Source organism: Ictalurus furcatus, chromosome 6 (genome assembly GCF_023375685.1).
Source record: "Ictalurus furcatus strain D&B chromosome 6, Billie_1.0, whole genome shotgun sequence".
Classification (NCBI taxonomy): Eukaryota; Metazoa; Chordata; class Actinopteri; order Siluriformes; family Ictaluridae; genus Ictalurus; species Ictalurus furcatus.
This window is the reverse complement of record NC_071260.1, coordinates 15,434,439-15,506,527: the sequence shown is the minus strand read 5'-3', so window position 1 is coordinate 15,506,527 and position 72,089 is coordinate 15,434,439. Positions and strand designations below refer to the sequence as shown.

Here is a 72,089-nt window from a genome sequence, read left to right as displayed (position 1 = left end):
GACCATTTAAGTCAGATTAATCAAAATGGAGCACTCACTGATATTTTATGGAAAGCCTAAATACTACCAACTATAAAGATGTCTCGTGTCTCATTTCTGAGCTTCATAAAACAAAGAAGACGCAAAAATTGTTGTTAATCAGATTACAGTTTATTGCAGCAAGGTGTTCCTGATAAAATTAAAAGTTTGACCAAAGAAGAAGAAGAAGAAGAAGAAGAAGGAAGCCTTTATTTGTCGCATAGACTTTACAGTACAGTGAAATTCTTTTCTTTGCATATCACATAGCGTGTTTCGAAGCTGGGGTCAGAGCAAAAGGTTAGCCATGTTACGCAGCCAGAGAGGGTTAAGGGACTTCCTCAAGGGCCCAACAGTGGCACCTTGGTGGTGCTTGAGCTTCAGCCTCTGAGCGTGTCAACCTTGTGACGGGCTGTCAAGGTGGGAGCTCAGATATGAGCGCAGATATGATATTATACAGCTCTATGACCTAAAACACAGCTCTTTGACCTTAAAAAACAGAAAGTGACAGGTATGTCCTCCTGCAAGTCTGAAGCACTGAGCCCAGGTTTCCCCTGCTGCTGCAGAGATGAACCTAAACACCCTCCCAAGACACAAACACACACACAGACACACTTCTCTTCAGCAGTGCTACTTCTTTTCATACGCCTATGCCAGCCCTGATGAAGTTCTCCTAAAACGGTCTAATTGCTGCAAATTACCAATGCCACAAAGTGCTCTTCATTTAAACCTGGAGCAGAAAGAAGGAAAGCCAGAGTGACTACATCAGACACACAGACTCCAGAAGCAGCTGTTAAGTGCTACACCATTGCTAGCCCAAGCAGAGGAGGGGATTAGGGCTGAACATCGTTATTAGTCGTCTATTTGCATAGCTTCATTTCTATCTTTCCCTGTCACGCCTGTTCTTTCTTCCGATTCTTCTCCGAAGAGTGCGGTCGTTCTTGGACAACGATGTCTTTGTCTTCAGGAGCAAGAGGTGAAATGGCATTAGGAAGGAGGCTAAATGCAGCGATTACCCCCATAAATAATTCACACTGGATTATCAAAATGCATTTCAGTTCACCGCCGACTTGGAGAATAAATAAAGGTCAGGTAATCACATATTAGAGTGCAATCGCACAGATCCAGTGTGGTGTCTGGAGAGCGGCGGAGAGCAGCTGCAGGAACCCCCTACCCCCTCCGCCCCAATCACACACACCCTGTTCCTCACGCTCCCAGTCACTCATTATAATCCTGTCACCTCATCATCTCTCATCAGGCGCCGAACCACTGCAAACACTGTGTGTGGAAATCAGGCAAGCCACTTTATTATCTGTGCAATATTAGTGCCACAGCTCATGCATGCAAGCACACACACACAGACACACACAGGCGTACACACATACACACACATAGAGCGTCTATCACACACGTGAGCATGCACATGTAAATTTCATTACTCATCTCTCCGTCACATGCCAATCATTTGAGATATTCCCTGATGTTCATTTGAATGAATTTTTAACAAATTAAGTAACAAGGAAGCAGATCAGGAATCTTAATGGTATCTGAGGTGCCGAGCTTCCAAAAACAGACATGGTGGTGAGGGAGGGGGGCAATAACTAAATGAATAAATGCTATGTTAAGGAGAAGCTGACTGCTGATCGTCAAGACATGAGTGATCAGGGCGCATGGCAGCCCGTCCCAGAGAGACAGCTGTGATTTCTTTTTCATTTTTTCTCCTGGATTTCTCCTCCTTATCTTCTTCTCACTCGTTCTTTTTCCTGGGAATCTGTTTATCCAGGCAGGGTGGCTTTGAACCCTGGAGTCTTTGTAGTTCTGAGGCTTGCGGTACACCGTGGCACCTGCTAATGTCAATGCTAATGACACAAGCCCTGTCCCCCTCCCTGTTGACATACTTAAAAAAAAGAAGAGCACAAGAAAAGCACACGGTTTTTATTTTTGAGTAGGATCCCAGAATTTATTTATGAATGCATTCAGAACACCGAGAGGGAAAACAAAGTGGAAAGGGAGCAGGAAAGTACCGGAAGAGCTGCAAAAGTCTACGGCTGGTATGAAGAGTTATTTTTCATGACAACACCGAATTAGCATAGGCACAGGGAGATGCTAGCACCTCAGGAGACAAACAGAAAGCCCCTTTTTCCTGAACAAGGTTATAAGGAGCAACACAGTGAAATGAAGAAATAAGCCTGGATTTCGCTTCATTTCTGGCTGCGGCTCAGGCGACCCGGTGCAATGCAGCCCTGCTGGGCCCGTGGCTCAGTGGCCCACGGCGATGCTAAGCAGTTTTGTAGCGCAGCAAGAAATGGAGGTATATCACTGTTAAACGAAAAAGCCAAAGCAGGTCAAGAAATATCTTGCTGCATGAAAAGAAAGGCTCCACCCCTTCGGATTTTCCATTTGAAGTTCTCCAGTTTTCATTTTTACATAAGCTGAAAGTGTGACTGAGAGTCAGGTCCTCACATTTCTTCCTGCCTCTCAGTCACACCTCAAAATCCCAATCTCTGATGCCTGTTCTGCTCGCCTGTTTGCTTTCTGCTGCTCCGATTTAGCAGCTGACACTAACAGGCTCTTATTTAGCAATTAGTGCCGGCTTCCACAATGAGACTAACCGCAGGTCTCTCGCCCTAAAAATATAAACACATCAAAAGCGATTCAATTAACTTGCCCACAAAACACAAATGGGAGATCATCACATTACGCAAATTAGAACGCTATGAAGGAGCATAACAACATGCTGGAACATGTTAATTAGAAACTTTCAGGCATTACAGATCTGCAGGGAGATGGGATTGACCCGAAATAAACAGTCGGCAGAGCATTACACACTGTGATTAGATAGCAGCTCTTATGTGAACAGCAATAACTCCACTCTGAGATTACAACACATTTTCCCATTTATGAGTGAGAGCCAGATTATTAATGGCAGTTAGCAACGTGTAATGGCTTTTGGCTGAGACAGCTTGATTTCAGACAGGTTTGCCCAATAAAAATTCATACTTGGTAAGCGTGTCAAGCACTTCTGAAAAAGTTCCACGCTAATAATATAACGAAAAAAGGTAGAACCTCTCACACTTGTTCATTTTCTCACCTTTGACATGTCTAGTGGTAATAAAATCAAATGAGCTGCTCTGAACAAAAAAATTGTTCCTATCAAGCAAGTAAATGAGTGTGTGGAAATATTCATTTTACATCCTTATGAATAATGCAGCAGCAATGTTCCTGAAAAATGGCACAAATGTGTAAGTGTCAACGCAGATGAAATGAAAAGGAACTCTGATGAGCAAAGCCAGTGCTTTGTCTGCTTCATTTGTGTCGGTACGGATGAGTTGAACCGTGCCGAAGGGTCTTGGCTGGACAGAGCTGCTTATCGATGGGAACAGTGTGTGGTCGATGCTGGGAGCAGTGATCCAACTGCGTTCAAAGTGCATCGCCACCGACTCGTATAACATGCAGATAGTAGGTGGCAGGTGGGTCAAGGGGGTGATTAAACTGTGTAACGCGGCATCTCAGATGTACTGGTCATTTTTATGAACTGATTTTTTTCTTTACAGTGAATTAGACCAGAAGCTATTGATGCTGTTTCAGATAAAGATTATAGTAGTAGCAGGTGGGAAGCCATGCTACAGACAGACAGACAGACAGACAGACAGATAGATAGATAGATAGATAGACAGACCTGCGGACAGCCTGCTGGATGGATGGATGGGTGGATGGTTGGATGGATGGACAAATAGATAGACAGAGTGACAGACAGATAGATAAATAGATAGCTAGATAGATAGATAGATGGATGGGTGGATGGTTGGATGGATGGACAAATAGATAGACAGAGTGACAGACAGATAGATAAATAGATAGCTAGATAGATAGATAGATGGATGGATGGATGGATGGACAGACATATTGATAGATAGATAGATAGATGGGTGAAGCATCCCTTTAAAACTCACCTATAGACATACTTAATTGTAATCTGTTCTTAACTTAGGGATGAATACAGCTCCTTTTATTATGATCAAAATAATAACTGACATAACACATATGAGGTTTTCCTTTACTGTCTCACTTGATGCTTCAAAATTTCTCCCAGCCACACAGTGTGTTTGTGCGTGGTGTATACATACAGACGGGAACAGGCTGCCCAAATTAGACTTGACTCGACCGCAAGCTGACAGCGGTTTTGTCTGTGATCAGTGAGTGAGTTCAGATGCACTAGAGAGAACTTACCTATGGGCTGACAGGGGGATGTTATTGAGGGACTGCTCCTTTGATCTGAGCTGCTATCAAAAGCCTTTCCACCATTTCCTGGGGTCGATACCTGACAGCTCACAACACTACGTGCAGTTGCCATGGCTTCCCTGCTGACTGTCCAATGCCTGAGCTCCTGACCCCTGGTCCCTTCACATCAGGTCCCAAAGGTGGATGCTGGAGTAAAGCTGCCTGTCAAACAAAGCTAAGTGCTTGCATACCCACCACTACGGAATACAAATAAGGAACTCCATCACATATTTTATAAAGGCATTTTGCAGAACTGGTTAGGAAAGCGTGTTTTACAGGCAGCAATTCTTTGATGATTCGAACCTTTGATTTACTGCTGAAATGCTTTTAATGGTTAATGGGTCTTTGGATTGCAAGAGGGGTTCAGAGCAGGTACTAAAAATAATCATCACCTCCACAATATAGGCCACATTAACATTTTAACCTTTATCTGAAAGGTTCAGGAGGAACGGTCAAATTCTTAACCTTACAATCTTGCTTTCTCTTGCTTGCCATCTGTTTTTATTATCCCTTCTAACCCATTCTTACTTAATTCGATTTAAATGGATACCTTCCTTGGTCCATGTGTGTACTTCCCTTTTTCCTTTGTTGTTTATTCTTTCACTTGGCACAGAAAGCACCAGCACAGCACTAACTCTGACCCCGCTGAGAATGCACTTTCAGGCCATCTCACTCTCTCTCTCTCTCTCTCTTGCTCTCACTCTCCAACACCTTCCGTCTATCCTAAATCTACACTGCCTTTTGCTATCTTGGCTGAGGGCTGCAGGCTGTGACCTCTCTGATCAGCCCTGGGGGAAAAAGAAAAAATGACTGGACCCCCAAATCTCCCTGGCTGAGAATCAGTCAGTGTATCTGTAATGCTCAGATGAACTCCTTCTATGTATGATTTGTGGGTCTGTTTCCATCAGTAAATATAGGCCTTATCGACCCGAGCACAAACGAAGTGCCGGGCTATTTGCTCAAAGGCCAATTCTGCCCCCTGCCACCCACCCATGAACAGGTTTGTGTTTTCTGATAAAGGACAAGGGAGAGCTGAGCATATGGCATTATGTGACCAATCCCCGATCCCTCCAGCCCACCTTTGTTCCACTGCTCTTGGACTCTGTGAACAAAAATGAGCCAAAACAGATTTCCTAAAGGGAAAGCAGGAATTAAGGAGCAGGCTGATTAGACATGGTGCTCTTGGGTTTGGGAGCTGAAGTAACAGGAATGATAAATAGTGTTGAAGAAGAAGCTTAGCCTAGCACTGCACCCCGTCTCCTGCAGTGAGGCTTAAAATGAACCCATGATCATTCCTAAAACCTCTTGGAGGAAGCCCTACAGCAGCCCAAGACACACCAGCTATGTTCCTGCTGCTATATACATACATCAGCACTAAGCAAACACTCCAGCTGCTGAATCAAATCACATGGTCCTTTCTAATGAAAGATAAGCCTATTGGAGAAACATGCCACGCTTTGCCTGGGTACTGGGGACTTCCCAATATAAGAGAAATCTTATCAACTAACCAACCACACACACACAAACAAATGTTTATTGTTTTACTATCTTTAGATAATTGTCACTATAAATACATACTACCTATATTTAACTATATCTGTAATATTCCTTCATTAACTTAAGGTGAAGTTATTATTATTGTTATTATTATTTTGAGATATATTTTAGTTTAGATTCTTTTCCCCAAGTGAAACCTGGTCTTTTACAAAATGTCCCCACAGCGTTAACATTTTCACAATTTCCTGTCACTGAGGGAACATTTAACAGGGAAATACGCACACACACGCAGCAGCGGCAAACAACTCCTCACAAAACTAATTTAATCACTGACGCAAAGCTCCTTTCCCAACATGGGTTCTGCATCCAATTATGAATTCATTTATTCCCGATTTATTTTATGTCAAACATGCGCAGCACCTCAGAATCTAATGGCGTACATTTGTGTCATGTGGCAAGGCTCGTGCTGGGTGATTGAACGGAAGCAAGGTGTGTTGAGATAGTGGCAGTCTCTCATGGGAGTTTTGAGTAGAAGGGTGAACTAGCACTGCGAGCTAATCCTGGACAAATCGCTAGGAAAAAGGCCTAAAACTGGAAGAGAGAGAGAGAGAGAGAGAGAGAGAGAGAGAGAGAGAGAGAGAGAGAGTCAAGGAAAAATGGCTTTGCTGCAGTGTGAATTCAAGGCTGAAAATGGGGCGTATAACCAAGTCTAATAAGCGCTTGGTTAATGTTTTGTATAATCTTCCCAAATTAATATGTTAGACACAATTGCCTCGTAATTAATTCCTGTGAGTATACCCAATAAGGAGATTTATTCAGAACTGTCAATCACACCATAAAATCCATCCCACCAAAGGGATTACACACCAGACAGGCATAATTCCAATTATATGGTAATGTGGAATTACACGGTTCTATTGACCATATATACTATGTATGTATAAACAGCCATTACCTGGGCAGTAAAAAGCCCTGCTGACAAGGGCTGATCATCAAACGGAAGGTCATTCTAATGGATGCACAGTCTGGCCATAGCCTTTTCTTTTTATGGCTTCATAAAGAATGTGTCTCGGTGGGGCTTTCAGACCTGGCTCTGTCTCTCTCCATTGCATCCTGCTATCTCTTGGCCACCCCGCTTTTCTTCTTCAGCTGTGTACCTGGTGTGTGGGAATATATGCATTTATGTCCAAAAAGGCATGATGGAGTTGCAGTCTTGTGTCCTGGGAGTCAGGAGTCAAGGTTAGCAGAGGAGAGAGGCAGCCGGCTCAGAGGGATTCAGCCTTTGATCACAGGGGAGATTTAAGCTGAAGTGACAGTTCAGCTTTGCTTTGGACCCGATTCAAACCAGCATGCCACCTCCAGTATTCAACGTTGGTCGTGTGTGTGTGTGCAGCTGACATACAATATATAATTGTAGTTGTGATAATTGTAATGGGTCAGCGAAAAAATGTGGGAGGAATGTGATCTTGAAATTTTATACTTTAGACAGCTCATACAGAATTTTGTGAAGTTTTTTTTGTGTGATTACTGTGGCTAAAAATGCTTGATTTTGCTTCAGCTTTTTTCAAAAATTTGCGGAGTTTTTGTGTTTTTTGTGGAAAACTACTTGGTGAAATTGCAATTCCATTGCATGCTCTTTCACAGTGATGTTTGTTGGTAAATGAGAAGTGAATCGAAGACGTGGTTTGGCTATATACACGTTGTGATGACATCACACGGCGAGTTGTGATGACGTCACATGATGCGTCTTGACCCAAATCTGTGGAAAATCCGCAGATTTAGAAAAAAGCTTGAAAAAAATCGTGAAAATGGCAAGCTCCTATGAATATTGCAGCATTTCCTTGATTTCGCATTAATTTTTGCGAGCGCAAAATCCTGGAGGGGCTTCTTAGAATATCATTTGACATGTAATATTTCATTATTAATTTGTAAACACGTTTATGAAACAAGCAAGTGCATGATACATATATTTTTATGCATTTATACATGTTTTTGGTAAATCATTGTCAGGACTTTTTCCAGTCTTCTACTGTTTCTTCTCATTTCAGTGAGCCTGTGTTCACTGTAGCCTCAGATTCCTGTTCTTGGCTGACAGGATTTCAACCTGAAAGCGTTGTTGTAGCCCATCCACCCATAGGCGCTCGAGTACCCACGGAAATGGTCGAGCACCCACGGAAAAACACGAGATATTCTCCATTCATTTTAACCAATCAAAAAATCTATTGAAATTCGGGAACCTCTCTGATTGGTGGATCTCGCAGGTCACAATATCTACCATGCTTTCTAAGGACATAGATAGAATGCCCGTCTTTTCAAAGTGGTGGTGGGCATGGTTATCAAACCGTTGTCATAAGGTCAACTCGTCTTTGCATTTCACTTACAAACGGACAGGTTTGTAACTAAAACGTAAAATTCGATTGACACTAGCCTCTCTTCAATTAGTGGCAGTACTGCTGCTATTTCAAATGACCAGTCGTCGACATCATAATTCAACAACAACAGCAGCAGTGAAGCCAGGAGGCAAATTAATTCTCAAACATATCAAGATAAATGGAAAAAACTTTCCCCTGAATAGCATACGATGCTACCAAAAGCAAGGTATTTTGTGAACTCTGCTCTAAAGCAAAAGACATACGCACCCTGCTCCCATCTACCACACATGAGCAAGAATCTTATAAGGCATTTGTAAAAGATGGCTTTTCTAGATGGTCGAAAGCATTGGAAAAATTTAGGTGTCACGAGAGATCAAGTCTACATGATCAAGTCTGTTTGATGTAAACATTAACTGAAGCTTTTGACCTGTATCTGTATCATTTTTGTGCACTGTGATGCTTCCATGTGATTGGCTGATTGGATAATTGCATGAATGGGCAGGTGTACAGGTGTTCCTATTAAAGTGGCTGGTGAATATATATTTTTTCTATACACATAACTACATACAACATATTGTGTATACTGTATGCATATATGTATGAAATTCCTATATCCCACTATAACACAAGCACACAAAAAGACAAGCATCTGAGTCATCCAATGAACATCCAAGTGTTTTCACAAGCCTACTGCCAAGGTTTAAGATTCACACCAGGACTGAAGGAGAAACAATGCAGGATTAATTAATGACAAATTAATGCTCACTGCTTCCTGGGCCACTAGCCATCCATTTTAATTCTATGTAAATATCAGCATTAACTGCTGTTATTATTACTCTACAGCCAAAGGGGATGTGCGTCTTGCTGTTTATATGATAGTGTTACTTCGGGCTTGTGTGCTTACCTTATATTAAAATCTGTACGCACAATTAGTGGGAGAATATCCTTAACCTCATATACCTCCCATAGCAGGAGGATATATTGCTTCGCCTCCATTATTAATAATATCTCTAGTGGAAGGGGGCTGGGGTGTAATATCAGTGTTATGTGAGAAAGGCTGTAGGCTTTGGGGGATGTGCATTATGTTGCTCTGAAGCGTGTGTATAGAAGGCGGGTATCAAGCCTCATATCTGGAAGCGCAGAGCTAACCTCATTGGTAATGCCAGCCCCCCGTGAAGAGGTAGTAAAAAGGATGTTTTGAAATCCAATGCTGTTACAACCACTTTGAAGTGCCAAAGAACCCCCTACACACACATTCGTTTGCCAAAATTGGGACTTTCCCCCACATTGCCCCAGGGTGGTAGGGACACTAGCGAGACATGGGTGGATTGGGGGTCATATGAGATGCCACCAGCACTGCCCTCAGCCCTCTTTTTTAAATATTTACTCTCCGCTCAGTAATAAAATGAGAAGAGTGCTGCCGAGGCAATTTCTGCCACCTAGTCTGGGGTAGAAGACCACATATGTAGTATTCATTTTGATCTGAGTGGACACATTTTTATGTCTTGGATAGGAATAAGATAGGAATATCTGACAGTATTGACCTTGTGTGGACATGTGACTTGTCCTCATGAAGAAAACTGCTTACAAAAATATATCCTGCAGCTTTTATTTTAAAAACCTGAAGAGCAAAAGCTTTCCTTTTGCTTACTGATGTTAAGGCTAGAGTTAGATTCGGAGAGACAACAGAGAAAGAGAGAAACATGGAACCACTTCCAACCGCATAACTAGAAATTCCACTACAATGCAAATTCATTCAGAGAGACATACCGAGTATAGCAGAGTGGAAAAATAGCAATAATTATAATGAAAGCAATACACTGGCATGATCCCAGATCTATGAAGGAACAGGAAGAGAAAGACAACAATAAGGAAGAAGAAGAGAATAAGGAGCAAACATATGAACAGATTAAAGAGAAAACAGAAGACTGCAATAACCAACATAGGAGCGATAAAGAGTACATTTTGCGATGAGTTCTAGATGTGTCAAATGGATGGATGTGATGCTGCGGTTGTGCGGCCCACTCACCTCTCCCCCATAATGCCTTGAGCACAGAGTGAACCGACACAGCGTTGGTGCCTGGTCTGTAGACCAGCCTCTCTGAGAATACTAATAAGATTACAGCCTTGCTGAAAAAACCTGTTCCCCACTCCAAACAGGCTTACACCACTTTCCTCGCCTGCTCCCAACACGCTCACATGACGCTTAGCATGTCTGTATGGGAAATGTCTGGACAACCTGGGAACGGCAGTGTCATCCTGTTCACTTGTTCACAAGACATGAGGGAGAAAAGCAATAGCTTTTTAATTACTCCATAGAACCACTCCGCTCACAAACTCTCCGACCCCACAGACGAGATGGCAAGTGTGATAAAGAATGAGGACTGGCCACAATAAGTCTGCAACACACCCCGAGCAGTTCGCCATCAAGCTACGGTGTGGCCTTGGAATGCCACATTTAATTGCCATCACATTTTGTGCCATGCCACACTATCTCTGACTCTGTGGCTGCTCTATCTCACAGAGAGAGTCACAGATGAAAGAGTACAGAGAAATGTATTCTCTTTATCATACACAGCATCAATGCTTGTGCTAAATTAATCATTCAGTTCTTTTATGAGCTCCAGATCCAAAAAAAAAAAAACCTCTTCACACAGGAGTTTTTTCCTACTTCAATGATGGCCAAAGGAAAGGGGTGGTGATGATAAAGCTTTAAGATACGACTGTGAGGCTTTTCTGTTTCTACTTCTCTCTGCAACCTTATTCCCCCCACCTACGGAGTCATGGAGTAACAGAAAGAGGAGAAAGTTTCTCTGTGCATCTGTGAGAGAGGTGCTCTAATTCAAGTGGATGTTTTCATCTCCATAGGTGCACCGCAGTCCAACCTAATTGGGACAATTCCCACTTGTGATATAATTTCATTCCTACCTCAGTGTGACTCCTATGATCTCATGCTCCGATCCCCCTCTCCACTCTTCCTCTGAATCTTTCCCCCACCCCCTCACTCTGCCACATCGCTCAATCCAGTGCCAATGATCTTTGGACCAAAATAAAAGTCCTAGTCCTGACACTTTGACTTATAACATTTACAACAATCGTGACTGGATGCCTTATGCTTTAAAGATCACGTTAATTGTAAACATATTGCACTGCAAAAGCTGTATTCGTAAATCAGGGAGAACGGAAACGTTCATCATCACCTCTAAAAATAATTTCCATTCTATCACCCTTTTTGCACTCTCTCTCTCTCAACACTCAACATATGTGTGATAGATTTGCCACTTGCAACTTCACGCTCTTCCCTGAATGCTGTTTGAGAGCTCTTAAAAATCGCATTGGATATGCTGAGGGTGAGCTAAGGCCATGGAAAGTAAGGCGGGAGCAGGTCATGATGCAAACGTCTGAGAGGTATGTTGAATGGACGCTTGGGAAATGAGCCCTTTGAGTGATCAGAAAATACAACATAGAGGAAGGTGATTGGAAGATGTGGCACTAGGCTGCCTGGCCTTCCTCCTGTGTGTGCCAGTGGGATGTAGAAGCTGAACAAACCAGGCGCTGCTAGGGTCTATGTTCAACCCCCCCAAACACACACACACCATGTGCCACACATGACAGGGGGAGGAGACAACGAGCTGTGTGTTTGCACAAACAGATCAGTTACCATGGCTAACCATGCGAAGCCAGATTCACATGATGTCACCTGGGCCACATGAGGGGGAATAAACAATAAGAGCTCACGCAGCTAATTAAACAGCACAATGCAGGCTTATCTGCCACGCACCCACTGAGCTGATACTTCAGTGACGCTTCACTTCCACTCTTTGTTTGATTTCTGTTCTTCATGTTTGAGCTAATCATATTGACATATGTCACATACTCATTAGGACTAGATAAGGTAATTTCTTTTAATTCCCCTTAAGTAAATACAATGCAGTACCAATGTGTCCAGTTATAGTATATAGGTATATACAGAAAAATAAAAAGATATACAAAGTATATTATTGCACTTGTCATTAAGATCAAAAGAATTTTATTCTTTTAAGTTTGGAATGATCTTAAGTATTGACAGAATGCAATGATTTAAATTACTGCATTTTAAGCATTGTATCACAGAGATGTGTATGTGGTTAAAGAAAGAATCTAACACCCCAAGGCATACTATCTACAGCAACGTTTCTCTCTCTCTCTCCCTCTCTCTCTATCTCTCTCTCTCTCTTGCGCTGTGTGTGTGTGTGTACTATAACCATGGCCCAGTATGTGAGGTGTAGGGTCCTGCGAGGCCAGAGAGGGTACAGTGAGCACCAGCTGTTTCATACACAGGGAGACAGAGGGTTAGCAGTGGGAGAGCAACTCAAAGTAAGGCATGAAGGCTTCTAGAGTCCAGCTGTGACACAATTGCACCTGCCCTGCGCACACTTCCACACCTGCCCTCTTTTCGACCGCTCACTCACTTATACCACTCCTCTCACACCTGACCCCCCCCCTCTGGGCGCATAAATCTGGCATGCTGAGAATCGCCTGCCCATCGGCTAGAGGTGTCCATCTGCAAACAGAGAGAGAGGCTAAGACATGCTATAGGAACAATACCCCCCCCCCCCCCACACACACACACCCCTTCTACCATACCATTCTCTTCCAACCCCCTCTCCAGCTAATTCGCACTGGCAGGAAGACCTGTAAAAATCAATAGGGAAAATGTCCTGAAACAGCCAATCTAGCAACCATCTGCCCCCGGACTCAACTGAGACAAAGACCCATGTCCCCTGGGAAAATGCAGGGAGAGAGAGGAAGCACAACACACGTACAAACTCAATTACTCTCCACTGCTAAAACACTCTATCCTACTGCAAAGGCAGGCTGAATGTTTTCACCAGAAGCCACTCTGTCATAATGAGAACCTTATTAAAAGACAGTTAAGTCCACATATTGTCAAGTCTCTTTTCGTGAACTCTGATTGATATATATTGCAGCCTAAACAAAAAGGTAAATGCAAATGTGAGTGGTAATTTATCATTCTAAGAACAGTAAGCAACTATGTTTAATACAGTCCCAGCAAGAACTGAGCCTAACCGAAAGCTGAAATAGGTTTGCTATGTTTTTGCTATGTTATTATGGTTGAGCAAATAGAAACTGCAATTACAGTTACTGAACATAGCATTAACTTTGCTGATTAAAGCTGTAGGCTAATTAAAATTACTGTTTTATTTCTTCTAGCACTCATAGACAATATTAACAGCTTTTCCCTATACTGTTAATTGATATTAAGCATTGTTTTGGTACCTAAAGAGTTTTGGGTACCAAAGTACTCATCAGAGACATCAAACACAGACTGCAGCCATGAGTCAAGACAACAGCTACACTCTTCACAAAAGGTATTAAACTGTACCTTTCAGTGTCCCTGGGGTGATGCCATCTACTCTCATACCGGTATCTTTTACATGGTGAGAATACATTGTACCTTTAAATTCATCTGAGCCACATAACTGGACCTTAAGGACCACTACTGTACTTTACCTGTACTGTACTGTACCTGTAATTAGCTTTAATATTTAATATGTCAATTAATAACATGTTACTCTAAGCTTTCTAGAGTAATATGTGAATGGAACACTTTATGCCCCTTTCCAGGTAAAGAAAAAGATACACACTAAAGGTGTGAAAGATATACCCTTTAAGGTACAACTCCAGTGAGAAGGAATGGTACAGAGTGTGTTCTTTGTATTAGGCTAGAACACACACTGAAGGATATCGCTACCTGGATTCTTACACTTCAGAGTGGCCAGGTGAAAAAGAGTGTGCTTGGCCTAGTTTTTTCTGTTCATTGTAAGTGTGATATGTGGCAAACTTAACTACACTCGGCTGGCCTGTATAGTTATGCAGCCACATGCAAACCAGATAACGGCCCTTAAAACCAGCTTTCTGCAACAGGTACCATGTTTAAGCAAGACAGCCTACACAAAGCTCCTTACACATTATATTTTTATAAGCCTTTCAAAAGGGTGCGACAGTTGTGCTGTCTAACATAGCCACCTGCAAGGTTTTAATTTAGATAGTCACTTGTCTTACATGTGCTCTATGTGCTATGCAAATAAATAAAAAAAAAATACAAACATCCAAATTCTTGAATGTGTTTATTTATTAATTTATTTTAGGTTTATACAAAATCAATAAACTTCAGTATCGATTGTCAGCTTTACTGTGGCCTACGGGTGCCGTCAGTTTTGGAATTGTCCATTACAAAGCAACAACCAGATCAATGTGATAAATCAATATGACCAATGACGTAACATGAGCTAATGACGCGGTAGATGAATGAGACTATTAGATAAAGACTTGAAATAAAGCAGCCTTTATGTCTCTTTCTTTGTGCGCATTTGCAACCTGTAGCATATTTCTGTAGTATATGAAAGGCAGCATTACATAACACTCAGAAAAAATGGTACTAAACTGTACCTTTCCTTATCGCTTGGGTGGTAAGCTTAAGCGCATAAGGGTATATGTTTTACCTGGAAAAGTAACATTTGGTGTATATATAAAGTATTACTTGAAAAGCTAACTAAATAAGGTACAATTGTGTACCTTAAATAATGTAAAGGTACACTTCCTTCACATTACCATGTAAAATATACAAAAGCTGTACCCTTACTAATGTTTTAAAAGCATGTCCAAATAGTATACACCGTATGGTTACAAAAGTATGTGTTGTATGCACAATATGATAAAAGGTATGCGTAGAATGCACCATATGATTAAAAAAAAGTGTGTAGTATGCACAATATGATTAAAAAGTATGTGTAGTATGCACCATATGATAAACAAGTATGTATAGTATACACCATATGATTAAAAAAGTATACATAGTATGCACCATATGATACAAATGTATGTGTAGTATGCACCATATGATAAACATGTATGTGTAGTATGCGCCACTTGATAAAATTGTGTGTAGTATGCACCGTATGATTAAAACAGTATACATAGTATGCACGCACCATATGATAAAAGTATGTGTAGTATGCACCATATGATTAAAAAAAAAGTATGTGTTGTATGCACCATATGATTAAAATTGTATGTGTAGTATGCACGGTATAATAATAAAAAAAACAGTATGTGTAATATGCACGATACAATAATAAAAAAAAAAGAAAAAGAAAAACACTGTGTGTGTGTGTGTGTGTGTGTGTGTGTGTGTGTGTAATATGCACCATACGATAAATATAGTAACTCATGTGGCGGGTTGTGTGTGGTTTGGGATGCAGCCTACGCAATTTATTATTTCCGCCTAGGAAGTCGTCCTAAGCTTCTCTTTAAGCTGGCTCTGCTATGTTCAAAAGACTACTGGCTTTTTTTTTTTTTTTTTTTTTTTTTTTTTTTTTTGCAACTCTGTTGGCAAATTCGGGGTTGTGCAACAAAAATGTAAGGGATATATGAAGAAAAAAAAAATGCAACATCATCCACAGTTATCAGATGTTTTCAATTACCATATCTTAGGGAAGTAACTCTCCGGTCTCGCTCTTAGCTCAGTGGCCGTTGTGTCCGAGGCGAGAGCGCCGAGGCCGTTATATAGCCCTCTAAAAATAGCTCACCTTTCACTGCCATGTACGGCCTGATTGACAATCGCATCCGACCAATCACGCTCTGTTATTCAAATCTAGTACCGCCTCTCTGCCCGTTTTAGCGCCGCCTCCATTGGGTGCCGGAGAGATCGTCAGCCCCATTTACTTTATATGGTCACGCACGGAATTGATGGACAGAAGACGACACGCCCACCTCGCGAGTTGCTCAGCTTCCTCTTACTCGCCAGAGACGGCTAAAGCCCGAGCAACTTGGCTGCTGCTGCTGAAGCACGGGCAAGTCATCGGCAAGGCTACCTGGATTTTACAGAGCAGAGGCGGCAGAGTGGCGATGCGGAATTAGGTGGCCGTTTCTTTTCCCGGGGCAAGCAGCGGAGAGAACGGGGATTGCAATTTAACTCCACACGACATTTTGTTAAAAAAAGAGCAACAAAACAAAAATAATTTCATAATTTCTTCTTCATATTGCTCCGCTTTTTGCATTATTTATTATCTTCAGATCTGTACAGGGGTTTTTTTCCCAGGAGCGCGCGCTGGTCACGGATCTGAAGAGTTGTTGACGTTGTTGTTGTTTTCACAGATTTTTTTTTTTTTTTTTTTTGAAAAGTGGGTGCTGGTTCGGTTATCATCACGGGATCAAATTCTCTTTCTTGAGAGAAACAAAAATGGACGTGTTGGCGAATTACAGTATCTTTCAGGAACTTCAGCTGGTCCACGACACAGGCTACTTCTCGGCGATGCCGTCGCTGGAGGAGAACTGGCAGCAGGTGAGCGCGCGCGCGTTACTATGGCGCCGTAGTTACGGGCTACGTCTCGAATCCGCGACGCTACCAAGCAGTCAAGATGCTAACCTGTGATAGACTACTTTCACGGCACGGCGCGTAGAGCTGTACGGTCTGTCACACAGTCGTAGTCGATGAACTATAAATGGAGTTAACGTAGAGGGCTTCTAATGAGTAATGTGAGCTGAACTGAACTCGGTTAATCAGGTGGAGCGCGAGCACCACGCGGGTTTCGGTGTTTCCAAAACACAGCGCGCGCCACTCTAGTGCGTCTCGTGCCGCGCTGCTGGTGCACCTCTTTGGACACGTATTTGTTTATGTTTGTGGTGACCAACGAATCGCTGTTTGTTTTTGTTTTTTAAAGAGAAAACCGGTTGTGTGTGATGTGAGTTGGTCAATGGCGACGCTCTAAGTCGCGCGGCGAAGATGAACATTTGACTAAATAACAAGAGGCTCGTGCTTCAATAAATAATGTATGTACATCTGTCAGGCTGCTGTGCATCCAGCTCGTCAGAAATGCACAATCAAATGGCCGCCCATTCGGATGCAAAAAAAACAACCAAAAAACCCCCCAAAACATCACGATATGAATACTGTGTGATTGAAGAAAAGTATCCAAAGTAGTTTATTGCGGTTCATTGGTGTACTGCGTTTCTACCAGCGAGTCACCTCATGATGCACTGCCTCTCAGTCACACACTCTAGTCGGTTCAGCTGTACAAACACCGAGGAGCACACATGGTGAAGTGAATGCTTTAGATGAGCTCGTTCAGCCCTGTTTGTTAGCCTGTTATGAACATTGGGAGTGATGTTTCATTCATTTCTACTTGCCTCTATACTATGTAGTTTCGAATGGAAAGTGCAATGCATCCTGGCCCCCTGCATGTTCTGCTTCACTTTAAACAGAAGGCTGTGAATTGAAACATGATTTGCCCCTAGTTTATGATTAACCCAAGATTCATGATTTGGTATCAGAACCTGATGGCTACGATTCATGATCTGGTACCAGCTAATTGCCATTTCATGTGCTTGACTGCAGGTGGAAAAAGCCAGTGTGTGTGGACTTAAAAGAACATCTAGGATCTTCCTTTTTAAACCTGCATGCACACACTCTCAGGCACCAGCTGTGCTCCAGTAGGGGTGATCTGAACCCTTACGACAGTGATTAGTACACAGCCTGGTCTCCGTCATCTGTTCTTCCAGGCCTCCATCGACTCACATCTTTGATATATCAAACAATAGCTGGAGTAATTAGCCAGTGATTTCAATGTGCAGGTGTGTGTGTGTGTGTGTGTGTGTGTGTGTGTGTGTGTGTGTGTTTTGAAGTCAGTTAATAGCACAAGCACACATAGGGTCACAGTTTTTGCCTACTGCTTTACATCAATTTGTACATTAGAGCATCACTGGTTTGTGTGTGTGTGTGTGTGTGTGTGTGTGTGAGCAAGCCCCTCTGAACTCTCTGGTTTAGTTAAAAGCTATGATATTCAATTGAAACAATAGCTAAAAATTGTCCAGTAGACCTGCTGATTTACACCAAGTTCGAGGAAAAATGAACGAAGAGAACCGAGGAACATATAACGTGTGTAATATCCTTGTGATGACTGGGAAGGAAACATTCAGTTGTAACCCCGTCTCTTTTGACACGTTTTCTCATTCTTTGCATGTGCTGTTGGGTGAACATGTGATATGGCTTACGAGGAAAAGGGAAGCAGTATTTTGGCAGTGGTACAATAAAGTGCCATGTAATAGTGAGATAGTGAAGGGAAGAAAAGGCCTTGCTGGGTTGACAGGTGAATAAAAGAGGTGGCTGAATGGCAACGCTGTAAAAATCTGATGCTTTTTACTGGCAGTGATGGCTTGATAGTGTGACTTCAGATCTTCAAGGGAAGGGAAATGTCCTTTAGCCCAGGAACAAGATACATGGACACTCTCATTCCAGGGTGAGTGGTGCATGAATCAGACCCTAATAGGCACGATACGGGTGAATTAAGTTTCGGTGCTGTGGCTATGGACAGGGTTGGGCTGCGTGGGTGGGAGGGAGGGAGGGAGGGAGGGAGGGCAAGTGGGGACGACGCACTGCACGACTATGATAAAGTCCTCACAGGGCCTGACGTGCACACCATCCATTCCCCTAACGGGACCGGCGGCTGCTGGCACCACCCCCCTCCCCCCTCTTCCTTGAACAAAGACGCCATCTCTCACTGTCAGGAGAAGACAGGAAAGCAAAAGCAAGCGGCAGTGAAAGACAGAGCTAAGCGGCTCGGTGTAATTACAGCACGCCAACATCTTCTTTTGCAATGAAGGTTGGGATTATTTCAGCAGTGACCCACAAGGAAGGTTAATTCAAAGAGCAGCTGTTTGCTCAACAAGGGGGCCCCTGTTGTCTCTTGCTCACCTCCCCTAGTAGCACCACCCAGAGGGGTCTCCTCTGGGCTCCACACTAGAGGCAGTCAGAGCAGGTGGAGAAGTCTGGGGAATCACTCTGTGGAGGTAAACAACACGATTAGAAGCAAGCATGGCAGTCTGGCCAATTAGCAAGGATCACCTGAGAGACTGATTGTAGGTGTGTGTGTGTGCATTTGTGTGAAGTTGAGGGGGGTGTTTGTTAGTGTCCATCCATCTGTCTCACATGAGCCAGGAAGTCAGTTTTGGTTCGTTTTCCTTAGCTGACCGTTTTTGTTTTTTTATTTTCTTTTTCATTGGCTGTTCTAAAAATGGGTCACTCTGCATCACTTTGTCTTCCGTGCCTGGCAGAGCTGTCTCTCAAATTTGCCTCATTTTTCCTCTCTATTTAGGAATGGCTTTTCGGTTACCTGCTTTTGTTTCTCAGAGCATTATTTAAAGCTCACAGGCCTGGTCTTACTGAAAAGCATGTTGCAGCAAGTGGTTAATCAATGCCAGAAGTCCTGTTTGTCCAGAAAAATCCCAGCAATAAGATGGTGATAGACATGAAACCTGGCGGTTCCACTGGTTTGACCACCTGTTCCATTAACACCTTTCATAGGTGTGCCACAAAGGGGCTTGATTTGGCTGAGGGGGTTACAGTGTGTCCAAATATAAACCTTGACAGGAAGCACACCCTTAAAGCTTTCTATTGGTGCAGTTCTACAGGGCAAGGAACCACTCTGCATACATTTGAACTGGAGCATCTTGGAACAGGGTCATGTAACCATAAGAACCAGGCCGTAGACAGTCATCACAGGGCAACGACAGCACATGCCCTCATCCAGGGAGTTCTGACTGTCCCAGAGAAGGCAAGTTTGACAAGATAATGAATCACCCTGCATGCATATTCCGCTCTGCAGTTTTTCACATTTCACAGCCCAGTAACTCTCAGAACGGCGGCAGTGGGGTGGGGGAAAGCAAGTGTACGAGCATCCACTACCATTTAAAATACATTCAAATGGATTTTGGCTGTGCTTCTGTGTTTCTGATGCGGTCATAACCCCCTCCACCCACACTTGTTCTTTCTAGCCACCTCCCTTTATCCTATCCCCTGTAGGCTTGTGTCCAGGCAATGGCCTGCTTTACATTCCACTGTGCACGCTATAGTATGCCTCCCTGGTCATGTTAAGTTTGATCCAGATGAAGACCGTGCTCCCATTTTTGTCTGTAACAAGCAAAAAGGCACATTGCATAATTCTTTAAGTAGATCTGGTTTATCACAGAGTATCCATTGAGGGCACAGAGAATGTCCAATCTTAACTGCCCCCAGCTCCTTCTGACTCTGGAAAAGCTCTAGGATTATGGCCAACAGAGCTGCAGGGCTGGTGAGATAGAACCTGTCAAATATCCCACATTACAAATGGGAATGTGCAAAGACTATAGACACCTGTGCAGCTTTAGCACTCAAGATGCATGGTTCCATATGGGCGCTGCAGGAATTTCAGTACTCTTCAAATCTCACACAAAGACAAGTGTATATGCCTGTTTATAATTTGCTTGTCCATGCCATGGTCAGACCTCAGACGAGTTTTACCGGTTCATGCCTTGAAGTGATAACCGCGTTCTGCATGCGTTGACACTCGGGCATGTGGGGAAACGTGAGGCTGAGATCATGTTTCAACTTTCAGCCTGATAAATCAGCTGTCACAAAACCATTTCATCCAGTTAGTGCAGGCAGACAGGCCTGACTGCCCTCTCGCATCCACTTCAACATCTCTGACCTCCGTGTCTCAAAAACACATGGGTCACAGGATGTAGGTCATGGGTCGTTGACAGTGCAGTGGTGTGTCTTGTCCTTTTTTTATTAGATAATCTTTGAATAGACAAAAATAAAGAATATGCACGTGCTCTCTGGTATCAGCCCTTTGGATTGAATGGGTTACCATGAATCAGCATGAGCCAGACAGCACTGAGTCACCCACTGGGAATTAACAGCATGATGTCATAAAGCCAAGCCATTGTACCAAGCATTTCCTGGATTCACTCTCTGCGACACAACAGAAAGAACAAAAATCAACACAGTCTGGTTGGTGCTGTGGTTCCAGTAGATACATCCATGTTTTTTTTTCTCTGCTTCTCTTCATATATCTGAGAACTCTGCTGCTCATTACAGTAGAGTATACAGTCCCAACTAGACTCGCTCAGTCCAACTCCAGACAGCTGACAGTAATTAGACTCTGGCATGAGGCAGCAGACTCTTTCATGAATAGGACTAAGCCAGGTCTTCTTTGAAGTAGGGCAGCTTCACTTGCACACTCGTATTGTTTTTGAACAAGCATGTTGCTTGTATACTCTACATTTTGCACAAGCTTGCAATTTTGTGACAACGTGAAAATGTCTCCAACTTGCAAAAGAAGCTTCGTAAACAACCTGCCACACTAAAAGCGTGAACAACGTCCGATTGAATTAACCACAAAAATCCATTATGTTAAAGAGAAGCGGCATAGATTGTACTCGATCATAATTCCTGTGGTTTGCACTGTCATTTCAACAGTGTGAAATTACCTCCAGAATTTGCTTTTGAAGGGACACCGAGACCTCACCCACACAGGTTGATTGAAAGCTGTTTACCAAACATCAGTTGCCATGAAATTTGGCAGTTACTCTATAATTTATTCTCTCAGCTAGATGTAGATCAAAGTAGGTGTCACATTGGAAGTTTGTAGGTTGTCTTGCAATGGGGTTTTCTAAGTGAGAAACTGAGACAATGATTAGCGTTTCCAATGCATTATAGATCAAAAACAACCATTAAGAGAGGTGTGTGTGTGTGAGAGAGAGAGAGCGAGAGAGAGAGAGCTGGAATTGGCTGTGAACAGCTTACTTTTTTTTTTTTTTTTTCTTGTCAATAAAATCTATAGAATCATTTTATGGCTTCAGTAACTGTAAATGTGTCAAATTTCTAATATTAAGGTGAGTGGAGGATTTGGGAATATTCTTATTCCCTTAATATTAAAATAGCACAGTGTTTCTCTGACAAAAACATAGTGTTCATTGGTTTGTCTGAAGGTAAAATACTTCCATATAAAGCCTTGAGAGCAAGGAAAACTATGGCCTGACTCACAAGGCAGCTGAGTGACTTTCTGCAGTGTCATATACTGTATATTATAGGACTGTTGCTAAAGTGGCAAAGCCAAGATAAACAGTTTTGAGACAGTACGCACATTTGTTATTGGCTGGACATGTGGTATGAATTCAGAAGCAGACATTTAAAGTGTAGGTGCTTCTTTACTCATTTGATTGACAGCCGTGCTAATCCATAAGGTCGCAGGAGCTATTGGAGAGGCCAGGTACGGCTTGGAGCACATCTTTATGATGGTAGCCTGTGTATGAAACAGTGGCACGCTCCTTCCCTCTGTAGTGCTAGGAGAGAACAACCCTCAAGCACCCCCCTCCCCCCCTGCTAGTCTAATTATACTCCATTAGACCTGGAGTATAATAGATTCTTATTATCCCATCTCTGTTATAAGAAATAAGGAAACGGATTACTCGTTTGCCGTGAGTTGCGACCCATGTTGGTGGAGGAAGAGATCCTGGTCCCTGAGAAGTGTGGTTTGCTGCGGCTTCCGCTATTTCAACACGGTACTTTGGCTCGTACTTCTCCTAGGCAGGAGGTTGGAATGGGTCGATCCAATCAATCGGCCGGTCAAGACATGCCCTGGAAATATTTTGCAATAGCTGAACATCAAATATCTCTCCGATTCCCAGTAGGCGTTGGCTAAGGGTCAATCAAGTAAATTGAGCAACTTCATTTGAGTATCTCCTTTTATTCTAATGGGAGATTTTAAGTCATAACACATTGTGGGGCAGTAATCACTTTAACACAAAAGGAAAGAAGATGAAGACCCAGGACATGGAACATACTCTGCTATCGACCTGACAATTTGTCAGCCTGAATTATTTTTAGACCTAGCATGGAATGTTTGGCACGACCTCTGTGGAAGTGACCATTAAAAAAGCAAATTGGTATCAATTTCAAACCTTCTGTCATGAGAAACTGACACAGCCCAGATGCCATACAGAATTTCACTGAAACGCTCATATCTAAAGCTAATGATAGTCCCAAGAAAACCTTTAAATATAAAACATAGACGACTTCCATTGTTTGATGATCCATGTAAGGAAGCTATAAAAGATAGCGGGGAAAAAACTGAATAATGAGTAGAGCATGAGCAAGAAGAATTATAAATGAAGTATAAAAAAGAAAGCTGCAGAAGATTCCAGCATCTTCAGCATGATAACAAGTACTCCATCATACAAAATATGGAACCTGATATGGAAAATGAAGGGGGGGGTGCAGTGGTCCTCAAATACAACAGATCCAACAGCACGGCACACTCTTGACTTCCAAACAAGAAATTGCAAACATTCTAGCAAAAACTTTTGAAAACAATTAATCTATTGAGAACTGCACTCCTGCTTTCTGAACTTTTCTTACTCAACAAGAAAAAGAAAAGATTAACTTCGGCTCCGGTAAAACCAACCTCTTACTATGGAAGAACTACAGTGAGCCATTAAAACAATCCCACGACAAAAGCCAAAACCACCTGTATGCATTTCTGTCAGCTTCGTTGGCTACACAATGAACCAGAGCTGTTTATGGATGGAGTCCCCATTAAAGTTGTCAAAGAGGACAGGATTCTTGGTATCACTTTTAACAACAAACTGTCTTTTATTCCTCATATTAAATTACTAAAAAAAAGAAATGTCTTTAAGCTATGAATGTCTCAAAGGTTTTATCCAAAACCAAATGGGGAGCAGACAGCTCAACGCTCATGAACTTGTACAGAACCATGGTATGCTCAAAGCTGGACTATGGAAGTATCACTTACAGATCAGCTAGGAAGTCATGCATACAACTTCTGCATGCTGTACACCACCAAGGTATACGACTATGTGCAAGTCTCTGTGCGGAAGCCAACGAACCTTACTTGGAAATCAGACGCCTAAAGTTGGCCTTGTATAAAGGATACCCAAATAAAGCAAACCCAGCTTATTCAGCAGTTTTCCCACTACAGGAGACAACAGTATATGGGGGGGGGGGGGAAAAGAAGTTTCGTTTGTCCATTTGGCCTACGTATATAAACCCATGTGGAGAACTTGAAAGTGGAATTTAAACCGTTTGGAACAGACACACTTTCCACATGGTATCTCAAAAAGCCTAAAATCCACCTGGATCTAACAAGGAACCAAAAATCAAAAACGCAGCTGAATGATTTCCATCAACAATTTCTGGACAGAAGAGCAGTATATCCACAACATATCCCAATATACACAGAGCGATCTAAACCGGGAAATAAAGTGGCAACACCTATTGCAACAAATCGACTGTGTCAGGGTATCCGCATCTCTGATCCAAGTTCAGTTTTCACTACAGAGGCAAACGCTGTACTACTGGCGGTGCAGTTTATTGAGACTGCTCCACAAAAACATTTTCTTTATAATAACCAATTCAAAATAGTGTTTTGAAACATTGGAAGCTACTAAAAGTGATCTCCCAACAATCGTGAAGATTTTAATCAAACTGTCATCGATTGAAGCAGAGTTTTAATATTATTTTCTGCTGTGTACCTGGACCCTCAGGAATGTCCGGTAATGAACAAGCAGACAGAGCTGCCAGAGAAGCACTAGCTACTGAACCAGTAAAGTGCCCTATACCTTCCACAGATCTGAAACCAACTCTGAATGTATATATCAAAAACAAATGACAGCCGGGGTGGGCTCAATGTTTAAACAAATTGCGGGAAATAAAACCCGTTGTTGGGACAAGATGCGTGTTCGCTTTTAATAATCACATAATAATAAGTCATTTACACACGAGGCCAGATAGGACATACAAGACTCGCACACCATTTTTTACTATAAGGAGAAAACCCACGAAAGTGCTCATCTTGTCAGAACCCACTATCTATTAAACATATTTTACTGGCCTGTCATGCCTCTACACATCTGAGGAATCTGTATTATTCAGCTACTACTTTTGAAAAGATTTTTAATCAAGTGAATCCAAAATTTATTTGAAAGTTTTTAGGATAAATGAATCTAAAACACCTAAACTAATAACTAAATCTGGTTCCCAACATGATTATAGCCGTAGAAGCCGGCATGGCAAAAACAAACAAACAAACAAAAAAAAACGAAAGAAAGATATTGTTGAGGTTAACAGTTTACGGTTTGCCTCGACATGTCCGATTCCATAAGCTCTGCGGTTTAAATATTCCTTTTTCAAAGGTTAGATTGGTTAGAGACACTTCTCTTTTGCCTTCTGATGAATACAATGAAGAGAGTCCTTCAGCAAGCGCTAATGACCTCTACCTTCATCTTCCTGACTCCTACCTCCTCCTTCCGTGGAGAAGTACTGACCACCTAATTATCCGCTTGCCTATCGGAGCACTGATGGATGTGGCCTTGTTGTCAAGAGATCAAGAGATTTTCGGGATCTGCATCTGAAATAGGGGCGTTTGGTTAAGAGGTGAGGTGGGGGGGGTTTGTGGCCACTTCTCTGACTGCTTTTCAAGTGTCTGTTAACCCACAGAGAGGAGGAGCAGTGAAGGGATGGAGTGAGAAAAGAGAAAAAGACGGAGTACGGAATGCATCTTTATGCATGAGGTCTAGCGTCCCCTCGGCCTGATGGAGAGGCAGCTTAGCCACTCAAGTGTTTGATTAACAGCCAGTGAGGAACCAGCCATTGTTCTCCTAAGTACACATACTGTTTAACACACGCAGAAACAAATGCACTCCGACTGAATGGCAGCTTGATGGCATATTTTGCCTCAATGTTTTAAAGACGACAAAATTCAAGCCGATTCGAACTTTTCCAGCAAACTCATCCATGTATTCCAGCCTAGCATGTTTAGCATAGACTGGGAGTGAGGTAGTGATGAATAATAGATAATGGTATTTTTGGTATTCCTAACCAGCTATAAGTAGCACGGCAGAATGTCAAAACAGTTGAAGAAAGAGGGAGTGAAGAAAGAGAGGGAGAGGAGTCGTGTGAAGAAGTGAAGGGCATCTCAGCATGGAGGAGAGAGCTTATGTTTATTCAACTTCTTCTGTGCTTGGGAGGGGTAGAAGAGCCTCCCACACTGTTCTTCCTTGCACTCTCTGGTCGAGCTGCTGGAAAGTCCCTCCTCACATCCCGCTTTTTTCTTTTTTTTCAAGCCATCTTCCAGACAAATGTGCCGAGAGAGAGCGAGAACTCAAGGTTGCTTTCACATTCACTCCTGCTCATTTTCCACAGATGGGGATGACTGAATGAGAGTGGGGTTGTGACTTATCAACCAGTTTGAAAATTACACTATGAAAGGGAGAACTTTTTCTGTTTTGTTAGCGATACTCCTCCTTGCTTCCTGTGCACAAATAAACCAGATAAATTTGACTCGCATTTAAACAAAAGCTTCTCCTGCTTGTTAAATCAAGATATTCCTCAGAGAGAGGAGGAACACAAAACATGGTTAACTGAATACAACCTTGAAAAGAGAAGGCCTGGAGGACTGTGTGTGTGTGTGTGTGTGTGTGCGTGCGTGCGTGCGTGTGCGCACACCAGGGCAGGGCAGCAGACGTTTGTTTTGGTAGCAGTGAGGTACAGTGAGGAGGCATCAGACACAACACTGGCTGTACGTTCAAACACAAACACTCCGGGACAACAGGTACTTTCCATCAAGGAGAAAATCACCTAAAGGGCTCCTTCTGTGTCCTGAAATAGCCCCTGAAAGTGAAAGAAAAACCAAACCCAGAACATAACACAGGCCATGTGAATATGAAACCTGGATGCGTGGTCTGGAATTAAACACACCTCGTGGTATTTTGTTCATTCTAAAACAAGTGGTCTTAGTTTTGATTAAGGTACAAAATCCTAGCTCTACTTTTCTGACCTTCTTTCTTTCATATTTTCAAGAGCTGCAGTGTGATGATTTGCTTGTACTGGTGCACGTGTGTGTGGTGGTGGTGGATATTTGCATATGTTCTGTGTCTCAGTGTCCAGTGACTACATGACCTGGCTGCTGTCCAGAGTCCCATTGTGTTGTGCCTGGCCTGCTCAATTCCACCGATCTCTCTCTCTCTCTCTCTCTCTCTCTCTCTCTCTCTCTCTCTCTCTCTCTCTCGCTTATTCCAAGCTGCTGCTGCAGGCAAGGTTGGCATGCATTGCCCCATGCAGAGCTTCCTGCCTAACTATAACATGTCTGCTCACTACAGAGATGGAGAGAAAATAAAAAGGGCAGATGCCCCCTTGGCACCCAATCCCCGCCACTCTCTAGTGGAGCAGAGTGATGTACACACAGTACTCCATGCTCTCATGAGCAGAAAATGCCCCATAGAGATTACAAAAGCCGTGTGTCAGAGAGATGACTTTGAGCACGCTTTTGGCATGGGACTTCCCCCATTTCACATGCACAAAGCAGACCTGGAGATGCCAGTCACAGCAAATTTCACATGTGGTTTCACTGATGGGTTTGTGGCACTAAAAGATCTACATTACTTATGATGCTTTCTAGTACTCAGGAAACCAAACCTGTACATGGGTTCTTCTACTATAAACCCCATACAACTCTGCTCTTTTCACCATTGCTTTGGCTAGAGCTCCAGGTGATGACCACACGGGTGCTATGTGTTGGTTATGTTTTTTGTATTACAAGGCTTATGCCAGGTGGCATAATGCACGCCCAATATAGTCCTGGCTATGGATTTACCAGTACTGCTGTCTTCCCTCAGAGTGTCTGCATACTGCTCTGCTGTGAGACCCACCTGTTCCCCTCTGCTGGCATGATCCAGTTTTTCAGTGAAAAAGACAAACGAGGGGCTCCATATCCTCCACCGTGACCTCACATTCAAATTAAAGAGCAGCCACATGCCAGCAGATTTGACATTAACATCCCCCAGACAGGCTATAAAAATACGCATTACAAAAAGAAAAGACGGGTATTTAAGCAGAACCATAAAAATGGATGAAAAGCCCTTTAGTTTCTCTCCCGTATAACAAATTGGATGTTCTTTTCATGCTTAAAAAGATCACAACTGATATTTAGACATTTAAATATTTTAAGAGGAGCCAAATGTTTGGGCTGTGGCGCTGCAGGCTGTACTAGTAACCCTTCAACCTCCTTCTAATTCTCCTATGACATCAGCTCAACAGCATTGATTCTCTTGAAGATTCTGAACCAATAAGGGGTTTGTTGAGCGAGTGGGGCATGTGTGCTCTACTCAGCCATTAGGACTGAAGTGGGTCACATGCAGAGTGTTATCGACTTTGGGAATTCGTCCTTCTCGCCGAGACGTTCAGCCTCTCCTCTCTTGTTTTGCACAGCCACGCCGAGACCCATTTTTCAAGGGAGGAAAAAATAAAAAAGCACCCCATTCAAATTGTTGTCACATTTACATGCAAGAAGGTTGATAGAAGCTGATTTGGGATTCATTTGCAAGAGCGTTTGCGGCGCGTTCGTGAGATTCTTTTTAGCACTCTCTACTTCAGTCACCTGGCTGGGAGATGTATGATGATGTTCACACCATCTGGTGGAATCGCTTTAGAAACAGGACGAAGAGGTAATTATGATCTGGAAGGTACAGCCGGCGCATTGGTGGCGGGGCACGGAGTGCAAAGTCTGTCTCCTCTAAAAGGGAGCCTGCGCCAGTGCGTAGCTATGTGGGTCGCCAGCTATTTTAATCTGCGATGTTGCCGGGAATACCTGAGGGATTGGCCAGGCTCTGTCGGAATGGGGGCTGACTGTGTGCGTGTGTGTATAAATTGCTTGTGTAGTCGAGAAAGGCTTTGTGTGTGTGTGTGTGTGTGTGTGTGTGTGTGTGTGTGTGTGTGTGTGTGTGTATGTGTGTGTGTATGTGTGAGTGAGAGAGAGAGAGAGACTGCTGCACGTTGATGGTCCAGTATCGAGCACTTTTCCCTCTGTCAGATTCAAGTAGCAAGTAGTGTGTGCTTTTAGGCATAGAGTACAGCACTGAGCAAGCCCTGTAGTGTCTAACTGACTTTGTCCCTTTCCTTTAAAGAAGACACTCGTAAGCACACACACACACACACACACACACCATCTCCAAATGCTCTCTCTCTCTGGCTTTTCACAGACAGGTCAACAGCTTAATTCTTCATGGAGTGTGTGAGTGACTCATCTTCACTCTTATTCAGTATTCAGAATGAGATCACCGAATAATTCAAAGTGCTAAGTGTTGCCCTGCACTTCCACAGTCCCATCCACACTGTAGATTGCTGTAAAAACGATGAGGTAATCCTTCTGACTAGTTCTAGTTTTGACTAGTCTTCCCAGCAACCATGCCGTCATCACAGGCTTTGTGACCTTGTGGTAGACCAATGAAGGCATGCAGGAGGGAATAAGGAGTTTAATGAGGGAGTGCAGCACGTCCTCAACGTGACCCCACCCCCACCCCTTGCAGTGCAGACAGGTGTGATGGCAGCAGGGGCACCTGCCGAACCAGCCTGCCCTGACGTGGAGCACGGTGGCTTCAAAAAGCTCAGCTCTCAGTCTGGTGTTATTTATACACTAAACAGGTTGGGGCACCTCGGGTAAGCACGCTGACGCCAGAGGGGCAAAAACTGGAGCTCCACATGGTCAGCCACAGAGACACTGCTGACTCCCCTGGCCTACCTTCACAGTTCACTCTTGGCAAAAGGGCTGCCTTTTTGTGGCTTCCATTGTAGTCAGGAATTAATGGACTGCAAAGGCATTCATCAAGTCCCAGTTAGGTTTCCTTTTTATGTCTCTGTAGCCGTTGTGTCAGACGCTGGTAATTGGGTTCAAAGTACCATCACTGTAAAAGGCTGCGTGGGAGTGAGTCAGAAGAGGGCGGGGCCCTTGCCGTCTCAGGTGACCTCACTCTCGGCCTAACTACTCTGGAGCATGCCTGGGGGGAGGGAGGGGGGAGGACAGGAGAGATGAGGTCATACTTTGAGTCTGCAGGCGGGATTTGTATAGGCAGCTTTGTGTATACGAGTGTTTGCATGAGTGAGAGACACTGAGGACGAGTGGAAAAAGACAGGAACTTTCAAGCTTTCCTTAGTTAATTTGCCTAAAAAGGCATGTTCTTTTGTGTTATTTATATATATATATATATATATATATATATATATATATATATATATATATATATATATATACAAAGTTGTGTTTTTGCGGATGAAGCAGATTGTGAAAGCAGTGACAGCGAAACACAATTGATTCATTCACACTTTGGGAAGTGCTCAAAAAGGTGGCATCACAGCTATGTTTTTCTGTAATCCCTGGTTGTGGTTCTATAGAGGAGATTTTGTGTGTCATCTCATGATCGCCATTCCCCCCCTCCCACCAGACACGCGCTCACCCTGTCTCAGTGCCGACTGGCTGAGTGGCAGGCATTTTGTCTGGTGTTTAAGAGATGAGATATCAGAAGAGGAAAGGACACTGTGCACAGATTGAGACATCACAACAATGCTGTGGCTCTCTGTTCTGTATTGCAAGCACGTAACAAGAGCAGGATCAGATCAGAGGAAGTATTTCTAAAGCAGCTATCTCCTTTGAGATGGCCCTGATACATGTGTTTTGTTTCTCCAAAATGGGTTTAAGACTCCGAGTTATAGCTGCTAGTTCACATTTACTTTCTCATACTTGTGTCTGACATTTGATCTGCTTTAAAAATGCGATTTGGTTACTTTCACACACTTGATGGTTAAAGAACTCTACAACCGACAACATTCTGTGAAATGGCCCTCGGGATTTTGTATTATATAGCATAATTCTCAGTATTTATGATAAACAACAGCCTCATTGCTCCTTATAATATTTCATTGAAACACCTTGATTGTTTTTCCCAATGCCTTAAATTATCTCAAAGTGCCCATGTTTACCCCTTCTTTGACATAACCACAGGGGGAAAATAAGAGCACCGGAAAGAGCAAAGGAGTTTGTTGTCCCATAAAATACGAGCTGAGCTCACTTGGTGTAATTACCATTCTGCAAGATAATTATAAAGAGGACAGAGTCAGGGATGAAAAAGTCATTTACGTGCTCCTTAGTGAGCGATGGCAATTAACTGTGTTGCTTAACCTGGTGCTGAAAAATTGGGTTGGGACGGGATCTTGTGCAGTTATCTCACAAAACAGAACCCGTCAGGCCTCTCCTATCTCTCAGAGGTGAGCTCCTAAAAGGGGGTTCGTGTAAGTTGTTTAATTTTTTAAGCGGCTTTGCAAAATCAACATTCCTCGTTTTGTTTTGGAGCCTTTCGTGCGTGAAAAATCCCTATAGCACAAAAGCTTTTCAGCGGCAGTGCTATAAGATTGGTTGAAGGCCTGAATATGGGAGCGACAAGGGGGGGGTCGGGGCTCAAATTCTTGTTATCCTAACTGCCTTTGCCCATCACTGCTAGCTAATCTGAACTCTCAAATTGGATTGGTTATAGCCATCTATGCCCTTCTTCAAACCCTTCTCCCACCTTAAGTAACATACTCACAATGGTTCACAGTGACTCTACACTGGAATGTGCCTGACAAGGTCTTTTGTGTGTTTGTCCTTATCTGTGGGATAGTAATCAGGACATGAGGCAAGAGAGTATGGCATAACTTCAATTCTTAGCTCCAAGTCAAGGTACGGACACGCTATCTCGCACTAGTACAGGCCCCTGTGTCGTACCTCCACAATATCCAAAATCCTTGGCTTACAGAGTCTTTTAGTCAGATCAAACAGGAAAGAAGCTCATATGCATGGAATGTGTTTCCTCTCTGTTAGGGCCTCCTTGTCACTGCTGTCACACTCTCTCAATTGTTACATCCTGTGGTTGGGTACAAAGAACTATCCAGAACTTATTTACCACAATGTGACTCAGATGGCTAGCAGAATAGCATCAGTTGTAAGACTTGCTTCGTAAAATAGTCTCAGAGAAATGCATTTACCAAAAACATTTGATTTGTTCGTTATTACTGTTAACTAAACTATCCAAGAAGTCTGTTCGTTTGGTGCAGAAGATGTAGTAGTCACACCCCAGCTGCTTCATTGTCGGATGCTTTGCTCCCAAGGTTGTCACACACAGACTATTGTGCTAGCTTTTAGCAAGGAAAAGGAAGCAGGAATTCCTGACTGGCCCCTACAGTGTAGTTGGGATAACAGGGGCTTCTTCCATAGCTTAATAGAGCAGGGTAAAGGCAACAAACTGAAAGGGGACAGACACGGTGAACTGACATCTCGAGTATATAAACTTGCGTCGCTGTGACATAACTGTGACTAAGGGAACGCTGCCCACTGGTCCTCATGCTTGGGTAAGTTTAGACTTCCTCCATGTGGCTCCCTGCTTGTAATGCAGAAGGTTGAAAGTGCAGAGGTATCTGTTGGACAGAAGCCCAGAAAAAGTAAAAAGAGAGAGAGCTCAGAGCTGATGTCTTTAATGTAAGGGTTAGCAAATGGATGTAGCAGATTTTGTTCAGTACTGCTTAAATTTCCACAAAACAGAGGGGGAGAGAGAGCTCAGTCAACCGAAGTGCTCACAGCATCACAACTGATCCAGCCAACTGATGCAGGATGCTTTAATATAGTTCCTGTAGCTGAAACTGCCTCCTTCGAAGAACTTGGCCTGATAGTGCGATGACTTGCCTGTGCCAGTGTGGATGTAACTTTCCACACAATACCCAAAGGACTATGCATCGTATGAGACAAAAAAGCCCCAGAGTCAGCCCCCGCCTCCAGCTCTCTCTTTGTTGCCCATCTCCTTTTGTCTCGCCACACTCTCTTCTCTTGTTCTCTTTTGTCTTCTGGTGTTGTATCCCCCCGCCTGAGCACTGATCTCTTTGCAGTGCGTAATGAAGATTAGCCTACACAATGGGAACCCCCCATGCTTGCACACTTCCCCACACACACACACACACACACACACACACAAAACACACAGATAGAAACACGCCAGTATCCCGCACTTAGTCTCTCGAATCTTATAACAAGCTGTTAACCCCACTTAAAAGTGTCCCCTTTCAAGCGGCTTCTGATGGGGAATAATCCTGCCTGAGCGATGTAATGTAAATCGCTGTATCCTGATTAGATTACCCCAGTGCCACCAGCCAGCGGCCATTAGCCGACCCATACACAGATAAACAGCAGCTCGTCCCCAAATCCAGTTAAAGGAAGACAGGGACCCATTCTTTGGGGCTAAGTCTGCTCTGCATGCTTAGCCTGAATGCTGTCTCGCTGGCTTTGTTGGTATGATTATCCTACATTTGGCGTCTTGGCACAAATCTTCACATTCTCATACCTTCTCACTGTGTCATCAGCTGGCATGAATTTATTTATTTATTTATATATTTTTATAGAGCTGGTTTTTAGACCAGGCACTGTATAGAGGATCAAAAAAAAAATTGTCTTTATTATAATTTAGCTCTTAATTTGCACTGAATACAGCAATGTATTTCTTACCACTTCAATTCACAAGCCATTCTCCTAATTCTTTGCTGTGCCTTGCAAGCCCAAAGAATGGAATCTGCACACAAGCAATAACAGGCTCAAGTTTGAATGGTTTCTAAGAAACTCTTGAATGTTTGACCTAGTGTTTTTGTCTGAATGACATGTATTTATCTGTTAAACCATGCCCTGTTATACCGCAATGGATAGAGGGGAATTGCTCAACAGTTTCCCAAAAACAAGTTCGACTGTTGTCTCCCCCACCCCAACGAAGTCAAGTGTGTTTGACTGGATGTTAATGGGACCTGTGTTGGTTTGGGACCTGATCAAGGGGACGTTGTTTCTTTCACAAACACTCGCTGATAAAACAAATGAGTGCAGGGTTTTGTGCCTTGCACTTCTTTCACAGCCCTTTCGTCTCCCGTCACACATTTGACCATCATTTTGCGACCTAAATTGGTGTTTGTAGAACTCAGTAAAACGGGATTTGGTGGCCACACAAGCGTATGTATTCATTAGCTGCAGCTGTGTAATGTCAAGCGTACAGCCTCCTTGTGTGCCTGGGTACAGATGGAGAAGTTGGCAGAAGCAGTTCTCCAGTAGCAGTGCCATTGCCCATTTATTCCTTAGAACCCCCATCATTCCTCACTTCAATTAAGAGGTAATAAGTTATCATAATAATTAGCAGTGCCAACTCTGTCTAGACAGGGATTATGCCAGTGGTCCATTAAGGCTTGTTGGATCTATGGAATAATTTAAATTGAATTTCCAAATCTAACTTGGCCTATTGACTTTTCTGTCCCAAACCTGGGAACACTGAGTTAACCCTTCTGAGCACTACAACACAGTCTCAAATCGAACTATTAATTTACCCTGGGATCTCTAGCCTATTTTTCACATGACTAATAATCACAGGGCACCACCGAGCTGAGAAACATATCATCAGTGCATAAGCGTGCACTGAACATGACTTGTACTATGTATAGAGAAATCAGGTGTGTTAAACAAGCATACATTTTTTCCAAGGTCATCTTTATCTCACCCTTAATTGAGAGCTCACAGCTTTCATGTGAAAAGGTCGCTTAGTCTATGCTAGTACAAAGATACATATTGGTGGTAATCCTTACCAACAAGGGTGCTTAGTCTACATAAGGTCTGCTAATTACTATGCATGGCCAGGGTGAGCACTGTGGTTTGCTCCTTCTTACAAATGTAGAGAAATGAGTCCTGTGTCTACAGAGAAATGAGGTATAATGAAGTTCTTCCAGGCTTGTTTATGAAGAGATGATTTTTTTTTTTTTGGTCAGCGCGTCAGTGTTTTAGTATCGAGAGGAGACGAGGTGTTTTCTTCTCCTTAGGTGGCAATCTTCAGACTGCCTCGGGAAAGCTCATGTCATAATAAACCTGTCTCGGTTATGTCATGAACCTTAACGGGGGCCCTAATGTTCTGCCAAGGGCTGTCAGCATGCATCAGCTCATGCACACCTCTGTCTAATGAACATTTTTCTGTTTCTTTATCTGATTTCAGGGTAGAATACTGAAAAGGATGCTTTTCAAAGAATGTTTGTTTTACAGCACCGGCAATCTCGAAGGGTTTATAATTTGGAACTCATTACAATAAAACTGAGTTAAACGTCCAGGATATTTTAGCTATAAATGAAATATCACCTCCTAATTAAAAAACCACTCCCACAACTCTGATCCTCAGTTGATCGTGGAAACAGGAAGGGAATAGGCAAAGCCTGAATCCGGAGATAGGCAATAAGGATATGTGGTCAATTTTTTTATGACCAACACGTTTTTGTTGGGATAACCACTTAACGTATCCTAATGTAAAACCTAGTAGACCCGAAAGAGATTATGACCATTTCCAGCACATCTATGATTCTTTAAAAAAAAAAAAAATTAAACCCCAACAATGTGGCTACCATGGAAACAGCTTCAGGGCCTGTTGTGCTCGTCTAAGGCTGAGCCTCTGTCTGGATTTCCGCTCGTCTCCCAGAGGAGCTGCCTGGTGCTCACCAGCCACAGACTGAGAAGAGGAAGAGGAAGCGAGAGCTGGAGTTCGGCCACCGCAATGCCTAAGAAGGCCAGTCTTTAGAAGCACAGCTTTAGGTACAGGAAGGAGAATGGAGGGTACACAAAGGATGAGGGTGCGATTAAACAATGAATTTGTCATGAACCGGCGAATTCGTATCGCACAATGAGCATGCAATTAGCTTTTCGGAAGAGGGTAAATATTGATACAAAGTAATGAGTGTGTTGAATTTTGCATAATCTCGCACCCAAAGCCAGTCTTAGCCTTTCACCGAGAGCGTTTAGGAAGATTACATTTACTCTGCGCTACTAGGGTACTTTTCGTTTAAGTAAGTCTTCGAAGTAACTTTCATTTCATTTTCATTGCTACCTTGAGGACGTGCTGCTCCATTTCCCACCGAGTCTTTCATGAACATCTGGCACCAGCGCTGTAATCAGGCACCAAACTGTAGTGGGTTATGCAAAGAAACATCAGGAAAATGACACTAATCATTATCCTAATTGGCATTACATTATTAAAGGTATTGTACAAGATAGATTATGTCATGCAGACTGGTATCTCACACACAAACACACACACACACACACAGGATCATGGCATTCTTTATATACTTTATTTATTCTTCATCTCCCTTACATATGAGATATTATATTAAATTATACACTCGTGTAACATTTGTCCTTCTTTGTATTATATAGTGTGTGTGTTTGTTTGTTTGTTTATTTATTTATTTATTCTCCTTCGTAGTACATGTGGTAATATATCATAATTGCATGTTGGCCAGATTGCTGCTAAATTAAGTTCCATTGCCTGTGCAATGACAATAAAATAATCTTATCTTGGACTGATTCATATGATTTAACCGTCATTACGAGTTTTCAAATTTTTAGTTCGTCAGTTTTACATATATACTTCTGTTAGAGCTACAAAATCATCTCCTAAAGACTTCTATACCTCTTAGGGTATTGGTACTGTTACTTCTAGACAGCATCTTGATATTAAGTGTGGTAATAATTACATAACTGTGAACTCTGAGGTTTTGGCAGCTAGACCGCATCCCATAGGGAAGGAAAAAGGGAAAAACCCCTCAAAGTGTGTCAAGAACATGAGACCTGCCACATAGAAGCTGCTTGGGTGTGGAGACTAATGGCCAGCATGTATTGATTTTCTGTTTTCTACTAAGCCTACACATAGGTCAGGGTTACTCTGTCTCTTGGCTCAGTGATGTGGAACGAAAACCTTTTTGCAGTCTTATTGCAATATGAGATCCGGTAGTTAAATCCATAAGATATACAGGTATGTGTGTAAATGTATTAGTATGACATATTTTTTAGGTTCTGTAGCAATGTCAAGGTCATATTCTTTTGGCGTCGTAAGCCCTTGGATTTTTCCGTTTTTCGGTTTCGTGTTGGCTGTCTGGCTCATACACTGTAGGAGTTGCTTTTGCAGATAGACACAAGGGATTTAACTATCGCCTGGTATCCAGGCAACCACAACAATAATGATACGCATATGTAAATGCAGGAGTTGTGTGGCACACAGTTGGCCTCTTTTTTTTTTTTTTCTTTTTTTCCTTTCTCTCTCTGTCTCTATCAACTGCCAACCCCCCCCCCCCCCCAGGAAATCAAGTGCACGGTTTCCACCAGCGGAGAGATACGCCGAGAAATCTGGCGCTGAGAAAGCGGCGTCAACAGGGCAGCGAGAGCCCGGGGAACGTCTGCAGTCGGGCATCGTTCACTCTGGCTTTGTCTGGCTTTGCTAAGAGTAATATGTCAGAAATGGTCTTTTATTTCTCTTCTCTACACCCTCACAGGACAATGTCTAGTCTTGATCGCCTAGCTGTGTGGGTCAGATTTAATCTCCGCCCTGCGTTAAAATATTCACACATGCTATGAGATCATTGTAAAAGATGTGGGATAGTGCTATTCTTTCCCGACAGAGCCTTTTTCTTGTTCTCATAAATAGCGAATCTGAACCTCTGACAAAAAAAGATTTCCCTAATTTCAGATGACACCGCTTGGCTTGCTTTTTTTAAAAAAACAACAAAAAAAAACTGTGTAGCAGAGAAACAAGGCATTCGTGCCAGGCGGTTATTATCACGTCATCCAGGAAAGCACAGTGGAACGAGATATGGCTCTTATCAATAGACTTTAACAGGATTTTATACATTCATCGAAGCATGTCCTGTTCCTTAAAAATCTCAACTTCTAGAAGTGGCTCGTTTTATATTTAATTGCCTTCTCAGTGAAATACATTCCCAACCACATTGCACGTGATATTTTTTATTTTATTTTTTTTCCCCTCACTGTGGGCAAATGTCAGAGGGCACGACCCAAGATAAAAGAGCCAGCAAGTGTGAGTGTTCAGCCACTGCATCGGTGGCCACAGGCCAAATGAAACTGGATTAAATTATCCGTCCAAATTAAAAGAGCATATCTGGGCTGTCCTAGCTAACAGCTGTTAGCATTTTTCTTCCACATGGATCGCCTACGTTCATTTATTTTATGGCCCATGTTTATTAGGCCGAGCGTGATGAGGATGGAGTGGAGTAGAAGAGGGAGAGGATGGTTAGTGCCCAGGTGCTAATTGACTTGCTGTGCTATTGTGTTTTGCGTGTGTGTGTGTGTGTTGAGGAGGGGGACAGTAAGGCTACTGTACTGAGTGGGAGGGGGTGAAGTTGGGGTGACACAGGTGCAGAACCAGGCAGAGAGGAGGGCCATTACACAGCAGGAGAGTCTGAGTGGACTCACTCCATCATACACTGCTCATTAAAATTTCATAGGAGGCAAGAAAGAGGAAGAGATATAGAGTCGCCTCAGAAGTAAGTTGAAACACTGAGGAATTGTCAAGACATCAGCCACACTTGTTTGTCCTTAGGTGTGAACTGCGTCGTATTGCGTTTTGGAGTTTGTCGCGAGCGGCTGTCAGCTCCCCAAGCCGTTTGCCGTTCAAAACCTTGTAGTTTAGCTTTAGTGACAGCTGGTGGAAAGAATCAAGTGATCGAGTGTGTATCTCTCCTCCCTAAAAAAAAAAAAAAGATGCTGAAATCCCCTTTGTGAGACAGCGGTTGTGATTGAGCGAGTCTTTCATTTAGAAGGCTTTCTTTGATGGTGGGAATTGCAAGCAAGATCAAAAGGAATCGCCCAGGCCACTCAGCGCTGTACCAAGCTGACGACCGTTGACTTTTCACATAAGCACCTTTCAATTTATTTGTCCGTTAACCATTTTATTGGGACACTTTTTCATGCTTTTGTTGGGTCTTTTGTTAGGAAACCGACTGTTAGGTACACCACTTCATTGGTTTTATGGCCACTTTTCAATAGGGCAACCAAAAGCACACACACACACACCCTTACCAAAATAAATGGTCACACACAGTTAGTCAAACACACACACACACACACACACACAGTGCTCTCTGCCTCATGGTGTAACTGTATCCTCTAAATGTCAGGATTCCTGGGGCTTGGAACCAGGGGGATGGGTAGATGACAGTGAATGGAGTGAGGAAGCTCAGGTCCACTGTGTGTGTGTGTGTGTGTTTGTGTGTGTATGGTGTGTTGGACTCAGTCTCCACAGCAATGCTCATCGCTACTGTCTGAACAAGCCAAAAGTGGCAGCCCAGGCCTCTGGGTCCTACCACTCAGCCAAAAAGGCGAGCAAATCCATGAAATCCTATCCACGATGGCGTGGGCCTCAGATTACGGTGATGTTCATCCCGTTGTGGTGATAGCTTAAATGTCATTGGGACAGATAGGATCTACCTCTGACAGAATGCGTGTGGCTGACTAGCTTCCTTCTTCTTCTCTCTCTCTCTCTCTGCAACCTGAGGGGTGGTCTGTCATGGACGTGCAACGGAGACTCAAAGCGCCTCCTGCAGTTGATGATAAGCGTCTGTCACTTGGCACAATGGCTTTCCCAGGGTTCCTCAGTAATTGTCATGTCGTTACAGAGCTAATGGTGCAGCAGCCGCCACAGGCTCCTTAGCCAAAAAATATATATTTATATATCAGTCCAAATCAAATGAATGGAAGACCCAAACAGGGCAAAATCCTTCCTTAAACGAATCAAGGACAGAGTCCCAATTTTACAGGAGAGTGGTTATGATCAGTGGAATGTATGGATGATAATAGCTGTAGTGGATAGACAGGAGCCGTGGGTTATTGTTCTGGGCACTGCAGGGGACGGCAAAGATGGCATATCATATAGACAGATTTCATCAACCCGGCTCATTGAAAACGACACCATTTCCATGCAGAATCACAGTGCGAGCCGGATAGCAACTCATCTCTCCCTGCCACTTCAGCCTACACGAAGTGCACAAAAAACCCAAAGTGAAAGGTTTTGTTTAGTTTAAAAAAAAAAAAAAAATGTATTCTAATGGCAATAAAAATCAAGGAGTAGTTTTTAGTTACCGCTCCATTTTACTCACACAAACACGTACGTGATGCAAGAGTACACACACTTGGGCTTCCCATCAGCAAATTAGCTGAATAAAGAGCCTCTCTTCGCCGGGTCGTTTGAGTGGCTAATTAGTCATCAACGCATGCTGTGGAGGGGGAGAGAGAGAGAGAGAGAGAGAGAGAGAGAGATCAGTGTTTCATCATGAGGTAGAGCTTCAAACAGCATCTGATGAAAGCCAAATCGCTTTAATTAAAACCTATTTGTATTTAGGGAAAAAATATAGTTTCAATCCAAGGATACAGGGAGCAGGGGAGAACAGTTTTGGTAGATGCAGGCGGAGATGTAAAAGCATTAGTTTTAGATAATGTGCCGACTTTATTACATACACAGGGAGCAGGAAACGGTGTGAGGAACCGACTCCGAGATTGGCCGTAATTTTCTCTTTGTGTCTAGTTTGGACCCGAGCCGTGTTAGCTAATAGCAGTTTGGCGGTGTTCTCAACCCATCCCCCCCCCCCCCCCAACTATCTCTCTCTCTCGCGCACTCTCTCTCTCTCTCTCTCTATCTATCTCTAGCTGTCTCTTTGTGTGATAACGCCTCTTAGCACCACATATATTATTGATAGAGCTCAGTGTTGCAGGTGCAGCCAATATAAGTATAACATTCTGATATTCACTTCAGCAGATATCAGTCTCAGTTAACGCTAACCTGTGACTGTGTGTTTGGTAGGAACGTGGGCGAGTGAGGTCTAAGCAGAGATATGATTTGATCTTTCATTTGCTATTCACACTCAGGATTCCCATAATGCATTATTGCTGTAGTGTGCGTGATGTAAACGATTAGGGGCAGTAAACTCACTAATATCTGTACTAGTTTACTATTATAGATATTATATAAATAAACTATTTTAACTGTGACATTTTTTTGTATATTTAAGTGTTTTTTTTTTTTAATTATTATTTTATTTTTAGACATATTGAGCAGAGTGAGCATATCGTATTTGACTTTACCTTCCAGTTATTCAGATTCATAAAGCAGTTCAATTGTAGTGTTGTTCAGATAAACATGTACTATTACAGGGTTTTTCTACCCTTGCTTCATTTGTTTCTGGAAGCTATAATGGAGTACTGTGTGTTCTCGTCTCTCTGCGTTGCACGCTTGGAGAATAAATAAATAAATCTGTGACTGCAAATAAGCTCTATAAAAACACACTGGCAACTAAAATAATTCAAGATGTAAAACTTCAGTCTACTGCTGAAATTCTCACTTGAACACCTGGATGAAAGGCCCTATATTCTCAGTACGCATGGATAATTTACACACCTGCCGCATAAGCTGAAGCTCGTGCAACCGTCCCAAAACGCACAAGCTTCGCTTTACACCCGCTGTAAGGTTTCACGCTGTTTCAGGAAGATCCGATTGTTCAAATAGAGCCTGCAAATAAAATGTTTATAATGCAGGACAGAATCATGAACAATAGTCTTATCACAAATCTTTAATATGTTCCAACATATTAATAGTATAGAGTGTCATATATATATATATATATATATATATATATATATATTATTGATTAATACTAGTTTTAAGTATGGATAATGCTGCTCTGGAGTGGTGGATATCGTTCTAGTCGAGGTGTTATGATGAAACGTGAATAAACCCGGTGTCTCAGTATTAAACAGTAACAACAGCTGCTTTTCTGCTGTGCTACAAATAGATTTTTGAGTTGGACCAAAAAAAAAAACAAAACCCCAAGTGAAAGCCTTTTTAACCAGGTTTGACGTTCCATTCCAAGCAGGAGTGTAAAATCCTACTGAAACATGTACATCCTGCCAACGTTTGGCTATCCAAAGACCTGTAGTACCAAAGCCTTGACTATGTACACTATTTAAAATATGCTCATGAGTTGGTTTGAAACCATACCCTCGAAGAAAAACAAGGAAAATGTACATTAATATGAACAATAAAAACGTAATCCTATCGTTTTTCTTTTTACTAAACGTAGTTTTCAGCTTGTTTACGTGCCACAGACAAAACGTACAGTACACACAAGCTGTAGATGCAGTCCTTTATGTTGCTAAAGTTAAAATAATGAAGCTGCTGCAGTTATAATTTGTACTGATGACATGAAGGAATGAGCTGGAGGGGGTTTTTTTTTTTTTTCCTTTTTTTTTTTTCTTTCCCCGATGCTCTTCCGACCTCGCTGCCAAAGTGCTTTTACTGCGACATGCGGAACAGAACGCTCTAATATCCAAACTAGTCAATGTGACTGAAGAATAATATTGTTAGACCATTAGAAAAGAAACTGCTGAATAGGCAGTCAGTGAGCCATAGACACTCACTCTCTCGCTCGCTCTCTCTCTTTCTCTCTCTCTTAATCATTCACTCTTTCGCTCTTGCTCAACTGAAGTATTTCTCCTTTTAATGAATCGCCCCCTTCAGAAAAGAAGGGGAAAGGTTTATTATCTTAAGCAAGGTGCTCGTTTCTAGTGAAATGCCATGAACAGGGCGGACACTGAGGAAAACCATAACCTGCATGGGTAAATACCTTCCCCTCGCGGTTAGCAAGTAATGAAAAATTCCTGGGATGTTTGATTTCTCTCCCAGAAAGACATAGAGAGGGCAGAGCAGCCCGGCACCTGTGATCAATCACTCCAAAGTACTAGTTTTCTCGCGCAAGTGTGTCTGTTGACAAGTCCACAGTGACACGAAACCCACCAGCCAGTAAGCTTGTGGGTGCTGAAATTTCCTAAAGCTGTTATAATATGTACCTATTGATGGCATGACGCTTGCCCACAGGTTTAGCTACCTCTTCTGATGAAGTGAATTCACTATCAAAGTTGTTAAAGTCTATTAATGGTCTATTACCATGGTGATGTTTGGTATTTTAATGGCGTAATTTTTAAATTGAGCTGTTTTTTCTTCTTCCCTGTTTAATGTTGTATTGCTAGACTTTGTGTGGCAAACAGTTGATTAAACAAGTGATTTATCAGGTAGTACAAGGTGATTAGTGTCATGCTGGAAAGTAACAAGAGTTATGTGTTTGACCTTATGTCCTTCTCCCTGTCTCTCTTTTCCCACAGACATGTCTGGAGCTGGAGCGGTATCTACAGACAGAGCCTAAGCGACTGTCCGACCTCTTCGATGAGGATCTGGACTGCCTGTTGACACCAGGTTTCATGAAGGGGGACAGCGACGAGGACCTGATGGATCCACTGCTTCCCAGCTTGTCAGACCAACCCAGTCCGCCGCCGCTGCTCGTGTCTCTGCCCAAAAACCTCCACACTCCAGCCAGTGGTAAGACCATTGAGGCAGGAGTGAAAGAGGGTAATGGGGGCGTCCACCCAGCACAACTGAGTGCCGTCACCTCACTAACGCCACCCTCCTCACCAGAACTGGGCCGGCACCTGGTCAAGCCAACGCAGACCCTCACCGCCACGCCTGACGGCACACTGACGCTCAAGTTGGTGGCAAAGAAAGTGGGGCTGGCTACTGCCAAATTGGTGGCGACACAGTCATTGCCTTCACCACCGGCCCGGGGAGCACAGAGCGATGGAGAAGGAGGCTTGGGATCAGCAGGAATTAGTGACATCCCAGAGAACAAGAAGAGGGTCCATCGCTGCCAGTTCAATGGCTGCAGGAAGGTTTACACAAAGAGTTCCCACTTGAAGGCACACCAGAGGACACACACAGGTGAGATTCCATCAAATCATCAAGGCATGTGATGCTAATAAAGGATTCGTTTGGACGTATTTGAGAGCCTCTGAAGTTCTGTTCTTCTCTCAAAAGCAAGCGGAATGAGGAAAAGCATGCAAAATAAAATATAAATATATATATATATATATATATATATATATATATATATATATATATATATATATATATAAATCCTACATTCTGCTATAAAGTAGCTTGGATTGAGGCCTGACTCTGCAAGCATGACCAGAATGAGGTAGTTGTCCCCCAATTCACTTTCAAACTAAAATGAGTTCAGCCACACTATTCAAAACCTGTCAGCGCGGTCAGTAATTGCAGGATGATTGATAGACTGGCTGGGCTAAAATACATATCTTGGCTAATTCAGCCACATCCACCTCTGCTTTGCTGCTGTTGCCCTCTCGCTGAACCCTGAGAGGGAGTTGCGCTCCACTGTGCCCTCAAGTCCTGCTGTGTTGATGGCCTCGCTGTGGCTAATCTTGCTCCTGAGGCCGGCTGTTGACTCAGCGGGTTTCTGCAAGCGGTAGCAATGCTAATCACTATACTAGCTCACCGGCGGTGTTCCTGACAGGGAACAGAAACAAGTAACAATGGGAGAAAGGGAAAAATAAATAAATCCAAAAACAGAAAGCTGTATGCCAGAATCTGTCAAGTTCATTACACGCTGGATTCAATGATGTAATTAGTTTAATCCTCTTTTTTTCGGTTATTATTTCAATAGATTACTGGCACAGGGACATTACGATTACTGCAGGATTCGATGGGAAGCCTACTTGGTGCTGGAAAGGTTGGTTTTGGCTTTCCGACAGTGTTTGCAAGGTTAATGGTGTGTATTCTAATATACACTATGGAGGAAATGTGGGCTACAGCCTGAACACTTGACTCTGATGTAGGGGCTGTGATCGATAACTCCTGCTCCAGGAGACGGAAGTAAAAATGCACACCCTGTAATTGCTCAAATGTGATCCTTGGCGATCATTGTAGCTGTTGACTGACTGAAGAAATGTAATTAACTGTGGCATTAGTACCCAGGCCAGTGACGGAAGGGCAGCAGGGGGTAGTTGATTAGAAGACAGCGAGTTGCTAGGAAACCCCATCACATGCAGAAGAAAGGCAGTAACAGGCTGGCTGCTTGCAGCACTGGACACCAGTTAAAGGCTTCAGTATGCCAGTCCAGCCAGAGCTCAGAGCTTCAACAGCCTAGGGTCCAGCTTTAGACTACTGCATACCCCGCTCCACTCTGTACATTTGAGTTGCCAGGCAACTACATCCCACTCAACGAAAGCGAACAGTAATTGGCTGATGCTGCGGAGTGTCCCTCCATTGCATGCTGCAACTGCACAGCTCTCCCTCACTCTTAACTTTACACACTCACTCTCACTTTCTCTCTCTCCCTCTCTCTGACCGGTTGCTAAGCGACTCCATCATGCATCTGTGCCTTCCCAAGTTATAATTGGCTGGTGTAGCGGTTGCCGTGGTTGCAGGTCCAAGCCTGCCTTGCTGCTGTCTGAGCGCGAGAGAGAAGAAGAAGAGGGGGAGAAGAGTGGGGGCTGTGACAGAAGGAGGGAGATGGTGCATGTTTGTGAGTGTGTGTGCGTGTGTGCATGTGGATGGATGGGTGGATGGGGGTAGGGGTCTCTGGCCAATTACCCAGAGTGCAGTGTGAAACGTTTGGTGTCTCGCACCTGCGGCCCCACCACTTTGCAAATCTCAGCGTAAGGGAGGGCTCCTCTCTGGTTCCGTCCATCTGTGTAGATACACGAGTACACATTGGGGGTATTATTCACCGCTGATTTTATAAACCAGGAGAGCTCAAGGACAGGCAAATCCAATAAAAGAAAAAGGCACAACCATTTGGACCGCGACGTGTCTCGGTCAAACTGACCAGAGAGAGACACCGCAGTCTGTTCAGCATTGTGCAAGGCGCCAAGGAAGTTTAGTGGAAATAATTGAAAATATGGTCTTGACTCCATTTGATGCCTGTAACCCTCAAAGAGCACTAAGGATGATGGGGGAAGGGAAGAGGAAACGGTTGCAGGAGTTACATCACACGGCTTGCGTTTGTCGTCTGTGCTGTGTCATCCTTTACATCGCATTGCCTCATCACTAGCAAATCCAGGATATTCCCAGATTACACACTCACTCGCCATATTACCTCGGCTTGCGATCAAATTTGTGTGCCGAGCCACCCCTCTGCACGATGCGCTGCCATTACGTGAACATTAAGCAAGAATACGCTTTGTTTCAATCCCATTTTACAGAGAAAAATAAGTCGTCTAATTAGTAATTCCTTCCTGACAGATCCTTGGTCATTCTCCATCTGCATTAGATGGCACTAGCCAATGTCCTTAGGCATTAGTGCTACAGACAGCAGCCCTTCTTTTTACTGTACTGTCATTTGCAATCTGCTAAGCTGCACTTTTTCGATCGAGCGAGCCGAAATTTCACTTCAAATGACTCTTCAAGTCTAGTTAGGAAGATTGGCGGACATGAGGAAGAGCGGTAGCACTGGCAGCTGGCTGAGCATGAGTACGATATTACTCCTCATTAAGCGTCATTAAGACCCCAATTATCCTTACCACCCCTGGATCTGAATCAGCACCGCTGACACCCCTCCATTTCCTTCAGCAAGCTAGGCGGCCTAGGGCCAGAGCCCCGTCTGCTCGCCACAACGCTAGCTCGAGGCTGGGGTAGAACCGTGACCACAGCAGACACCCCACCCATCACTTTAAGCCTGATGGATAAAAAAAACAAAAAAAAAAAACCTACAGCGTGTTGAACAATGGGGATCGCCTCCCCCATCTGCTTAACTTCATCTGAAATTCAGATCTCTCATCGGGGGGTGGAGAACAGTTAATGGAAGTGGTTTCATGTTTTGGAAACGTGACTCTGGATTATAAATTAATGTTGTCACAGTGAATGAGTTAATTTGCACAATTTTTATTATTTAATTTTTTTTTTCATGGAATTTTGCAAAAAGGGGAAAATTGCTTTTGATTTGGCTCATTGAGCGTTCCAGACATTTGGGCTGCAATAAGAGATGTGAATAGCTGGCACGCAGAGAATGAAGAGAAGAGATGAGTAATCACTGTTTAATATAACAGATCATTTTTATCTTCTGTTTCATGCAGTGGATCTGTCCTGCATAGGTGTGCGTGTGTGAAAGCATGCGAGTGCAAAAGGCTTGCTAAAGTGGAGTGTGTCACGTGTCTGCAGGTGAGAAGCCGTACAAATGCTCCTGGGAAGGCTGCGAGTGGCGCTTTGCCCGCAGCGACGAGCTGACTAGGCACTACCGCAAGCACACCGGCGCCAAGCCCTTCAAGTGTAACCACTGCGACAGGTAAGACACACGCTATCATACACACACTCGGCTTCCTTCTTAGAGAACCGTGTGATTAGAAAGCTCTCTCTCCCAGAAATTTTTTTTCTTTTTTTTTTCTCTCCGCATCCAAGCAGCAGGCACAGCACCTGTCTCTCTCTGTCTATCAAACCTGCTTTCTCGCAATCCCCTCATGCGCACAAATAAAATTCCTTTCAGCTGGGAATCAGCAACACTAAACTGTCTTGCTCAGAAGTGTTGCCCCCCCCTTTCTCTCTCTCTCTCTCTCTCTCTCTCTCTCTCTCTCTCTCTCTCTCTCTCTCTGAAATTCTCTCTGAAGCGCAGCAGCATTTGCTGTGTGCTGGGATAGATCGTTTGGCAGTTAGTTTAAGACTCCCGTTCCCTCATGAGTAGTTCATTCACAGTCCAGTCCTGTGATACTCATTACCAAATTACTGCTGCACTCTCTCTCTCTCTCTCTCTCTCTCTCTCTCTCTCTTCCAATCTGCCCCCTTCGCTCTCCCCACCGGTGCAGCGTGTATCGACTGGAGAGAACAGAGGGGGGAAAAAAATAAGGGGGCGTGTTTCAAATACGCGAGTTATATAACGGCAATAAAAGGAACTTGGCGTGGCGCAGGAGGACTAGCGCGGAGAACATTCCGTTGGGTTTAGGAAGACGGACCAGGTCATGCACGACATCACGGTTATATAGAGGAAAAGGGCAGCTTTAAATACCGCCTTATCAATCCAAACTCTCTGTTTTTTCTTTTTTGTTTTGTTTCATTTTGAGGGATGAGCTATATGTGTTATAATTGGTGAAACAGCAGCTGAATCAGTTCAGGACTGTTTTTTTCAGTAAGCTTTTCAGAGCATAATCATGCGAGGGACGAGCACCTACACACAAATAGTTCATTCAGACACACACACGCTAACTCAGTACATCAAACATTGTCATTACATCCCACAGTCCTGTCAGAAATGAAAGCTCTCTTTGTCTCTGTGTGATGTGACAGTGATGGGTTTGGGGAGGACTGATTGAGCGTGTGTGTGTGTGTGTGTGAGAGAGTGACAAAAGGAGTGTGTGTTTCCAAAAGGAAAGAGGAGCGCAAGCAAGATTTCCATGCACACGGGGGTAGCTTTGAGTGATAGCCTGTCAGTTGACAATAGTAGGACGCTGTCATTCGGGCCAGCCGCCCGGCGCAAATTACACGGCACGGCTGCGCATGCACACTGATCCTGCTCCAGGTGGAAGCGCAATTATACACGGCTCCCCGGCTTGCTGCCAGCATGCCACGAGGGCCTCGTCTCATGATTTCAGTAGCCATCCATCCAGATCTACTCGCCTGCTCCATCAACAAACCTCTACTGTCTTCTGAAAGAATCTGCGGCCACCGAGTCCATCTCCGAACGCTGTCCCGACAGCGTCCTAATTACGCTTTACGTCTCGGTTTTGGAGATGAAGTACTGTTGCAAGGTCTTCGATACAGAATCCACTAATAAATTCACAACAGGACTGACTGTGGAAAAAGCAAGACGGGGGCCGTTGGCACGTGGATGTAGAACGCATCACTGTAATTGAGTCTCTCTGATTGCCAAGCTTTTGATAACAGCTGCTTCGGAGCCGAGAACGTGAAGTGAAGACCGAGTCAGCCTCCTTCGCCGCAAGTTAACCCCTGGGGAGCTTTTTTTAAATTGGGCCCTCTGGTTCGTGTTTCTTTGAATTGGACTTAGTATTAACCCATGCAGAACCTCACTGCAGAGTCAGCTAATCCAGGAGTGGATACTACTCGGTACATTTGCTAGTGGACTAATCCACAGGCGTAATAAAAGGAAGGTTCACTTTAAGAGAGACGGAGGTTCACTTTAAGAGAACTTGTAACAAATGTGTCTATGGATGCACCGATTAGGATTGTCAAAAGTACCGCTACTTTGGTGCCAAGTCAGTACTGAAAAGGAAAAAAAGTTGACGGTACCAGATTTTCATAAGTACCGGTAGTACTGAGTACCGGGTCAACCCTGTACTGATGCCCTGTCTGAAAAGTCTGAAATTTTTCATGGGTGCACCATACAGCAAGAAGACATTGGAGCTCCGCCGGTTGCCATGACTGTGTCCGAAACCACATACTTACCTACTATATATACCTGCGAAATACACCAATTTCTCTCGGACACTCGTTTTCCGCTTTCAGTGCTGTTTCCGCTAAGTGTGTAAAAGCCCCGCCCCTAAAATTGATGTGCAGCTAGATTAACCGTGCTTTCAGGAAGAGCCGCTGCTTAACCGCAGTATTTATTCAAGCAGGTGAGTTTCAGTTATGATAGGGTTGCATTATGAAAGTTGTAGAATAGTATAATTGGAGTGTATTATTGCAAGAAAACATCCTCGTTTTTGCTTACTTAATGTTTAGCATACGCGCGTTTAACACTAATACGGTTAGGGGTCCTTATTAACCATTTAATGCTTTAACTTTTCTTGGGGTTAAATAAATGTGAGGACATGATGGGGTTTATTAATTTTACACATCAGAGGCTTTTTGATGAGCGATATATCTGAAATGTATGTGTTAGAAAATAATAGATTTTTATGTCTTTAATACCAGTCAGTCAGAAAAACATTTCTCCTCTTGTCTGGAGAACTCTAGTAGCTTTAATAATGATATACTTGAAGTATACAGAATGGCGTTATTAAAAATACATTTTATATTGATACTTAACTTTATTAATAAAATAGTGTGTTGTTTAATTAGCATGTTTTTGTGTTTTGCTTTGGTATCGAAATTGGTTCCGCGTACCGTGGAATTTTACTGGTATTCATACCGACTGCTGAAATTTTGGTACCGTGACAACCCTAGCACCAATACAGTATTGGGTATGGGTCCGATATTGTGCTCATTTACTCGTACTCGTAAAAACGGCTCCAATACCACGTGATGCTATGTGATGTGTGTGCCTAGCGTAACGTCGCGCTAATAACAGATGACATGAAATTAATGAGATTAATGATGGCGATCAAAGCAGAGCAGACTGCTAAATGCGCTGTGGGAGAACATCGAGAGGAGGAAGTACAACACCATCCTAGTAAAGTAACGTGGCATGAGGACTTCGTTGCTAGCGACCAACGATGCAGCAAATGCTGGCTAGGCAAGAAGAAACGTCTAGAAACTACCTTAGTATGGAATAAAATAACAGCAAATATAACAGTTGCAGTACATTGTTCTTGAGGTTCAGGCACTATCCTCGACAATGAGGGATTCTGACGCAGTGAAACGTACTACTAGCTGTACAGAAGAGCTTCACCAAAGTGGAACAAAACCCATAACCCTTCACAATCCAGGGTAACTAATGCACTTGGAAAGAGCGCACATGGTAGCCCAAGTGCATGAACATGGACGTGCGATTTTTATGGCCACTGTTTAATCCGGGGAAATGTAAACAGATAAATGAAATGATCTGTGACATTCCAGATTGATTAACACCGAGTAGGTTAGTCATTTCAGTATTGTTATCGATATTGACATGCTCTGGAAAAACATACGCTCGTGCTTGGTCTGAAAAATGGATATTGACGCATCCCTAATATCAGCTCTCGCGGCCGTACCCCAGCGAGTTAAGTTAGAAGTTAATTTATCCTAAATCGAATAGCCTCTCGCGTGCTTTAATGTGTGAAAAACGATGTGTAGGCAAACAGCTGCTTCTCCCTGTCCTCTCTATGAGCCATTCTGTTCCGCCTCCTTGAGGGACCTCACCCGTGTGTGTGTCAAGATGATCCTACATTACCATCACAATGGACAGCGGAGAGCAGCCGTGGAAAGTTTAACAGCTAATACAGTCAGCTAACACGCACACATACTGTTACTGTGTCATACACGCACACACACACACACACACACACACACATGGCTCATCATTAATCCTGCCTAATCAAGTCCAGCCCTCCTGTTGGGTGTGGAGTGGGACTGAGTGAGGGTGAGGAGAGGGGGGTTATGGGTGTGCCAGCTGGTGTGATGGCCAGTGTCACAGGGCCATCTGTCCAGCAGCCCTTCACACACACACACACACACACACGCACACACGCACGCATACACACACCTCTGCTCAGTCAACCTTTGATTTCTCATAGCAGAGGCATTAACGCACGATATGAAAAGAACGCACAAGGGTTGTTGTTATTCAGAAGAGCTCGTGTAAAGGAGACAGGGATGATGTGCGTATTACCGAAGCCTGGATCACTTCAACCAAAAATGCTAGCGTTGCTAACTATATCCAAAAGCTCATGGGGACCAGTGAGCATATTCTCATTTGCATAATGCCAATTGCACTACTACTAGATTTCCTTTTTTAAAACATTTTTTCATGCAAATATTTCGATAAACCCATCGTAAATGTCCACCTGTATGTCTTTCCCCCACCGCGAGTCCTCTGCCTGTTCTGAATAAGCACGCTATGGCTCACTACTAATTAATAATGCATACAGCCAAAGGCAAATTCAAATTTTAATACTTCATTTCAATCCCACACACGTTTCGCTGCCTTTTTTTTCTTCTTCTTCTTTTTCTTTATTTTTTATTAGCAGTTGTGATTCATCATTGTATACGAATGTTCTACGGTAATCCTTGTAGTTTAATGTACAGTATGTAAAATAGCGAAGGCATCTCCGCTGCAGATTTTCTTCCTCTGTAGTAGTTATTAACAGTGAACTTAATCGAGTATGATTTAAAAGAAAGCCCACGGCTCAGGCCAAAACCAACCATCATGATTCTTGTGCTATATAACTAATGCGACAATGTGATTTATTATAGAGTAGTTTCACCACCAGTGTTGAAATAAATCCCCCCACCCCCCCCCCCCCCCCCAAAAAAAACTCCAGCTGGTCTCAGATTTCTCCTACATTCCAAAAATATATGTTATTCAATTTCTTTAGCAAAGAACAGCAGAGTCGCAGCATGTATCAGTAAGCTGGCAAGCTTTCGACTTTCGACGATCTGTCATTAACTTAGGGAGAAGAATCTAGCGCTTAAATATTCATTTTTATTTATTTTTTTTTCCCCCTGAAAGCCAAATGTTGTTTTCTTTCTGCTCTGAAAGACTCCATCTGCAAAGCCTGGGCTGACTGTCATATGGTCCCCCATCACTGTGAGACCCCAGCCCGATTCATCAAATGCTGTTATGCTAGGCTAGTATCTCATGATTAGCTAACATTGTTTCTCTCTCTCTCTCTCTGCAGGTGTTTCTCTAGGTCTGACCATTTGGCTCTGCACATGAAGAGGCACATCTGAGTCGAGGAGAGAAGGGAAATGAGAGTGAAGGAGAAGGGGAGAGAGAAAGAGAGAGAGAGAGAGAAGGGGAAGAGGGAAAGAACGTCTAAAGAGAAGTTTTTTTGCCCCGTCCAGAGATGAAGACTCCTGTGGAGACCTCAGTGAGAACCAAGCCTGAAGGAGGCTTTTATACAAAGAATAACACAAGGCAACGAGAATATAAGAGCAGAGCTTGCTGGATTCTTCACTTCTTGACAGTTTTCAAAAACAAAACAAAACAAAAACAAACAAAAAAAAATAAGTAATCATGCCATTTTCTCATTTTTTTTAAATCAGTTACTTAGCTCAAGCTACTAGCTTGGGAATCAGACACTGCCAAGCGATAGCTGTTTTTCCGCACTGTTGCTCTTCTTTGTACAGTAAATCATAAGTATGGGACAGAAACCCTGTGAACACTGCATCGCTCACATCACATTTAATCCGAAAACAACACTTCAGCTCTAGAAATGTACCTGTGCTCTCAAGTTACACAGACAACACCTTCTGGGGAAAAAAAAAAAATAATGACTTCCTTCTTCTTCCGTCTGCACCAAGGACTCATAATAAAACTGAACTGCAGGTTCATACCATGTACAGCAAGCTGCCACTTTGGAGGATGACGTTGCCAAACATTCTGGACAGTGACCAATGGAGCTAGTGGCCAAAAGCAAGTCCCTTGAAGGAGCCCCTGCGCTGACCTCCTCTGCTCTTCGCTTCAGAGCGTGCTCCTCTCTTCACGCCTGTCACCTCGCAGGCATCTGAAACAATGCGCAGCGACACTTTCTTGCCTTTATTTTTTTTTTTTTTTTAAAGACAGTGTTACAAAACAGAAGATTGTTTCTGAACTGAGATGTCTTAAAACTCCAAAAAAAAAAAAAAAAAAAAAAAAGAACTTTTGTTTTTGCTTACATGAGCGTGAATGTGCACATACTGGCACAGGGTTTTGGGGGGGGGGTGTTGGGGGGTTGAGTACAGCGTATGCGTGAACGGTTCAGTTCAGTGGTGCCTATCTTAGCACTGACAGCGAGGAGTTTGAAGAACGCAAGGAAGAATATACGAAGCCCGAAAGGACGTGAGCCGCTGACTCCTAAAGCTGGGCCCTATGGTTTTTTTCATTTCACTCCGTTCTGATTTGATGCAGACTGTTACGGAAACCCGGCGTCAGCACGGACACATGCGTGATGCTTATTATATTAACACTGGAAATGTTCGCTGGCTTCATGCTGAGACTGGATCCCATATTAGAGCTCAAACCCTGCGCAGGGGAGAAGGGGCTTATGGGAGACCAGCTCCTGGAGAGGACGCGGAGGAAAGCAGGCAGGTCATGTGACTCTGGGACTAGAGACGCCTGCTGGCATCAGGATTTAAAAAAAAAAAAAAAAAAAAAACATGAAAAGGAACCCGGTGGCATCGCGCCAGGCGAACTTTGCCTGCCTGTTTCGTATCCATTGTCTGCACTGACTTTTTTTCAACGTTCTCTGTGCTTTTTTTCATACAGACAAAAAGGGGGGGAAAAAACGGGGGGAAAAAAAACAAGAAAACTATTATGAGAAAAAAATGAAAAAATGAATCTCTCACATAGACACGCGCACGCAACAAAAACACACAGAATGGTTTTATTAGCTCATGGCTCTTTTTTTCAGAGATAAAGCTGAAAATAATCAAGGGAAAAACAATTATCATGTTAATGAATGAATTAGAAACAAAACACTGCATGGCAGCCTCTCTCAAACATACACACTTGTGCACACAGATTGCTTCCCGGAATTTTTTTTTTTTTTTTCCTTTCTTTTTTTCCTTTCTTTTTTTTTTTGTTCTATTCCAATATCTTCAAAGTAGGGTTTTTATCCATTGTTGTTTTGGAGTAGGATTTCTTTCTGCCTGAAGGCTTTGAAGTCAGATGATGAGAGCTCATTCACATGTCCTAGCTATTATGCCGAACTAGGCCTAGGATGAGCTCTAGCATAACAGTCAGCTTCTAAATAATTGTGAATGAGGTTATAATCGTTGTTCCCAAGGTTGCAAAGTCTAGCAGGATGTTGGCCCACTGAACCCCTCTCCTCGCTTTAGTTGATGAGGGTGGAGGGGGAGAATCAAAGCCATGATTGTAACTTTTGAGCTGTAACGTTAAGGTCATCGGCGTTCAGGGCAACAATACAACCAGACTGATACCAAAAACATGGCACACATCTGCTTAACACTGCTCTCAGAACAAGGCCTGCTCCTTCTTCACTAATACACATGAAAACAACACAAAGACGTAACAGTCTGCTCAGTCTGCTTGAATTATTATTATTTTTATTTATTTTTTATTTTATTTTCATGCTTGAGGTTCTTGGTTTGACTTCATGGGTTGAGATGCAAAGGAAGCCCCAATCAGTGGAGGATCAAGACTATTTGATATTGCCAACACTTTATTTTTTTTTTTTAATGTACAATCAGTTTGGGAAAGTACCACTTTCCTCTAGACACGGCATCTATCCAGCGATCCGAGCAAAGCAGGACACATTCCAACCCGAGCATCGATTATAAGAGTCATATTTAGCATTGTGAGTAACACTAGTCGTAGGTCATGAAGGTTTCTGCTGCGCTCTGCGTTGGTTGCATCAGCCAATAAACAATGGGATCAAATTCAGTTCATTCTGACACACATCTAAAAGATATGACCAACCCTCATTTCAGTGTAGTCATAGAAACCAGCATGATTTCATCCAGCTTTTAAGATGCTCACATGACTCAAACCTGAGCTTTCCTGTATTACACTTTGAGAATCCGAAAACAAACGTCACAGTTCTTTCTGTCTAAGGAACAGGGTGTCAGGAGTCTGGGTGGGGGGAAAAAAATAATGAATAAAACATTTCAGTCACTTCCATATTCCGACCTGTAAATTGCCATTGTAAATGCAAGACTACAACTGAAGAACTATTTTTTTGCATAGAAATATTATAAAGTTCCAGAACCTACCAAATGATAATGAAAATAAAGGCCCGTCCATTAAAATAGCAATCAGCATGCTCTAGACATCGCCTGTGCTCTTTGAGTTTTGATCACCCCCTTACCCCACCCCACCCCACCCCCCTTTCCTCTCTCCACACTCCAAACGACAGCAGTGATCAATGCACAATCAACTACAGCAGGAACATCAAATGCACACTTTGCCCAAAGATTTATGCGTCTGCAAGCAAACTGCTGAGTGTTCAAAAAACAAAGAGAGGGGGAGAACAATGATTTTTATTGTTTTTAACCCTCATTAATACCACTTATCAGATGCTGTCCCCTAACCTCCTCCCTAAATCAGCTGAATCGCATTAAACTTTTTTTTTTTTTCCCTGAACATCAGTGTGTGGCCATTGTCATGGTCTTGGGTATGTGTGCTTGTAATATAGTCATTTAGTGATTTTTCTCTTTCTTTTTCTCTCCAAGTAGCAGTGCCGTAACAGCGAAATAGTCGCATTGGTTTTAGTACCTTGCATATTATACAGTGGAGTTTACAGTTTCTTAAGGATGTCTAAGGTCAAAGGAGTCTTCAGGAACACGAGAAATGCCTGTTGCAATATAATCCCAAACCGATGAAATGGAGCAAGTGGATTGCTTAAAAATTTGTTCTTATTGGCTGGTGTTTTTTCCTTTCGCTTCCAAAGCTTGATTATTTGGACTAAAAATCCACTACAAAATTTTGCTTATAGGGTATTTTTTTTTTTAAATAGGTTAATTATGCATCTAAGGCAGGAGTTCTCAAACTGTTTGCGCCATAGAATTAACTATTGACTATTAAGGTCCCGATTGGTAGTACGGATTGGGTTTTTATGAACTATTCAAATATTAGGCTCATTATTTAAATGAGTACTCTTTATTGGAGCTTTTTTATTCCTGAATTAAGGTCCATGATGAAATTTGTAGACCTATTTTTGAGATTTTGGATTAAAGCCATTTAATTTAAGAGACCTCAAGTCATGAAAACAACTTTGATAATGGTCCGTTGTGATTTCCACCAGTGTAACAAAGTTAATAATAATCATAATCATAATCTCAGACCCCCTGGCTGTTCTTCTCGGACAATACTTTGAGAACCCCTGATCTCCGGTACCTTCCAGTGAAATAACTGCCCTTCCGTTATATTTCGGCTTAAAATAAGGTGTTTGTGTAACAAGATAACACCTGAAGCAGAGGGATTTTATGAACAGGCAAACGGTTCCGCTTGACTCTAGCGCCTCTTACAAGATTGTAGGTGTTGCAGTTCTTTAGTTTATTAAAACATAAGCATTTCAATACAAAAACATGCGCACTTCATGTGTACTCCTAGTGTAGTCTGTTATTTCGCACCACTGTCGATTGTCCACATAACATAATGTTGTGAGATTTCAAGATGCACCTGTCACAAGAGCACATGAGCCATGGCCGAATAGTAAAATCACGCTGAATGTGACATTTTAGTCTCTTCAGTCTGCTGTGTCAGGCTGGATCAGTTCTGGCATGTTAGAAGGGTCAGTAGTCAGTACAGTATGTGTCATCAAGGCAGATCCAGTTTGATACGTGTGGATGAATTCGTCCTGCTCATGTCTTGTGATGTTTAGTGCATCTTGGACTCTATCCGCTGTGCTTGTCTAAAGTCTGTGTCAGTATATACCGGATTCACCAGTACTTTCCTTTCCTCTTGCTATATATAAATATATATATATATATATATATCTCCTCCCCTCACTCATTCTGTCCCCTCATGTTTGTCCCACCCTGCGTCAGCAGGACAGCCGCTAGCTGCTCCCAGATCACATCCCGGTCCTCAATCTGCTGCATTCAGACCACTATATTTCTACCCTTGCTTGTGTTTCCAGCAGCAAAATCTAAACGTCGCAGGCAGTCAATAACCAGGGAGCGAGCCACCCAACGACAGACCTCAGCTGAAACGCAGTTCCTCGAATAGGTGCTTTTCTTTTACGGCCGCTTCCTCTGCCATGGCCGGCCACGACAGCTTAGCGCAGGTTGTGTAAGAACAAAAGGGAATACAGAGTACGCCATCACTCGGACACATCCACAGTGGCACGACAAAACTCACACCACTTGTACAGCACGTTTCTCGCTAGAGCAGGGCCCCGCCCCCACCCCCAGCCATATTCATCATCGTAACCGTTATCCTCACTTGTCTACACCACACCCACTCTACCCATCAACCCCCTTCACTTCCTGCTACCTTCGTGCTCACTTCCTCTCCGTTTTTTTTTTTTGTTTGTTTGTTTGGTTGTTTTTTTCTAATCGGTTCCTTCTGGGGTTTTTTTTGTTTTGTTTTTGGTTGTTCATTTCTTTTTTTCGATTTTCTCCTTTTTATTTGCTGTACAAAGTGTTTAAAATATTATTTGTATGATATAATGTTAGTATGGTAATGTTCTTTATTAAGGAAGAAGATGAAATTTATTTTTGTTACTGGTCTGTTTCATAATTCTTTTTTAAATTGGTATTGTAAGATATCTATGCAAGAACTGTTCAGTGGAGCGTTTTTATTTAAGAATGTAATATGTGTAATAAATGGTAGAATCTGACTGCTTTGGTGTGATGATTTTTTTTTTCTTTCTCTGTGACAAATAAAGCGAATCCCTGGCACATGAAGCGGGAGAAGGGAAGGGAAGGGAGATGAAACGAGAGAAAATTAACATTGGAAGTCTTTTCATGTAGCTACCAAACTTTGGCAGGGCTTTTTCAAAGAGTCGAGACTCATTACAAAATTATCTGACTTTCTCTCTCTCTCTCTCGCTTTCTCTTGCTCTCTCTTGATCTCTCTCTCTCAGCAAAGAGGAACGCACTGCAACAATGGATCTCTTTACAGCTTCTATTAATGACTTCTTTTGTGCCCAGCAGTGCATTTTGCTAAAGAAGGGAAAGGCTGCACACTACTGTTCACAATAGGAGTACGCTGGTACTAGTGCTTCTTCCTCATGCATTGGTAGTGATTTTTATACTTTATTACAAATTAGACATTCTCATGAATATCTAACCACCCCCCCCCCCCCCCCAAACCTGTCTCTCAGGGACACTTTGTGCATCTCGTCCTTTAATTAGAGCCGTTACCAGTGTCTAAGCCGCCATTTGTAGAACCCATGTCCATGACTTACAGATTAAAAGGGGTAATCGAATAACTGATGGCTAATTAGAGAGTAATTATGAGGAAGAAAAAGGTGATTTTACAGCACTCCAGTCATGTTAATGTCTTCCAGAGAGCATTTTCCCCCCCTTAGTCACAGTTGCTTGTGGTTGTAATTGAAATTTGCACCGTCATTGTCGAGCTCCAACAGGACTCCAAGGCCCAGTTCAATTTAAAATATTAAATCCCTCCCTCACTAGAGTAGGCTATATGTCATTCTGCGTAATTCAATATCTACAATTAATGTTTAGCCAATTGGGGGGGAGGGGGGGCAACGAATAAAATGAAGACTGATGCATAGAAAGGAAGTTAGTTCCTACGTTATAGGGGAAATGATCAAATGCTAATGGGACAGGAAGCAGTCTTAAGTCTCCTGTGTCCTTTGCTGCGTACTCATATAGTCAGCCTACTAAACCACATGCATATAAACATGCACCGTAACATGAACTGTAAGCAATAATTAATCTTGAGTGCAATTCTGTAATTGAGGGGTAGCATGTGGCAGTGACTGCTTAATGAACTGACGCATCAAATCTTACACTCATGCACAAGAAAAGGATGCCAAATCCTGCCTGTTGTCATTTCTCGGCGGTCTCTTGAGAACCATGTCAGCTACTTAATGTGCATATCGCAGCCCACCCGTTCAGCAGAGCAGTCACCCCTCTCCCCTTGGCGCAGGGATGAATGGCTATGTCCAAAACCACACACGCCCATTACTGTAATAAATAGTACCACTGCTGGCATAGCACAATGGCCTACATTATGAACTTTTCTTCCTTTGTTTTCTGAAAGGCCACTTGCCTATGAATTTGGGTTACTGCTGTGCAATGAATGTAATCATTAAAAAAAAACTTTTGAGTTTGCTATTACAATGAATAGTTTCAACCCTCTGAAATAAGCTAAAATGTTTTTTTAGGAATATGGTACACTGTGTTTGAGGCACAAGAAGAAAGACATTTCACAATGATTTCTTGGTCAGTCTGGAAAATGATGTTAGCACATTGCTAACAATAATCAGTTAGTTTAAGGGAGTATAATATGTCTACTACTCAGAGAGCATGGGCAGTTTTGCTCACAGATGGATGTTGCATCGTCAGGATTGCAATGTCCCAAAAACAATTATTACTTTTGACTTATTGTTACAAAGATATTTTTTTAATTCCCCAATTGGAGTGCCATTTATATCTAACAATATAAAACATGTTAAACCATCCCACTCAACAATATCTCATGTGTTACAAAAATTTCTTTGTTGATAATTCCTGCATTTTGTTCTTACATGGGTTGAGATTTTAGCATAGAATTAGCAAATACACAGAATGACATTAACTAGCATCCATGCTAATGGCATGAGGGCATGAGGACATTATGGACATTCTAATTTAAGTTCTGTCTATAAGTTGGGTATGTTCAAAGTGATCTCAGTCAAAATTATAATATCACTGGACATAAAGACAAAAAAAGAAAGAAAGAGAGAACTTACTTTTCTTCTTCCTATGAATTTCAGGAAATTTAGATCATGCAACTTCCTGTTAAACGTGACTTAGGGCTGTATGGATTCAGGTAACAGAGTTGAGCGAATGTTGTGGAACTAGAATGTAAATTTTTCATAACCTATAATGGATGACTCATGGAAAATAAGAGACAATGAATTCACACGTTAAGGCAAAAATACAATGTGTGAAGCATTTTAATGATTATATTAAATTATGTTTAAAGGTAAAGTGGGCTTATAGTGGGCTGGGAAAATGCTTTTGTCGACGTGCTCTGGAGGTTTTATTAGCATTTTATGTTATTGGTCTGAAATATGCTGTACATTGTTGTTGAAGGACACTTTAACTATATTTAAATGTAGGGCTGCAACTAACAATTATTTTCATAATCGATTAGTTGGCCGGTTTTTCTTGTTTGTTTGTTTTATCTTTTCAATTAATCAGTTAATCGGATGGGGGGCAAACTTTCAGGTTAGTAAAAAATGAATATGTTCCATTTGAGACGATATTACCTTTCTAAAATTCATACACTAGATCAGTGGTTCTCAACCTTTTGTGAGCTTTGGACCCCTAGCATATTTAACAATCCACAAGGATCCCGTCACTCCACAACAATTATAGGCTATATATTAAACAGTAATTTCTATATATGTTGCTTTATTTTATTATTATTTAACATTAATAATATTAACATCAAAATTGAATCAAAACATTTCAAGATTTTATTTCTTGCATTTTATTGTTGGTGACATTTCATTTGACTCTCTGAATTATCTTTTGTTTATTTTATCCATCAATACGACACTTGAACTTGTCTACCACTCATAGGTTTTTGCAAATTATCATTTCATTTGTAAATAAATTTAAAATAAATCCATCGATGAACAACCGTCAGCTCAGTTAACGTGATACTGGCGAATAACCAAATTGATTCATTTTAAAACATCTCATTTGAATATGTTTTTATACATTTAACAAAAAAATATACGTAATATTATTTAGACATTTTTAAACTTTCCTACGGACCCCCTGAAATTACACCACTGACCACTAGGGGTCCACGGACCCCCTGTTGAGAAACATTGCACTGGACAGTAGAGTATACAGTGCATAGTGTAAGTGTATAGTACGTCATTTGGGACACAACTTTAGTATTTACTCTCCGGAACGTGTTTTTTGGAAGAGAAGTAACGTAATGAGTAAATTTACCACACGCACACCAACTAATCAATAATGAGATTCGTTGACAATGATTTTCATAATCGATTATTATCAATTTTATTGATTAGTTGTTGCAGCTCTATTTAAATGCATTTACTTTTAGATACACCAATCAGCCATAAATGGTAAATGGTCTGCACTTATATAGCGCTTTTTTTAACCTTAGCAGTTCTACAAAGCGCTTTACACTGTCTCATTTACCCATTAACACACACACTCACACACCAATGGTAGCAGAACTGCCATGCAAGGTGCTATCTTGCCATCGGGAGCAACTTGGGGTCCAGTGTCTTGCCCAAAAGCACTTTGGTATGTGGAGTCATGTGGGCCGGGAATCGAACCGCCAACCCTACGATTAGTGGACAACCCGCTCTACCACTGCTTGTGCTCCAAAAACAGCTCTGACCCATCGAGGCATGGACTCCACAAGACCTCTGAAGGTGTGCTGTGGTATCTGGCACCAAGACATTAGCAGCAGATCCTTTAAATCCTGTAAGTTGCAAAGTGGGGCCTTCATGCATCGGACTTGTTTATCTAGCACATCCTATAGATGCTTGATCGGATTGACATCTGGGGAATTTGGAGGCCAAGTCAACACCTTGAGCTCTTTGTCATGTTCCTCAAACCATTCCTGAACTATTTTTTGCAGTGTGACAGGGCGCATTATCCTGCTGAAAGAGGCCACTGCCTTTAGGGAAAACCATGTCCATGAAGGGGTTTACTTGGTCTGTTTAGGTAGGTGATACGTGTCAAAGTAACATCTACATGAATGCCAGGACCCAAGGTTTCCCACCAGAACACTGTTCAGAGCATCACACTGCTTATATAATGCATCCTGTTTACCATCTCCTACCCAAGTAAGGGACACACACTCACCTGGCCGTCTACATTATGTAAAACAAAACATGATTCATCAGACCAGGCCACTTTCTTCCATTGCTCCATGGTCCAGTTCAGATGTTCACATGCCCATTGTAAGTGCTTTCGGCGGTGGACAGGAGTCAGCATGGGCATTTAACTGGTCTGCGGCTACGCAGCCCCATATGCAACAATTAGTGAGCCATGACCCTGTCACCGGTTTACTGGTTGTCCTTCCTTGGACCAGTTTTGGTAGGTACTAACCACTGTATACCGGGGAACACCCCTCAAGACCTGTCGTTTTGGAGATGCTCTGACCTAGTCGTCTAGCCATCCCAATTGGGCCTTTGTGAAAGTCGTTCAGATTCTTACACTTACCCATTTTTCCTGCTTACGACACGTCAACTTCAAGAACTGACTGTTCACTTACTGCCTAATAATGAGATACACAATGTTATTCACTTCTCCTGTCAGTGGTTTTAATGTTATGGCTTATACAGTACACTGTATGTAATATCGGTAGGACACAAATGACAGCCCAATCATGGAATGATGCATTTGGTTATTGGTTCTGATAGATATCTCACAGTCAAGTTTGGGATTGTTAAAATCGTCTCTTACATTTTTTTAATACAAACAGTTAACAGTAATATACTGTTTAGAATGCAAGTGTGTACATTTTGACGTAGCAAAGGGTTCAGGTGGCGACGTGTGCATGTGTCATATATTAATGTAACACGTCCTCGTGCCCTTGTATGCGTGCCAGAGACAACTGCGCCAAATTTAGTGTGTTGATTAAATGAATATTATGCAGCTGATGTGATTATTGCTTTAATAGGGCTAAACCTCTGTAAATGATGCTAACTAACAAAAGGTCATTTAATTAAGCAGGTGATAGCTGAAGATAATGTGTAATTTGCAAGACTCATTGGCTGGCTGGGGAAGAATGGGACAATGTTTTTCGTTGGATGGATCTCGCCCCACAGTGCCGTTCGCCTGATCGTGTCGGAGTAAACATGCTTCGACATTCTCAAAGGAGACCATTCTGGGATTTGTGCAAACATGACAACAAATGAGAGACGAATAAGGAAAGCTCTCATGAGTCTGACTCTATTAAAGCTTGCGTCTAAAATAAAATGAAAACAAGGCAAGAGAACACACCTAAGATAGGCGACAGCTTCCTATTTCTGGAGTGTCAAAGAAGAATGTGATACCTTTAATTAATGACTAGATTTTGATATTCACCCAGGCTCACTTAGTCACATGTTTCTACCATGACAGTGATACATGATTAGATGAACAAAGAACAAAGCTGATATAAAAAGATACTTTTACTATAACTTTTCGATGTTCGAATGAAATCTCTGAGAGACACCAACATTTTCAGATGCTAATAGATGTTATTTTACTTCATATTGGTGCTAGCAGAATGATCTAGTCCCACATTAAAAAGCACATCCGCTCTAAATGCTATTGGAATGGGACAGCAGTGAGGCCTAAACATAGGAAGAGTCAGGGGAATAATATTTACTACACCGGAGATGATGGGTTCTGCAGGAGCCTGTGTCTAGCGTAAGTTTCCCATGAGTGACACAAGACAGGAAATGCTCTCCATCCTGATACAGTGGAAACAGGAAATGAGTGGAAGCATGGTAGTTTAATTAATGCATGCTCCACACACTACTAACATCCTAGGACATACTGCACCACTGAAAAAGTATTTTAAAAGGGTACATAGTAGGGATGTTATTAAACGAATTACATTAGACTTAAAATTTATTTAGTTTGATTTGAATAATGCATTTACTATTTCAATGACTAATACTACAAGGGTGTCCCAAAAGTCTCCATACACAGGAGACTATGTTTGCACCATGTTGGTTGTGCCTTCGTCAGTGGATGTTCGTGGATGTCCACTTCTTGGTTGGACTGCAACACTTCCCGTCTTTTTGAATTTGTTAATAAGTATGTCAACAGTGTCGAGTGTGTGTGTGTGTGTGTGTGTGTGTGTGTGTGTGTGTGTGTGTGTGTGATGTGCTCACCTCGTTAACTGTTAAAGTCCATCGCAACCTTGTGACAGCTTCCTGATCGAGCCATGAGAATGAGTTCAATATGTTCTTCTTTTGCCAAAGGCTATCTGAAAAAAAAATAGCTGTAATATAAACTAAGTATGAACATTTTTAGAAGACATTTTGCTAAAAAAAAAAGTTTTTTCCCCTAAGTATGGAGACTTTTGGGACACCCTATATAAAGACATTAAAGCGTGTGTCCGAGTCATCTTTGATGTATGTTTTGCTCTTATCTCCTCCCATTAAAATATATTTGTATGTTCAGTATAGGTGAGGATTAAGCAAAGGTAAACATCACTTTCATTCATATATTGTTGGTGAAGTAGAAAAAGGCTGGAAAAAAATGTAGCACACGTAGACCAAGGTGTGAAAACAGTGTCAATACGTACCATATCCTTGTCAGAAGGAAAGAACGTTAAGCCACATTGTCCTTTGTGGTCTTTTGTGAAGAAAAGCAGGAAGGAAACTCGAGCGCAGCAGTATAGAGGTGCTACGTATGTGCATATATCTATGTGTAAAGTACATGTACATTCACTTAAACAGCTGCTTGTTGTACCATGTAGCCTTTGTATGTTAGTATTCCATACTGCTGTATCCACCCATTTGGGTTGTCTCCACCAGCCACAGGTAATGTGCTATCAGCTGTCATGCTACTCAATCCCACAGCAGCTTAACCTGCTACTTAATTAGCTTAGCAACATAGTATCCAGCACAGCCTATTTATCCTAACAACCCCGGGAGGCTTAGCAGATCCAGGCTGAGCTGCCAACTGGACCTGAGACCTGGAGGAACGACTTGTTAATTTCTATTATTATGGAGAATAAGAGGGAATAGCATTGGCAGCAGTGGAATAAATTGAAGGTTTGTACAAAAAAAGAAAAGAAAAAACAATCAAAATGTCTAAACACAGGGATTTGGTCCTGTCTAAATGTGGGATTTACCCACATTTGAATCAAGTCTGTATCTCATTCCTGGTTTCACAAACCGTTTGACTAAATATCATTACAGTTTGGTTTTTATCTCAACCATTCAGATTCACTGGTGGCCTTTTGGTTGCAATTACAGCCTCCAATTTCCTGATAGACTTCATGTACCACTTCTAAATGGAGTCCATTATGATCTCAGTATCGAGCAAGAGGTTCTAACTACAAAGAGGTAAGCATGGTATCTTCATAATTCAGGCATATGGGTGTTCGATCCAAAGCTGCAGCTTTTTACTGAATTGCCAAAGGTCAAGCCTTGGCAGAGTTAGAGGTTACGAAGGGGTCAGCTGCTCAAAGCACTTTAGGCAAATCTTCTTAGCACGTCTGGACAAGCTTAACTCGATAAGTGAGGCAATTACACTGGGTAGTGAAGAGTACTACACAATAAATACATCTAAAAACTTATCTCTCAGTGACGATAGCTCAAGTGCTCATTAAGATGCAGACTCTTTCAGCATATTTTCCTCTCTTACACACTCAAACACACACACACACAGACACACACATAGTTTCCTACCCACCCATTCTGTACTACACATCTTTTGTGTTTGCTTCTTGAAGGAACATCATATTCCGCCAGCTAAATGCATGTCGGAGAAGGAAAGGAGTAATTTTCCCCCTCATCTGCTAATTGCATGAGCTTGTCATTTTCAGTGTGTTTTGCAATCCGAAATAAGAAAGCGTTTTGGTTTTTTTTTTTTTTTGTATTTCCAAGTCTGCTTGAGGCATGTAACGAATGCTCTCAACAAATCCCACTGACCCTCATCATGTCTTTCAATACCTCTAATCGAGTTTTGATTGTATCAGAACATTAGGACTAAATCCGCTAAGACTATTACATTCCCAGTGATGCTGACTGACCACTCCAGTTATTTGCAAGTAGTCAATACCTACCACTTATATTCCTATCTGCGGACTGCTGGAACACTTTCCTGTCGCTCGGAGTCTTTATCAGACAGCAGCTGGAGTATTCTTAAATTTTTCAGCGTAAACACATGCACATCTGAAGAGGTTCTAGGAAGCTTATCTCAAATCCCAGCCTCTTGTTTCTTACCCCTCACTATCTCAGCACATGTCACCCCCACCATCAGTGCATGGGCTCAGGAGTATCTGAGGCTGTCAGTCTATATCCTCAGATCATTGCAGCTTTATTGTTGAAGCTGTCTTTTCTGCTGACTGACTCTATCATCTCCTCACTTGGGTTGAATTTGCCTGCAAATGTTCCTTGTAAAATACTGTAATGCAATACTCTATCAATATACTGTAAATATGACATTTAAAACTATGCTGCTATGAAGACTCCTGAAATGTTCAGGAGTCAACATCTTGTATCTTTCCTTTTTCCCAACAAACAGTAGGAACTGGTGTCAAACTGTCAGGTCTCATAATGATTACATAAAAACTCCTCTGTCTAAAAATCATGAAGCATGTGAAGCAACCATAGGACTAATGCAGTTTTATGTCTTATTTTTGAGAGGACCCATTGAGCATGGAGATGTTGAATGATGTTGTATGAGTCAGGTCTCATGTGTTATGATGGTCTTTGAAGGCTAACTTGAAAGGAAAGTTATTTCCTCCTCCACTCGTAAGTAAACATTCCTGACAAATACTTGCACAAAGCGGAAACCCTTTGGTTTTTCTTTGGTTATTCATTTGCTGAATAATGAAAAACACAAATCACATGTGTGCGTAAAAATGCAGACCAGGCCCACATGTGTAAGTTCAGTGCTTGGTTACTTTGCTAGTGAAGACTGCTCAGTTCTACGAGTCAAATTCTGAGAGAAACAAAGAGCGTTTTTCTTTAAACCGCATGACAGAAAAAGTGTATAGAGAAAGAAAAAAAGAGGCAGGCAGTTTTGTATTTCATCCTGTGTTTTTCCTGTGATATCAGGCCTGAGAGGGAAAAGGAAAAGGAAGCTGAGAGTGACACACATACATGCACACGTTTTCTCAGCGGTGCTGACCAAAACACATTTCCTTTTTCTCAAGGTCTGCATTGTTGTGGTCGCAGGTGTGGACTTGAAGGGGGGAGGGCGGGCATGAGTTGTAGCTCTTTCACTTACTGCCTGCACACATTCCATCTGTGGTGAATGGTGTGACACAGAGCACCAGCCTTCCAAAGCTTCCTTTTATAGTCATAATCTTTACCCCAGATTTCACAGGATTTTATTTTGTACTCAACTGAAACTTCAGATTCTCCTCAGAAACTAGATGAAACAGAAATGTACAGGGAGTAAGATAGCAAAAAACAGAATGCATTGCCGTAGGACCTGCTGTCCTTTGCATTTCAGCAACAAACGCCACAGGAAGTCTCCCACAGCGACAGAAGCGTATCATGTGGATGATGGGACTCAGAAGCTTCCAGCAGAGATGCAGACAAATGTAGGCCCAATATGCCAGCCTGATGCCCCTGGAGTGGCCTGTGAGAGGCTTTTTGTATGTTATCACATGACTGGGGAATGAGGAAGAGCCACCATGACAGACCATCAACTCTGGCCGCCAGCACTTTTATGACAGTTGGCCTGGTTTCTACCACACAGACACACACAAGCACAAACACTCGCATTATCCGGCCGTCCTTTCTGGAGTCCACTGTGCCCTTGGCTGACTCTGCACTGAATAACTCATCCCATTCACCTCCTCAGCAAACAAGACGATTTCAGGCTGCATGTGGGCCTCTAAGCAAAACAATGGAAAGAGTAGAACTCATTGAGGTAATTTCCCATGCTGTAAATGGCAAGGGCAGTGGGAGAAGCCAGGAAAGAAAAAAAAATTGTTCCATTATCTAATTGGCAGTTTGTGAACATAGAACTACAAACACCACAGAGTGAGTTCAGTGCTGTGTCAGGACATAATTTCCTTAACAACACGTCATTTTTCCCTTGGTTAAAACCAGAGATTCTAATTTATTCCACTGCTTATCCTTGTCAGGATTGTGGTATATTTGGAGTCTATCCTGGGAACACTGGGTGTGAGAACACTGGGAATACACCCTGGATGGGAGGGCAATTCATCGCAGGGCACCCAGCACACACGTTCACGAGATCATTCACTAAGGTCAATTTACCATTGCCAATATTACCTACTGCCATTTTTTTAGACAGTAACCCAAGCTCAAGATTGAACCTGGAAGCCAGGAGCTGTGAGATAGCAACACTTTTGCCATGCAAAACAAATTTTGATCTCTACATATAATGCAGTCGCTATATCCCCATATAAGTGTAGTTGCTGTGCTATCAAAAAAGAAGTAATTAATTGGATTATAGTAATCCAGACAATACATCTCTTTTGGTTGCATACACAAAAGGAAGTAATTGGGTGAAATAACTTTTTCTTTTTGGGTAAAAAGGTTCATCTTTTAGAAGCACTTTTTTTTTTGTACTTTGAATAGCTGTTCAGTGTGCTTGTTTCTTTAGATCTTCTAAAAGATGAACAACTTCTTAGCTTTTTACCACGTAATTTCGGTCTGAAGGCTTATCTTGCTCAGTTGTGTGCTTTTTTCTCTGCTTCACTGTTTTCTGTTTTAACAGAGACAATGATCCAATAAAGTCTGAGCTTACAGCTTATCTCTTGCCTGTAGCCTGAAGAAGCGAATGGGCTCTAATTGCCTTTCTTAATTGCCACGCTGATACACCTGGACCTAGGGCCAGATAGCTGGGAGCTTTGTGCCCCTCCTGCAGCCGCCGTATGGAGATTAACGCCTAATGAAGTTACAGGGCAAGTCTGCGCCCTGACTCTGACAGCAAGGTAATCCAAATCTAAAAGGAATCACAGCTTTCTGGGGAATTAAGGCTTACTGAGCTCCAGGCTCCCAGTAGAGCTTCTTTCTCTTTTTCTCCTGATTTCAGCCCCTTTGTTCTCACCGGCCCAGGAGTGGATCCACCTCAACCCTATTATTTTGGCTGTCCATGCACTCGGAGATGGCATATTTCATGGATTAGCCCTGAAGGGCTTCTGACACCTTTTCCACTAGCAGAATGACCGGCAAGTCATAGCATTGATTTGAGCATTGACTGGGGTAAATTTGAGAATCACATCAAAATAAGAGATCAATAAAGATCAGGCAAAAAAAAAGAGAAACCTCAATGAGAGGATCTTATTAGTTTTAAATTTGACTTTGAAGACTTTAAAGACTTAAATGTTGTTGTAGCAATATCTGAAGCGGGTGTCTTTTGTTCTAACTGAATTACGCTTGATGCCGAGGAGCACAAATTGAACGTGGTGAGACCACAGAGATGACTTGCAATGTAATGCTTTTATTCAGTAGCAGTACATCTAGAGGCAGTAGATAGAACATGTAACAAAAAAAAGGAACGTCTGTGCAAAAAGATTTCGAGAAATTGGAAATGCGGCTCATTACACATTCTGTTCAGTTTACTAAGCTCTGGGAGCATTTTATGTAACGCTTTATGTTCCTTGGACAGGGTGCACGGTGGTTTAGTGGTTAGCACGTGTGCCTCACACCGCCAGGGTCGGGGGTTCGATTCCCATGGTTCTGTGTGTGTGGAGTTTGCATGTACTCACTGTGCTGTGGGGGTTTCTTCCGGGTACTCCGGTTTCCTCCCCCAGTCCAAAGACATGTATGGTAGGCTGATTGGCATGTCTAAAGTGTCCGTAGTGTATGAATGGGTGTGTGAATGCGTATGTGAGTGTGCCCCTGTTCAGGGTGTACCCCGCCTTGTGCCTGATGCTCCCTGGGATAGGCTCCAGGTTCCCTGTGACCCTGAAAAGGATAAGTGGTATAGTAGATGGATGGATGTTCCTTGGAGCAGTAGACATTGATACACTTTTCTGACAGATTTGGAATGTTTTTAGGCTGCCAATGCAGGGTTGTTGTTTTTTTGACAGTTGACCAGCTCATGTAGAATGAATTTAGTGTGATGTGCAATCTATGTTATTTGCAAAAGTTTTAGTAAATTGAACATTATGGTCAGATGTATTGCGAGTGTGTTTCGCAGTGGCATTTGGCACAGCACCTCCTTCAATACTTACATCTGGCCCACAACAGTCTTCATGATACTTCATGAACTGGAGTAGCCAACTACGAAAGGCATATATTAATACATGCAATATGTGTGTGGATATTTGACTAGAGTTAGAAGAGCATGCCCGAGTCTCTGTAGTATTCAGCGGTAAGTGATTGAAACAAAACCACTTTGCACTAAAACTAAAACTGTCATATATCAAGGAGGTAACTCTGGACTTCATTTCCCAGCAGCCACTGCACCATATTACTGTCATATGACCACCTGCACCTGTATCAAGTTTTTGTTTAATGAGCACTCTTATATATAGCCACTGTTTGCACTGTTTCTTTGTCTCATGTAATTGTCTTCTTGACCTGTGTCCCTGTACCATGTTTTATTTGATAGTTTATGTTTAGCCTTAGCCACAGTATTTTGCGGAGTTGTCTTCGTGTCTTTGTTTTGTTGTTTGTTTGTTCATTAAATAAATTGGAACTCTGCGATTGCTTCCATAACCATCTTTGAAAACATGACAAAAACATAGTATAGTCCAAGATAGTATTTTATTAAATCCTACAAATCAACATAAATGCCTGATTCATTGTTTCAAAGCTCTTAAAAAAAAAAAAAAAAAAACAGGTCTCTATATACCTACATGTTTCTGTGGGTTCTATGTGTCACGAGTGCCTGTGTGTCCTCTACTTCGTCCTTGTACTGATTGTTTATGCACGGGACACAATGTGGAGCTAATGCTGAGCGATTAACACCATACCAAGTGGTGGGGCATTGACATGCACAAGGAGACAAATGTGTGTGCTCTCAGCCAAGAAGATTGGATTGAGTGAGAGCTCTAAAGCGTCCCCACACTTCAGAGCCTTGGGCCAGTCTCCAGGACCCATCTTCAGCAACAGTGGCGGTTTTCCCAGTCTCACTGGTGGAGTCGAACCCCAGGTGTGGATCAAACAGGCACTTTTAAGCCTCATTGCCATCAAACCTGAAGGGGCAGCCAGATGGATGGAACAGTCTGAAATGCAGGATTAGGTCCGAATCTTCTAGAAACGTGTCTTTAGCTACACTATGCAATTAAAGATGGAAACCCAAACATACAGAATACTGTGGAAGTTGTTATGTATGTAATGGTAGTGAACTGTTGTGTAATCCCATCTAATGTCCATATGAAATCTTTGCAATGGTCAGAAGCAGGTGAAGTAAAATAAATAAATAAATAAATAAACCCCTGAAGGACACTGTCGTCTGGAATCCTGATTATGACCTTGGCCTACAACATACACAAAGCAGACTTATTGGCCAGTGCTCTTCACAGAGGCATCTCCCCGTGATTAACATGTCTCATGGCCTGGTGACATCGCATCTGAAAGGGGGGAGACGGGAGGGTGGTTGGCAGCAGAGGAGTGTGAAATCTGCTAATTAACGTGACCTGCCTTTGATCCAGGCAGAAAACACAAATGACATCTGAATCAGGAGGGGCAACAGGAGCAGGAGTGGGCCAGTACCTTATCATGCTGTGTTGGCGCTTGGCATGAGGTTTTAACCCCTCTGCCAAAAACAAAGATGTCACAGGGGTTGATGATTGGATGAGAGCTAAGAGAAAACAAACTCCTCCCTCTCATTTCTCCCCTCTCTGTGTAATCAAGCCTTTATTTCAAATATTATCTGCACCTTTTCTGAACCATACCATCTTCACTTTCACCTTGAGTTCTTCTAGGTTCTCACCTGCAATGGAAAGACATGTAAGCACCAGGCCTGGTCTCAGCTGCCAGTTTGCACCAGGTCTGTGATGGGTGTCCTCAGGCCCCTCCTTGCCTTACAGATGGCTCCGGAGGCACCCGCCTGGAGATGTGTTATTTGGGGTGTGCACTGAGGCGAACTTGATTAAGGGAGGACACATCTCATCTTCTCCTTCGCTCTCTCAGTCTCTCTCTTTCTGAGATATGGGTGCTCATCAAACCTTCCTGCATCTTGAGCGTCACCAGTCGCTCAGCTGGGACAGATTGTAGAGTGAAAGGTGTAGAGGTGGTGCAGGGAGCTTGTCAGATGCAATCATACTCTTTTTTTCCCCTTCTCTTTCCCTCCAGACTGCTCAATGCATGCCAAGATAATGCACCAGCCTGTTTGCTCGTTCCTTGGCGCAGCGTCCTCTCTCTGCTGCATATGTAGCAACACGAAAACTATTTCCTGTGCTAAGTCTCCAGAACCCACAGGGGAGTGTCACACACACACACACACACA

The 72,089-nt window shown here is 42.6% G+C and overlaps 1 protein-coding gene across 1 annotated transcript; it reads left to right on the top strand.

The window, feature by feature from the left end:
• Nucleotides 1-15,341: 15,341 nt before the first annotated feature.
• On the top strand, nucleotides 15,342-52,968 carry klf7b (Kruppel-like factor 7b). Its single transcript, XM_053626697.1, has 4 exons — nucleotides 15,342-16,512; nucleotides 42,875-43,484; nucleotides 46,725-46,848; nucleotides 52,049-52,968. Exons 1-4 carry the CDS (start codon nucleotides 16,411-16,413, stop codon nucleotides 52,098-52,100), a joined length of 888 nt encoding a protein of 295 aa, XP_053482672.1. The 5' UTR covers nucleotides 15,342-16,410; the 3' UTR covers nucleotides 52,101-52,968.
• Nucleotides 52,969-72,089: the final 19,121 nt, after the last annotated feature.

What these genes read in the sequence shown, in the direction of transcription:
- klf7b (XM_053626697.1), top strand. Translation starts at nt 16,411, where the DNA reads ATGGACGTGTTGGCGAATTACAGTATCTTTCAGGAACTTCAGCTGGTC. An exon ending in TGGAGGAGAACTGGCAGCAG is followed by an intron (nt 16,513 to 42,874) that starts GTGAGCGCGCGC and finishes CTTTTCCCACAG; the next exon opens with ACATGTCTGGAGCTGGAGCG. An exon ending in ACACCAGAGGACACACACAG is followed by an intron (nt 43,485 to 46,724) that starts GTGAGATTCCAT and finishes ACGTGTCTGCAG; the next exon opens with GTGAGAAGCCGTACAAATGC.